Source organism: Mesocricetus auratus, unplaced genomic scaffold, assembly GCF_017639785.1.
Source record: "Mesocricetus auratus isolate SY011 unplaced genomic scaffold, BCM_Maur_2.0 Super-Scaffold_100040, whole genome shotgun sequence".
NCBI lineage: Eukaryota > Metazoa > Chordata > Mammalia > Rodentia > Cricetidae > Mesocricetus > Mesocricetus auratus.
The window spans coordinates 2,201,515-2,273,603 of record NW_024429217.1 but is presented as its reverse complement, the minus strand read 5'-3'; positions in this window follow the sequence as shown (position 1 = coordinate 2,273,603).

Genomic DNA, 72,089 nt, shown 5'->3' with positions numbered 1-72,089 from the left:
ACCCCTCGGCCTCTCCTTCCCCCAACACAAACAAGCATTCTCTATGAACACATGCAGTGTGCAGGCATATAAAACAGACAACACATTGCTAGCATACTATTGGAAAATCCCGAGGAAACAGTAACGGAGGAACAAAACACCCACCCACAAAGGACAAACATGATAAACAACACCTAGACCTCTAATCACCCTCAAACAAAGATGCCAGCATAAGAACACAATAACTAAGCAGCCAGGACAATATGTTTCTATCAGAAGCCATCTATCTTACTTGCAGCAGGTCCTGAATATTCCAAAACAGCTGAAGTACAAGAAAGACCTTAAAACCAACTCTGCAAAGATGATAGAGGTTCTTAAAAAGGAAATGAATAAATTCCTTGAAGAAATCTAGGAAAAACACAAACAAATAAATGGGAGAAATAAATAAATCCTTTAAAGAAAGTCAAGGGGGAAAACAGATAAATAAGCAAACAAACAACAACACAAACAGTTGAAGAAAAGAAAACTGTTCAAGACCTGAAAATGGAAATAGAAGCAGTAAAGAAAACACAAACTGAGGGAGTTCTACAAATGAAAAAAATCAGGGAATTTGAACTAGAACTACAGATGTGTGCTTAGTACAAGAGATGGAAGAGAGAGTTTCAGGCATTGACCATATGATAGATGGAATGGTTATGTTGGTCAAAGAAAACGTTAAATCTAAAAAATTCCTGACACAAAACACTCAGGAAATCTGGGACACCATGAAAAGACCAAACCCAAAATAATAGGAATAGAGGAAGGAGAAGAATTCCATTATGAAGGTGCAGAAAATATTTTCAATCAAATCAAAGAAGAAAAATTTGTTAATCTAGTTAAGGAGATATCTATAAATGTACAGAAAGCATATAGGTCACTATAAAAGGAAGTACTCTAGACACATAATAATCAAAACACTAAACATACAATCAAAGAATGTACATTTTGAGAGAATAATTTATTATTATGAACCAGAAATACAAGATTCTACTGAAAGTTAACAACTGCCAAAATATGATTGAACTTAAACCTTCAAGTGAGGCAAATAAAGCCAGTTAAGTGGATTATACTACAATTGGTTCTGGACAAACATAGTTAACTGCATTTCAGCACAAGCAGCTAATGACCTATTTGTAACACGTCTTCCATCTCTCCCTCTTCTGCCACATGTGCCACACCTAATGGCTTCTTCTTCTATACTGGAGGTGCACAGCCTTCTGGACATGGCAAAAGTCAAAAGAAAAGCTTAAAAAATCTCAATTTTAGTTGTGAGCCTAGCCTTAATGACTGAGCCATCCAACTACCTTATATCCCATCCTAGACCCCTCATCCAGTGGCTGACGGAAACAGAGGCAGACACCCACAGCTAAACACTGAACTGAACTCTTGGAATCCAGTTGCAAAGACGAGTGATGAGCAAAGGATTCAAGACCAGGCTGGCAAAACCCACAGAGGCAGCTGAACTGAACAAGGGGGGAACACATAGACCCCAGGCTGATGACTGAAACTAGCATGGGACTGATTTAGACACCCCTTGCCCCAGAACCTGGGTGTCAGAGAAGAGGTCTTGGCCATTTATAGGATCTTGGAGAGTAGATCATTATTTATTCCTGGAATACAAATGGACTCTGGGAGCCTATTCCACACGGAGGGATGCTCTCTAAGCCTAGACACATGGGGGAGGACCAAGGCCCTGCCTGGGATTATATGACAGAATCTGAAAATCCCTTATGGAAGGCCTTACCCTCCCTGGTGAGTGGAAGGCAGATTTAGTGAGATGGGGTATTGGGAGGAATGGGGTGTTGAGGGATGAGGGGAGGGACAGGAAACTGAGAGCAGCATTATTAAAAATTAAATAAAAATAAATATAAAAAAGGAAAAATCTCAACTTTTTCCCTCAATATATGTTTTTATTTAAATTAGAAACATGAATGCTTCACATGTCAATCCCAGCTCCCTCTCCCACCCCTCCTCCCTTGTCCCTCCACCAGCTCCCCCCCAGCCCCCACCCAATCCCCACATCATTCCCCAGGGAGGGTGAGGGAGGCCCTCCTTGTGGGGATCTCCAGAGTCTGTCATTTCATCCAGGGCAGGACCTAGACCCTTCCCCATGTGTCCAGGCTGAGAGAGCATCCCTCTATTTGGAATGAGCTCCCAAAGATCATTCATAAACCATGGTAAACACTGATCTACCCAAGGCCCCAGATATTTCTGTGGTCTCCTCACTGACACTGCATTCATGGAGATTGGATCAGTCCCCTGTTGACATCGCAGACATCAGTCTGGGATTCAAGAGCTCCCCCCTTTTCTGGTCAGCTCTTTGTGGGTTTCACCAGCACTGTCTTGACCCCTTTGCTCAGCAGTCCTTCATCTCTGTCACTGGTTTCCAGGAGTTCAATTCAGTGTTTAGCTGTCTCTGCTTCCATCAGTCACTGGATGAAGGTTCTAGGATGGCATATAAGGTAGTCATCAACCTTATCATCAGGGAGGGGCTATTAATGTAGTTTCTATTGCTTAGTTTGCCAGTTGGTGTTATCCTTGAGGATCTCTGGAGATCTCACTAGTGTCAGCTCTCTCCTCAAGCCTATAAGGACTCTCATCCTGCTCTCCTCTATTCTCACTTCAACTCAACTTTCCTGCTCCCCCATGCCTTCTTCACCCCTCCTATTATCTCCCTTATCTTATCTCTTATTTCCCTCTCTTTTTCCTGGTTCCTTCTCTTCTCCCCTATGTTACCAACCTGCTCAGGAGATCTTGCCTCATTCCATTTATCTGGGGTATCATTCATCTTTCTTGAGTGAGTACATGCCATGTTTGTCTTTTTGTGACTGGGTTACCTCACTCAGAATGATTATACCTAGTGCCATCCATTTGCCAGCAAATTTCAAGATTAATTTTTTTCCACTGAGTAGTACTCCATTGTGTAAATGTACCACATTTTCTCTATCCACTCTTCAGTTGTGGGCACATAGGTTGCTTCCACGATCTAGCTATCACATATAATGCTGCTATGAACATAGTGGAACAGACATCCTTGTTGTATGAATGGGCATCTTTGGCATATATGCCTAAGAGTGGAATTGCTGGTTCTTGTGGTAGACTGAGTCCATTTTTCCTGAGGAATCTCCAAAATGATTTCCATATTGGCTGTAGAAGTTGGCACTTTCACCAGCAGTGGAGGAATGTTCCCCTTTCTCCACATCCTCTCCAGCATAAATTGTCTTCAGTGTTTTTGATTTTAGCCATTCTGACAGGAGTAAGATGATATCTCAGGGTTGTTTGATTTGCATTTCCCTAATGGCTAATGATGTTGAGCACTTTCTCAAGTGTCTCTCAACCATTTTAGACTCCTCTATGGAGAATTCTCTATTTAGTTCAGTCCCCCACTTTTTAATTGGATCCTTTGGTGGTTTTGAGACTTGCTTCTTGAGTTCTTTGTAAATTTTGGACAACAGCCCTCTGTCAGAAGTGGCATTAGTGAATATCTTTTCCCAGTCTGTGGGCTGCCTTTTTGTCTTGTTGACTGTGTGTGTCATTTGCCTTACAGAAACTTCTCAGTTTCAGGAGGTCCCATTTATTAATTGTTGATCTCAATGTTTATGCTACTGGTGTTATGTTCAGGAAGCATCTCCTGTACCAATTCGTTCAAGGGTACCTCCCACTTTCTTTTCTAACAGGTTCAGTGTGGCTGGATTTATATTGAGGTCTTTGATCCATTTAGACTTAAGTTTTTTGCATGGCTATAGACATGGATCTATCTGCAGTCTTCTACATGCCAATATCCAGTTATGCCAACACCATTTGTTGAAGATGCTATCTTTTTTCCATTGTATAGTTTTAGCTTCTTTGTCGAAAATCAGCTGTTCATAGGTTTGTGGATTAATCTTAGGGTATTCAATTGGATTCCATTTGTCTACCTGTCTGTTTTTGTGCAAATACCAAGCTGTTTTCATGACTATAGCTCTACAGTAGAGCTTGAAGTCAGCAATGGTGATGCCTCTAGACACTGATTTGTTGAGCAGGGTTGTCTTGGCTATCCAGGGTTTTTTGTTTTTCCATATAAAGTTGAGAATTGTTCTTTCAAAGTCTGTGAAGAATTGTGCTGGGATTTTGATGGGGATTTCATTGAGTCTGTAGATTGCTTTTGGCAGGATTACTATTTTTACTACATTAATCCTACGTATCCAAGAGCATGGGAGATCTTTCCATTTTCTGGTGTCTTCTTTAATTTCTTTCTTTAAAGACGCAAAGTTCTTGAGATACAGATCTTTTACTTGTTTGGTTAACGTTACACCCAGGTATTTTATATTGTTTGTGGCAATAGTAAAGGGTGATGTTTCTCTGATTTCTTTCTTGGCCCTTTTATTGTCTGTATATAGTAGGGCTACTGATTTTCTTGAGCTGATCTTGTAGCCTGCCACTTTACTGAAGGTGTTAATCAGCTGTAAGAGTTCCCTGGTAGAGTTCTTTGGGTCACTTATGTAAACTATCATATCATCTGCAAATAGTAAATGTTTTACCTCTTCCTTTCAAATTTGTATCCCCTTGATCTCTTTTGTTGTCTTATTGCTCTAGCTAGAACTTCGAGTACAATATTGAAGAGGTATGGGGAGAGGGGACAGCCTTGCCTTGTTCCTAATCTTAGAGGAATTGCTTTGAGTTTCTCTCCATTCAGTTTGATGTTGGCTGTTTGTTTTTTGTATATAGATTTTATGATTTTTAGGTATGTTCCTGTCATCCCAGATCTCTCCAAGACCTTTATCCTGAAGGGGTGTTGTTTTGAGTGAAACCTTTTCCTTGTCAGCTGCTTTGGTTTTCCCCCACCAGTCGCCTGGGTCCTGCTGCATTGTAGTCCCCCAATAACACATAAGACGCTGTATTAATTATGAAGCTGTTGGCCATTTGCTTGTTTCTTACTGGCTATCTCTGACTTAAGTGTTTACTCCATAATTGTTAATCTAAGTAATTCTCTTACCAGAGAAAGGGTCTGGACTTCTTATCCCTATGGTAGTTACATCGTGACTCTCTGTGTTTCTCCTTCCCAGAATCCTCCTGGACTCCTAGCCCCACCTATCTTGCTTCCCTATTGGCCAACAGTGCTTTATTGACATATACACATGACTTCCCTATAAGTGTTGGATTTTATCAAAGGCTTTTTCAGCATCTAGTGAGAAGATCATGTGATTTTTGTTTCTAAGTTTATTTATATGGTGGATTACATCAATGGATTTTCATATGTTGAACCATCCCTGCATCCCTGGAATGAAGCCTACTTGATCATGGTGGATGAGTTTTATGTGTGTTCTTTGATTCAATTTGCCAGTATTTTATTGATTATATTTGCATCAATGTTCATGAGGGATATTGGTCTGAAGTTCTCTTTCTTAGTTGTGTCTTTGTCTGGCTTGGGTATTCATGTTATTCAAGCCTCATAAAAAGAGTTTGACAAAGACCCTTCTGCTTCTATTGCATGGAATACTTTGAGGAGAATTGGAATAAACTGTATTTTGAATTTCTGGTAAAATTCCTCACTGAAGCCATTTGGCCCTGGGCTTTTTTTGGTTGGGAGACTTTTGATGACTGCTTCTATTTCCTTAGGTATTATAGGATTATTTAAATTGCTTATCTGTTCTTGTTTTAATTTTGGTAAGTTATATTTATCCAGAAAATTGTCCATTTCCGTTATATTTTCAAATTTCGTGGAGTACAGCTTTTCAAAATATGACCTGATGATTCTATGGATTTCCTCACTGTCTGTTGTTATGTCTCCCTTTTCATTTCTGATTTTGTGAACTTGCATGTTCATACTCTGCTGTTTGTTAAGTTCGGATAAAGGTTTGCCTATCTTGTTGATTTTCTCAAAGTACCAACTCTTTGTTACATTGATTCCTTGTGTCATTTTCCTAATTTCTACTTTATTGATTTCAGCCTTCAGTTTAATTATTTCTTGGCTTCTGCTCCTCTGGGGTGAGTTTGCTTCCTTTTGTTCTACAGCTTTCAGTTGTACTGTTAATTCTCTTGTGTGACTGTTCTCCAGTTTCTTCATGTGGGCACTTAATGCTATGAACTATCCTTTTAGCACTGATTTCAAAGTGTCCCATAAATTTGGGTATGTTGTGTCTTTATTCTTTCTCATTGAATTCTAGGGAGTCTTTAATTTCTTTTTTTATTCCTTCTTTGACCCAGGAATGGTGCAATTGTGTATTATTAGATTTCCACGAGTTTGCAGGGTTTCTGCGATTTGTGTTATTGTTGAATTCTAACTTTAATACATGATGGTCTAATAAGATACATGGAATTATTCCAATTTTTTTGTTGCTGAGGTTTGCTATGTTGCCAAGTATGTGGTCAGTTTTTGAGAAGGTTCCATGTGGATCTGAGAAGTTATATCCTTTTTGTGTTTGGATGGAGTGTTCTATAGATATCCGTTAAACCCAATTGGGTCTTAACTTCTATTAGATCCTTCGTATTCTTCTTAAGTTTCTGTCTTGTGATCCTGTCTAGGGGTGAGAGTGGTGTGTTGAAGTCTCCCACTACAAGTGTGTGAGGTTTTACATGTGCTTTGAGTTTTAGTAATGCTTCTTTTATGAACATGGATGGCTTTGTATTTGGGGCATAGATGTTCAGAATTGAGACTTCATCTTGGCGGATTTCTCCTGTGATGAGTATGAAGTGACCTCCTTCATCTCTTTTGATTGATTTTAGTTTAAAGTCTAATTTGTTAGATATTAGGATTGCTATCCCTGCTTGTTTCTTGTGTCCATTTGATTGGAAACTCTTTTCCCAACCCTTAACTCTGAAATAACATTTGTCTTTGAACCTGAGGTGTGTTTCTTGTATGGAGCAGAAGGATGGATTCTATCTTCGAATCCATTCTGTTAAGATGTGTCTTTTTATGGGCGAGTTAAGACCATTAATATTGAGGGAAATTAATGACCATTGATATCTCATTCTTGTTTGTTTTGGAATGGTTGTTGGTGGAATTGTATATGGATTTCCACCACTTTTTCTTTTGCCTGTTGGTAAAGTGGAATCATCTATTGCCTATGCTTTTCTGGTTGTAGTTAACTTCTTTGGATTGGACTTTTCTTTCCAGAATTTTCTGTAGGGCTGGGTTAGTGGATATGTATTGTTTATATCTGGTTTTGTCACGAAATATCTTGACTTCTCCATCTATGTTGATTGAAAGCTTTGGTTATAGCAGTCTTGGCTGACATCCATGGTCTGCTAATGTTGGTAGAATATCTATCCAGGACCTTCTGGGTTTCACAATTTTCATGGAGAAGTCAGGTGTAATTCTGATAGGTTTGACTTTATATGTTATTTGACCTTTTTCCTTAGCTACTCTTAATATTCTTTCTTTATTCTGTATGTTTGGGATCTTGACTATTATGTGTCGAGGGGATTTTTTTGGAGGGGCCCACTCTATTTGTTGTTCTGTAAGCTTTTTGCACCTTCATTGGCATGTCTTTCTTTAGGTTGGCAAAGTTTTATTCTATTACCTTGTTGAATATGCTTTCTGTCCCTTTTATTTCAGATTCCTCACCATCTTATATACCTATTATTCTTATGTTTGGTCTTTTCACGGTGTCCCATAAATCCTGGATATTTTGTGTTAGGGATTTGTTGGACTTAAAATTTTCTTTGGTCGATGAATCTAATTCTCCTAGTGTATCTTCAACACCTGGGCTTCTCTCTTCTATCTCTTGTATTCTGTTGGTTATGCTTGTATCTGTAGTACCATACCATCTCCCCTGCTTTTCTATATCCAGCATTCCTTCAGGCTCTGTTTTTTTATTGTTTCTATTTCAGATTTCAGCCCTTGCACTGTTTAATTGTTTGTTGCAATTCTTGCTTTGTATTTTGCTCCATTTCTTGCATTTTTTTGGGTTTTTTCTTCCATCTCTTTAAGGGATTTTCTCATATCCTCTTTGAAGGCCTCTGTCATTTCCATGAAGTTGTTTTTATGTCATTCTCTTCTGGTTCATTTGTGTTGTGGTGTTCCAGTCTTGTTGGTGTAGTGTCTCTGGACTCTGGTGGTGTCATATTGGTTTTTCTGTTGCTCTTTGTGTTTTTATATTGTCTCCTTCTCATCTGTTTTTGCAGTGGGTTCCAGAGGGTGCCTCTTCCTCTCCTGGTGGGTGTGGCACAAGAGTTCCCTTCCGGTGGGTATAGGCAAGTCCACTGTTCTGGTAGCTCTCTACTTCCTGGTCTCATGGGTGGAGAAATGGACTAGGATGCTGGGGTACTTTGGATCCCACTGAGATGGATGAGAGCCCCAGTGGTTTACCCCAAGTACAGGAGTGTGGCCTGGAGACAGGCCCTGATAGTATTAATCATGTTGGTGGAGCTGGAGACCAGCATGCATGCTGGGGTGAGTTTGCTCCTGCCTCTGGGATGGAAGCCACCATGTCAGCCTCCAAGCACAGGCAGCATGTCTAGTCCTAGTTCCATGCCATGGGTGGAGCAGGAAACTATGGTACCTTGGATCTTGCTGCCACCGAGGGAATGGAAGCCTTAGTGGCAGAGCCCAGGCCAAGGCAGATTGTCCGGAAATGGGTCCTGGTTTACCTGTTCCCATGCATACAGGTAAACTATGGTGCATTAGTTCCTGTTGCTGGGATGGAAGACCCCAAGCACAGGTAGCTGATCTAGTCCTAGTTCCATGGATTGAGCAGGAAACTATGGTACCTTGGCTCCTGCTGATGCCACCAGGATGGGAGGCTCAGTGGAAGAGCAAAAAACCCTCAATTTTATAGTAGAAATTGTACATACCCAACTCAGCATGTCAACTACCATTTATGTGATGATAACATAGGCAGCACCAACTTTGACCAAATCTAAGTTTCTACCATGTGTAAGTCATTCCTTGGCCCAGTAGCAACACCAACATTTCCAATTTTGTATCTTCACTATTAACATAGGAATCACACCTTTACTTTAGCTATTAACAGGATGTGTTTAAGCAGTATGTAGGACTCTATCTCAGAGACCATGCATTAGCAACAACACTGGATCCTTCTGGAACCTTTTCTAAGATCATAAAGATGAACAGGGGAAGTATTAAAATGCCATAGAATATGACATGTGAGGCAGAGGCTGGAAAAAATTCTGCTCACAAGACTAACACATTTCTGTTCAAACAGATAAGCAACAAAATAACTTGAACCAAATCAAAAGAAGATAGTTTCATATAACACATTACCAAAAAGAAGATGGAGCAGAATATATGCACCAACTGCTGACAAGTTAAGTCCACAGCCTATTGTGATAGGTCCTTCCAGCATCAATCTGTTTTCCTTCTCCTGTTTTCTCAAGGTTATTTTATATATGTGGTGACTTTAGCAAGAGACAGGCAGGGAGGCTTTAGTCATTGGCTTCAGGATCTGACTGTTCCATGTGTATATCCAATTCAGCATTCAGGGGTCCTTTAGTTTTCTATGTGTATACATCCAATTGGTTGTCCAGCAGATCCTAGGTCAATACAGGGCAAATGAGGGCACCTCTCTCTTGGCCACAACCTCAGCCTCTGTCTCCAAAGCACCCCCTTGTCAAGCAGATGGATTTAAGAAGCAAGCTGGTATAGTCATTTTCGTATCTAACAAAATAGACTTTAAACCAAAATTAGTCAAAAGAGTATAGAAAGGACACTACATACTCACCAAAGGGAAAATCCACCATGATGATATATCAATTCTAAATATCTTTGCCCCAAATATAAAGGCAACTATTTCTTTGGAAAAGCAGTACTATTATAATTTAAATCACACACTGATAGTGGGACACTTCAATATACCATTCTCATCAATTGACATTCAGACAAAAATTAGCAGACATCATAATAGATATCATAAACAAAATGAATCTAACAGATATTTATGGATAATTTGACCCAAACACAAAAGAATACACCGTTTTTTTCTCAGCGTCTCATGAAATGTTCTCCAAAATTGACCTTATATTCAGACATAAAGTAAGTCTTAACAGAAAAAAGAAAATTGATAATGTAACTCCTTGTATATTATAACACCACCAGAGATACAACTCAGATATCAACAACAGAAACAACAAATCTTAAAAACTCATGAAAACTGAACAAATCCCTATGGAATGAAAACTGGGTCAAGACAAAAATAAGAAATAAATTAAACACTTTATAGAATTCAATGAAAATGTATACCCAGCATACTCAAAGTTATATGACACAATGAAAGTGGTCATGAGGAAAGTTCATAGCACTAAATGCCTACAAAAGAACTGAGGAACACTTTTACTAGAAAATTTTTTTTTGCAAGACAGAGTTTTGCTGTTTAGTGCTGACTGTCCTGAAACTTGCTTTATGGATCAGGCTATCCTTGAACTTGGAGATGCACCTGTCTCTGCCCCCTGAGTGTTGTGACTAAAGCTGTGTTTCACCAACACCTGGCTTCATTCCAGCAATTTAACAGCACATCTGAAAGATCTAGAACAAAAAGAAGTAAGCATAGATGGCAACAAACAATTAAAATGAGTCCTGAAATCAATAAAATAGAAACAAAGTGGAAAGTACAAACAATCAATGAAACAAGGAGTTGGTTCTTTGAGAAAAATCAACAAGCAAGACAAACCTTTATCCAAACTAAATAAAAGAGAGAGAATAGCTAAATCAATAAAGCCAGAAATGAAAGGGCGGGGAACAACAACAGACACTGAGGAAATCCAGAGGATTTTAAGGACATACTTCCAAAAGGAATAAAGCTGTACTCCACCAAACTGAAAAATCTAAAAGAAATGGATAATTTTCTCAACTGATGCAACTTACCAAAGTAAAATCAAGATCAGATAAGCAGCTTAAATAGACATATAACTTCTAGTGAAAGAGAAGCAGCCATTAAGAGTCTCCAACCAAGAAAAGCTCAGGGTCAGATAGTTTTAGTGCAGAATTCCACCAGAATTTCAAAGAAGAGTTAGCATCAATACTGTTCAAATTATTACACAAAATATAAACAGAAGGAATATTGCCTAGTTCATTTTATGAGGCCCCAGTTACCCTGATACCCAAACCACGTAAACACTTAGCAAAGAGAAATACAGACCAATTTCCTCTATGAGCATGAATGCAAAAATACTCAACTAAACATTTGTTAACAGAACCCAAGCACACATCAAAAATATCATCCACTATGATTAAGTAGGCTTCCTCCCTCAGATGAAGAAAATCAGTCAATGTAATCATCATATAAAAGCACTAAAAGAAAAAAACCCACATGATCATCTCATTAGATGCAGAAAAGGCCTTTAACAAAAATCCAACAATCTTTCATGAGAAAAGTCCTGGAAATACAAATGCCATACTGAAAAAATCATAAAGGCAATTTACAGTAAACTTATAGTCAACATCAAATTAAATGGAGAGATATTTGAAGTACTCCCTCTAAAATCAAGAATAAGAAAAGACTGTCCACTCTCTCTATATATGTTCAATATGATACTTGAAGTTTTAGCCAGAGCAATAGGACAACTGTAGGACATCAAGGTGGTAAAAATTTGAAAGGAAGATATCAAGGTATCATTATTTGCAGACAGTATTCATAAGTGAACCTAAAATTTCACTGGGGAAATTCTATAGCTGATAAACACTTTTGACAAAGTTGCCAGATACATGACAGACTCAAAAAAATCAGTAGCTCTCCTACATATAAATGACAAATGGCCTGAGAAAGAAATCAGTGAAACAACACCCTTCACAACTGCCTCCAATAATATAAAAATATCCCGGGGAAACTCTAACAAAGCAGGTGAAATACTTGTATGATAAAACATCCAAGTCTTTAAAGAAAGAAATTGAAAAAGATATCAGAAGAGAGAAAGATTTCCCATGCTCTTGGATAGGTAGGATTGCTATGGTAAAAATGACAATAGTACCAAAAGCAATCTACAGATTCTATACAATCCCTATCAGAATTCCAACACAATTCTTTGCAGGCCTTGAAAGAACAACACTCAACTTTATACAGAAAACCAAAAATCCAGGACAGCTAAACAATCCCGAGCAATAAAGGAAATGCTGGTGGTTTCACCATCCCTGATTTCAAGTTGGAATGCAGAGTTATAGTTGTGGCAATATAAGAAAAGCAGTGCAGGAGAGAAAGATGTTATAAGACAGGGTTCAAGCAGAGGGATTTTTATTAGGGAAACAGGTCATTAAAAGGAGAAAGGGGAGGGGAGAGAAAAAAGTGGGGAGCACACAGACAGAGGGAGAGAAAGAAAGATAAGAGGGAGGTGCCAGGGTCCTTATAAAAGGGAACATAGTGAATATGCACAGGTGGTGCTCTTAGTGGCTGCAGCTGAGGGTGTATATTGTCAGAACCCCAAGGAAAGGCCAGTACAGAGGCCTGTAATAAAAAAAAACACATGGCACTGACGTAAAAACAGAAACATTGATCAATGCTTCTCAATTGATCAATCAAATTGAAGCCCTAGACATAACTTTATACACTTGTGGATATATGATTTTTGACAAAGAGTCAAGAAATACACATTGGAAAGAAAGAAAACATCTTCAACATGTGGTGATGGTCAAGCTGGATATCCTCAAGTAGAAGAATCCAAATAGTTGTGTATTTATCACCCACATAACCCTCAAATCTAAGTGAAGCAAAGGCCTTAACATAAAGCTAGACACACTGAACCTGATAGAAGAAAAAGTGGGGAATAGCCTTGAACTTATTGGCATGGGAGATGATTTTCTGAACAGAACACTGATAGCACCAGCACAAAGATCAACAAATGGAACCACATGAAACTAAAAAACTTCTTTGTGATAAAGGACACCATCAGTAGGATAAAGAGGCAGCCTACAGGTTGTGCAAAGATTTTTATAAACTCCACTTCTGATAGAGGCCTACTATTTAAAATACATAAATAATTCAAGAAATTAGATACCAAAAGACCAAATAAACCAATCTAAAACTTGGGTACAGATCTAAACAGAAAATTCTCAAGAGAGGCATCTCAAATAGCTGAGAAACACTAAGAAATGTTCATAATCTTTAGCTATTAGGGAAAGGCAAGCCAAAGCTACCTTGAGATTCCATCTTACACCTGTCAGAATGGCTAAGATAAAAACAAGTGACAGCTCATGCTGGCAAGGATGTGGAGCAAGGGGAACACTCCTCCATTGTTGGTTGGAGTGAAAACTTGTACAGCAACAATGAAATAAGTATGGCAGTTTCTCAGCAAACTGGGACGTAATCTACTCAAAGTATGCATCATCCTACCACAAAGACACTTGCTCAGCGTTGTTCATTGTAGCTTTATACATGATAGCCAGACACTGAAAACAACCTAGATGCCCCTCAACAGAAGAATTAATAAATAAAATGTGGTATATTTACACAATGGCATGTTGCTACTTATGTGTTAAAAATAATGACATTTAACTAGCAGGCAAGTGGATGCAGCTAGAAAAAAATACTGAGTGAGGTAACTCAGATCCAGAAAGACAAATATGGCATGTCTTCATTTAAGTAAATGATAATTAAGCTACAATCCATAAACCCAGAGATGTTAGGTAAAGAGGAAGGCTGTAGGGGATATGTACAGACCTCCCTGGGAAGGGGGAAAAGAATAAATTTTGAGCTTGAAGTGGATGTTGGTGAGGGATCAACTCTGGCAGGAAGGGATGGAAATAGAGTGTGAAGAGACAGTTGGAATTTGGGAGCATAGATGTTGGTGGTGTAGTAACCCAGTGCAGTGGAAACATCCTAGAATCTATAGAAGAAGGTGAAGAAAACCACCTCAAAGGGGCAGAAAACATATTCAACAAAATCATAGAAGAAAACTTTCCCAACCTAAAGAAAAACATGCCAATAAAGGTGCAAGAAGCTTACAGAACACCAAATAAAGTGGACCACAAAATGAAGTTCCCTTACCATATAATAATCAAGACAACAAACATAAGAATAAAGAAAAAATATTAAGAGCAACTAAGGAAAATATCAAGTAAATATAAAGGCAAACCTATCAGCATTACACCTGACTTCTCCCTGGAAACTCTGATAGCCAAAAAGACTTGAATAGATATTCTATCAACACTGAGAGACCACAGATGCCAGCCTAGACTACTATACCCAGCAAAGGTTTCTTTTTTTCTCTCAATATATGTGTTTATTTAAATTAGAAACATGCATGCTTCACATGTCAATCCCAGCTCCCTATACCACCCCTCCTCCCTTGTCCCTCCAATAATCCCCTCAGCCCCCCACCCAATCCACACATCATTCCCCAGAGATGGTGAGGCCCTCCTTGGAGGGATCTCCAATGTCTGTCATTTCATCCAGGGCAGGACCTAGGCCCTTCCCCGTGTGTCCAGGATGAGAGAGCATCCCTCCATGTAGAATGGGCTCCCAAAGTTCATTTCTAAGCCATGGTGAACACTGCTACTCAAGGCCCCAGAGATTTGTGTGGTCTCCTCACTGACACTACATTCTTGGAGTCTGGATCAGTACCCTGATGTCCTCTCAGCCATCAGTCTGGAGTTCAAGAGCTCCCCCTTGTCTAGTCAGGTGTCTTTGTGGATTTCACCAGCATTGTCCTGACTCCTTTGCTCATCAGTCCTCCATCTCTGTCACTGGGTTCCAGGAGTTCAGTTCAGTGTTTAGCTGTGGGTATCTGCCTCTGCTTCCATCAGTCGCTGGATGAAGGTTCTAGGATGGCATATAACGTAGTAATCAACCGTATCATCAGGGAGGGGCTATTAATGTAGTCTGTCCATTATTGCTTAGTTTTCCAGTTTTTGTTATCCTTGTCAATCTCTGGAAATCACACTAGTGTCAGCTCTCTCCTCAAAGCTATAATGACTCCATCTATTATGGTAACTCTCATCCTGCTCTCCTCTATTCTTATCCCATCTCAACCTTCCTGATCCCCCATGTCTTCTTCCCCTTGTCCCCCTCTCTTTTTCCTTGTTCCCTCTCCCCTCCCCCATATTCCCAATCTGCTCAGAACACCTTGCCTCATTGCACATCTCTGGAGTATCATGCATCTCTTGGGAACCTACCTATTTCTTAGACTCACTGGCAATGGAATTGTAGGCTGGCACTCCCCTGATCCATGTCTAAAATAAAAATATGAGTGAATACATGCCATGCTTATCTTTTTATGACTGGGTTATGTCACTCAGGATGGTTTTTCCGAGTGCCATCCATTTGCCTGCAGATTTCAATATTCCATTGTTTTTTTCTGCTGAGTAGTACTCCATTGTGTAAATGTACCACATTTTCTCTATCCACTCTTCAGTTGTGGGGCATCTAGATTGCTTGCAGGATCCAGCTATTACAAATAATGCTGCTATGAACATAGTGGAACAGACATACTTGTCGTATGAATGAGCATCTTTTGGGTATATGCCAAAGAGTGGAATTGCTGGGTCTTGTGGTAGACTGATTCCCATTTCCCTGAGTAATCTCCATAATGATTTCCAAAGTGGATGTATGAGTTTGTACTCCCACTGGCAATGGCCAACTGTTCCCTTTTCTCTACATCCTCTCTAGCATAAACTCTCCTAGGTGTTTTTTGATTTTAGCCATTCTGTCAGGAGTAAGATTATATCTCAGGGTTGTTTTGATTGCATTTCCCCAATGGCTAAGGATGTTGAGTACTTTCTTAAGTGTCGCTCAGCCATTTTAGACTCCTCTATTGAGAATTCTCTGTTTAATTCAGTTCCCCACTTTTTAATTGAATCCTTTGGTGTTTTGGAGACTTGCTTTTTGAGTACTTTGTAAATTTTGGAGATCAGCTCTCTGTCAGATGTGGGATTAGTGAATATCTTTTCCCATTCTGTGGGCTGCCTTTTTGTCTTGTTGACTGTGTCCTTTGCCTTACAAAAGCTTCTCAGTTTTAGGAGGTCCCATTTATTAATTGTCTATCTCAGTGTTTGTGCTACTGGTGTTATGTGCAGGAATCGTCTCCTGTACCAATTCGTTCAAGGGTACTTCCCAATTTTTCTTCTAACAGGTTCAGTGTGGCTGGATTTATGTTAGGCCTTTGATCCATTTGAACTTAAGTTTTGTACATGGTGATAGACATGGATCTATCTGAAGTCTTCTACATGCCAATATCCAGTTATGCCAGCTTTCATTTTTCCATTTCATTTTCCATGTGTAATTTTAGCTTATTTGTCGAAAATCAGCTGTTCATAGGTTTGTGGATTAATCTTAGGGTATTCAATTGGATTCCATTTGTCTGCCTGTCTATTTTTATGTCAATACCAAGCTGTTTTCAAGACTATAGCTCTATAATAGAGCTTGAAGTCAGGAATGGTGATGCCTCCAGATATTGATTTGTTGAGCAGGGTTGTCTTGGCTATCCTGAGTTTTTTGTTTTTCCATATAAAGTTAAGAATTGTTCTTTCTTTGATCCATTTGGACTGAAGTTTTGTACAAGGCAATAAACACAACATAAATCCAGCCACACTGAAACTTTTAGAAGAGAAAGTGGGAGATACTCTTCAACGAGTTGGTACAGGAGACCACTTCCTAAACATAACACCAGTGGCGCAAACACTGAGATCAACAATTAACAAATGGGACCTCCTGAAACTAAAAAGCTTCTGTAAGGCAAAGGACACAGTCAACAAGACAAGAAGGCAGTCCACAGAATGGGAAAAGATATTCACTAACCCCACATCTGACAGAGGGCTAATCTCCAAAATTTACAAAGAACTCAAGAAACAAGTCTCCAAAACACCAAAGGATCCAATTAAAAGGTGGGGTACAGATCTAAATAGAGAATTCTCAACAGAGGAGGCTAAAATGGCCAAGAGACACTTAAGAAAGTGCTCAACATCCTTAGCCATCAGGGAAATGCAAATCAAAACAACTCTGAGATACCATCTTACTCCTGTCAGAATGGCTAAAATCAAAAACACTGAAGACAATTTATGCTGGAGAGGATGTGGAGAGAGGGGAACTCTACTCCACTGCTGGTGGGAGTGCCAACTCATACAGCCTCTTTGGAAATCAGTGTGGAGATTCCTCAGGAAAATGGGAATTAATCTACCGCAAGACCCAGCAATTGCACTCTTGGGCATATATCCAAATGAGGCAAATTCATACAACAAGGGCATCTGCTCCACTATGTTCATAGCAGCATTATTTGTAATAGCCAGAACCTGGAAGCAACCTAGATGCCCCTCAACTGAAGAGTGGGTGGAGAAAATGTGGTACATTTACACAATGGAGTATTACTCAGCAGAAAAAAAACAATGGAATCTTAAAATTCGCAGGTAAATGGATGGCACTGGAGGAAGCCATCCTGAGTGAGGTAACCCAGTCACAAAAAGACAAACATGGTATGTACTCACTCATATATGGTTTCTAGAGAGTCTGGGAAACAGGAAAGAACCTAAAAGATATGCATATATGCATAGTACCCAAGAGAAGAGGATTGAGACAAGATCCTCTGAATGGATGGGGAACATGGTGAGGGGTAAGGGGGAGTGGGAGCTGGGAAGAAGAGAGGGGGAGAAGAGAAAGACAGAGTAGGTCATGGGGGAACAGGAAGTTGAGTGGGTGGGGGTAGAATAGGGGGAAGAGGGAATCATAGGTTAGAAGACAGATCAGGCACCAGAGTGACCTCCAGTGATCTAAAGGGATAACACCAATTGGCAAGCTAAGTAATAGTGGAGAGACCACCTCGAATGCCCATTCCTGATAGTGAACTAGATGTCTATAACCATCTGGGAGCCTTAATCCAGTGGCTGATGGAAGCAGAGGCAAACACACAGTTAAACACTGAAATGAACCCACGGAACCCAGTGGCAGAGAGAGAGGAGTGATGAGCAAATTGGCAAAGAATGGGCTGGCAAAACCAGCAGAGACAGCTGATCTGAACAGGGGAGAGCTCTTGGACCCCAGACTGACAGCGGGGAGGCTAACATGGGACTGATCTGGACCCCCCAAATGTGAGTGTCAGTGAGAAGGCCTGGGCAACCTATGGGGCCTTGAGCAGTGGATCAGTGTCTATCCCTGGAATACAAACAGTCATTGTGTGCCCATAGCACAAAGAGGGATGCTCTCTCAGCCTGGACTCTTAGGGGAATGCCTGGACCCTACCCGGAGTGAAATGACAGACTCTAGATATCCCCTATGTGGAAGGAATTGGCAATAGGGTGGGAGGCTGGGGGGAAGGGGAGTGCGGGAGGAGGGGAGGGAGAGGGAACTGGGATTGACATGTAAAACAAGCTATTTAAAATTAAAATAAAAATGATATAAAAAATTAATAAACCAGACTTAGTCAAGCACCAAAAAAAAAAAAGAAAAAGAAAAAAAGAGAATTGTTCTTTCAAAGTCTGTGAAGAATTGTCCTGGCATTTTGATTGGGGATTGCATTGAGCCTGTAAGTTACTTTTGGCAGGATTGCCATTTTTTACTACATTGATCCTACCTATCCAAGGGCATGGGAGATCTTTCCATTTTCTGAAGTCTTCTTTAATTTCTGTCTTTAAAGACTAAAAGTTCTTGCAATACAGGTATTTCACTTGTTTGGTTAGGGTTACCCCAAGGTATTTTATGTTGTGTGTGGCAATTGTAAAGTGTGATGTTTCTCTGATTTCTTTCTCAGCCCTCTTATCATCTGTATATAGTAGGGCTACTGATTTTCTTGAGTTGATTTTGTATCCTGTCATTTTGCTGAAAGTTTTTATTGCTGTATGATTTCCCTGGTAGAGATTTTTGGGTCACTTATGTAAACTATCATATCATATGGAAATAGTGAAAATTTTACCTCCTCCTTTACAATTTGTATCCCCTTGATCTACATTTTGTCTTATTGCTGTATCTAGAACTTTGATTACAATATTGAGGAGGTATGGAGAGAGGGGACTTCCCTGTCTTGTTCCTGATTTTAGAGGAATTTCCTTGATTTTTCTCTCCATTCAATTTGATGTGGGCTGTTGGTTTGCTGTATATAGCTTTCATTATGTTTAAGTATGTTCCTGTTATCCCAGATCTCTCCAAGACCTTATTACAAATGGGTTTTGGATTTTTTCAAAGGCTTTTTCAGCATCTACTGAGATGATTATGTGAGTTTTGTTTCTCAGCTTGTTTATATGGTAGATTACAGTAACAGGTTTTTGTATGTTGTACCATCCCTGTATCCCTGGAATGAGGCCTACTTGATCATGTTGAATTAGTTTTCTGATGTGTTCTTGGATCCGATTTGCCATTATTTTATTGAGTATTTTTGCATCAATGTTCATGACGGCAATTGGTCTGAAGTTCTCTTTGTTAGTTGTGTCTCTGTATGGCTTGGGTTATCAATGTTATTGAAGCCTTGTAAAAAGAGTTTGGCAAAGACCCTTGTGCTTCTATTGCATGGAATACTTTGAGGAGAATTGGTATAAATTGTTCTTTGAATTTCTAGTAAAATTCTGCACTGAATCCATCAGGCCTTGGGCTTTTATTGGTTGGGAGACTTTTGATTACTGCTTCCATTTCCTTAGGTGTTATAAGTCATTTAAATTGCTTTTCTGTTCTTTATTTGATTTTGGTAGGTGATATCTATCCAGAAAATTGTCCATTTCCTTTAAATTTTCAAATTTTTGTGGAGTACGTGCTTTCAAAGTATGACCTGATGTTTCTCTTGATTTCTTCAGTGTCCATTGTTATGTCCCCCTTTTCATTTCTGATTTTGTTAATTTGCATGTTCACATTCTGCCATTTTGTGAATTTGGATAAAGGTTTTTCTATCTTGTTGATTTTCTTAAAAACCAACTCTTTGTTACATTGATTCTTAGCATCATTTTCCTAGTTTCTACTTTATTGTGTGCAGCTCTCAATTTGATTATTTCCTGGCATCTACTCCTCCAATGTGAGTTTGTTTCTTTTTGTTCTAGAGCTTTCAGTTGTGCTGTTAATTCTCTTGTGTGACTATTATCCAGTTTCTTCATGTGGGTGCTTAGTGCTATGAACTTTTCTCCTAGCACTGCTTTCAAAGTGTCCCATAAATTTGAGTATGTTGTGTCTTCATTCTCATTGAATTCTAAGAAGACATTAATTTCTTTTTTATATCTTCTTTCACCCAGGAGTTGTGCAATTGCACATTATTCAATTTCCATGAGTTTGTGGATTTTCTGCAATTTGTGTTGTTTTTGAACTATAATTTTAAAGCATGGTAGTCTGATAAAATACATGGAGTTATTACAATTTTTTGTACGTGTTGAGGTTTGCTATGTTATCAAGTATGTGGTCGATTTTTGAGAGGGTTCCATGTGGTGCTGAGAAGAAGGTATATTCTTTTGTGTTTGGATGGAATGTTCTTTACATATCTCTCAAACCCAGTTGGGTCATAACTTCTGTTAGTTCCTTTGTTTCTTCATTAAGTTTCTGTCTGGTAGTCCTGTCTAGTGTTGAGACTTGGGTGTTGAAGTCTCCCACTATAAGTGTGTGAGATTTTATGTGTAGTTTGAGTTTTAGTAATGTTTCTTTTACGAATGTGGATGTCTTGGTGTTTGGGGCATAGATGTTTAGAATTGAGACTTAATCTTGGTGTATTACTCCTGTGATGAATATGAAATGACCTCCTTCATCTCTTTTGAATTATTTCAGTTTAAAAAGTCTAGTTTCTTAGATATTAGGATTTCTTCCACTGTTTTTTTTCTTGGGTCCTTTTGATTGGAACACCTTTTCCCAACCCTTACCTCTGAGGTAATGTCTGTTTTTGAGGCTGAGGTGTGTTTCTTGTATGCAGCAAAAGGATGGATACTGTCATGGAATCCATTGTGTTAGCCTGTGTCTTTTTATGGGTGAGTTAAGACCATTAATATTGAGGGATATTAATGACCATTGATTGCTCAGTGTTGTTTGATTTGGAATGTTTGCTGTTGGTGGAATTGTATGTTGATTTCCACCCATTTTCTCTTTTGGCTGTTGGTAAAGTGTGATTATCTATTGCCTATGTTTTTCTGGTTGTAGTTAACTTCCTTGGATTGGAGTTTTTCTTCCAGAACTTGTCTTCTCTATTTATATTGATTGATAGCTTTGCTGGGTATAGCAATCTGGGCTGGCATCTGTGGTCTCTTAGTGTTGACAGAATATCAGTCAAGGACCTTCTGGCTTTCGTAGTTTCTATTGAGAAGTCAGATGTAATTCTGATAGGTTTGCCTTTATATGTTGTTTGATCTTTTCTCTGAGCTGCTCTATGTATTCTGTCTTTATTCTGTATGCTTTGGGTCTTGATTATTATGTGGTGATGGGACATTTTTGTGGTCCACTCTATTTGGTGTTTTGTAAGCTTCTTGTATCTTCATTAGCATGTCTTTTTTTAGGTTGTGAAAATTTTCTTTTATGATTTTGTTGAATATGTTTTCTGCCCCTTTGAGTTGGGTTTCTTCACTTTCTTCTATGGGTATTATTCTTAGGTTTTGTCTTTTTACTGTGTCCCATATTTTCTGGATATTTTATGTTAGGGATTTGTTGGACTTAAGGTTTTCTTCCATTGCTGAATCTATTTCTTTCAGTGAATCTTTAACACCTGAGATTCTCTCTTCCATCTCTTTTTTTAACACTTTTTAATCATATATTTAAATTAGAAACAAGTTTGCTTCCCATGTCAGTGCCAGCTCCCTCTCCCTCCCAGCCATGCATGCTCTACCCACCAGCCCTCACAGCTCCCCACCCAATCCCCACTCCATTCCCCAGGGAGCATAATGTCCTCCATGGGGAATCTCTAGAGTCTGTCATTTCCTTCTGGGGAGGGCCCAGGCCCTCCCCCAAGTGTCCAGATTGAGAGAGCATCTCTCATTGTGGGATGGGCACCCAGAGACCATTTGTGTTCCAGGTATAAATACTGGTCTGCTATCCAAAGCCCCATAGATTGCCTAGGTCTCTGCTCTGACACCTACATTCATAGGGTCTGGATCAGTCCTATGCTGGCCTCTCAGCCATGAGTCTGGGTTCCAAGATCTCCCCCTTGTTTAGGCCAGCTGTTTCTCTGGGCTTCACCGGACCAGGAGTTTAGTTCAGTGTTTACCTGTGGGTGTCTGCCTCTGTTTCCGTCTGTCACTGGATGGAGGTTTTAGAATGGTATAGAAGATATTCATCAAAATCTTTATCAGGGATGTGCATTTAAGGTAGTCTTTCCATTATTGCTTGGTTTGCCAGTTGATATAATCATTGTAGATCTCTGGAAATCTCACTAGTGCTAGATCTCCCCTCAAACCTAGAATGACTCTCTCTATTATGGTATCCCTCATTCTGCTCTCCTCTATTGTTCAGCCAACTTAACCTTCTTGCTCCCCCAAGGACTCCTCTCCTCTCCTCCCCCTCTCCTTGCCCTGTCTCCCTTTCCCCTTCCCCCATGCTCCCAATATTCTCATGAGATCTTGCCTCAGTCCACCTTCTCTGGGGTACCATGCATATCTCTCTTAGGGTCTTTCCTGTTTCCTGGACTCTCTGGTGGTGGGCTTGAAGGCTGGCACTCCCCTGATTAATGTTTAAAATCCATATATGAGTGAGTACATACCATATTTGTCTTTTTGTGACTGGGTTACCTCACTCAGGATGGTTTTTTGAGTGTCATCCATTTGCCTGCAAACTCCAAGATTCCATTGTTTTTTCCACTGAGTAGTACTCCATCGTGTAAATCTACCATATTTTCTCTATCCACTATTCAGGTGAGGGGCATCAAGGTTCTGGCTATTTTATTTGGATGGAATGTTCTATAGATGTCTTTTTTTTTTTTTGGTTTTTACGAGACAGGGTTTCTCTGTATTGTTTTGGAGGCTGTCGGTCCAGCCCGGCCTCAAACTCACAGAGATCCACCTGCCTCTGCCTCCCGAGTGCTGGGATTAAAGGCATGCGCCACCCTTGCCCGGCCTCTATAGATATCTTTTAATACCAATTGGGTCATAACTTCTACTAGTTCCTTTGCTTCTTTTTTAAGTTTATGTCTGGTAGTCCTGTCTAGTGTTGAAGTCTCCCATTATAAGTGTGTGTGGCTTTATATGTGATTAGTTTTTTAGTAATGTTTCTTTTAGGAACATGGGTGCCTTTGTATTAGGGGCATAGATGTTCAGAACTGAAACTTCCTCTTGATGTTTTTCTCCTTGATAAGTGTGAAATGACTTCCTTTATCTCTTTTGATTGATTTTATTTTAAAGTCTAATTTGTTAGATATTAGGATTGCTACCCCTGCTTTTTTCTTGGGTCCTTTTGATTGGAAAATCTTTTCCCAACCCTTACCGCTGAGGTAATGTCTGTCTTTGATGTTGAGATGTGTTTCTTGTATGCAGCAGAATGATGGATACTGTCTTGGAATACATTGTGTTAGCCTGTGTCTTTTTATGGGTGAGTTAAGACCATTGATACTGAAGGATATTAATGACCATTGATTGCTCATTCTTGTTTTTTTGGAATGGTTGCTGTTGGTGGAATTGTATGTTGATTTTCACCCCTTTTCTCTTTTGGCTGTTAGTAAAGTGTGATTATCTATTACCTATGTTTTTCTGGTTGTGGTTCCCTTCCTTGGATTGGTGTTTTCCTTCCAACTTTCTGTAGGGCTGGGTTAGTGGATATGTATTGTTGAAATCTGTTTTTTTTTTTTTCATCGAATATCTTGTCTTCTCCATGTATATTGATTGAAAGCTTTTCTGGGTATAGTAGTCTGAGCTGGCATCAGTGGTCTCTTAGTGTTTATAGAATATCAATCCAGGACCTTCTGGCTTTCAGTTTCTATTGAGAAGTCAGGTGTAATTCAGGTTTGCCTTTATTTGTTGCTTGGCCTTTTCCCATAGCTGCTCTAAGTATTCTTTCTTTATTCTGGATGCTTGGGGTCTTGATTATTATGTGTTGAGGGGACTTTTTTTGTGGTCCACTCTATTTGGCATTCTGTAAGTTCATTGGCATGTCATTTTTTAGGGTGTGAAAGTTTTCTTCTATGATTATGTTGAATATGTTTTCTGCCCCTTTGAGATGGCTTTCTTCATCCTCTTCTATGCCTATTATTCTTAGGTTTGGTCTTTTCACAGTGTCCCATATTTCATAGATATTTTGTGTTAGGGATTTGTTGGACTTAAGATTTTCTTTGGTGGATGAATCTATTTCTTTGGTGGATGACTCTAATTTTCCTAGTGTATCTTCAACACCTGAGATTCTTTCTTTCATTGTATTTCCTTGTATTCTGTTGGTTATGCTTGCATCTGTAGTACCTGACAGTTTCCCCAGTTTTTCTATTTCCAGCATTCCTTCAGACTGTGTTTTTTTAATCTCCATGTCAGCTTTCAACCCTTGCATTTTTTGAATAGTTTCTTGTAATCTTTGCTTTGTGTTTTCATCCCTTTCTTGCATTTGTTGTTTTGTTTTTGTTTCTTATTCCATTTCTTTAAGGGATTTTCTTATATCCTCTTTGAGGACCTCTATCATTTTCATAAAGGTGATTTTAAGGTCATTCCCTTCTTCTTCATCTGCATTAGGGTGTTCAGGTCCTGCTGATTTAGAATATCTAGACTCTGGTAGTGTCCTATTTGTTTTTCTGTTGCAGAGTGTGTTGTCTCTTTCCCATCACTTCTTCTAGTTGGTGTAGAAATAGCCTTTTCCTCTCCGGGTACATAGTCGACCAGGGTTCCCTTTCAGTGTGTGCAAGCAAATCCCATACTCTCTGGCCTCTGGTCTCTGTCCTCTGCCCTGTGCCCTGAGTATGGGTGGAAATAGAGTGGCTCTCTCTGCAGGCTCCTGGTCACTTCATCATCCAGGGGCTAGTCAACCTAGCTGCAGTTCCTAGGCTAGGAAATTTGAGAAAGAGTGAGCAGGAGGAATTCCCCCAAATTGCCTGGTCCTGCACATGGAGAAGAAGACCAGGAATCTGGGGTACATAGTCTCCCACCAGGAGGCGACCCTCAGTGGCATTCTCCAGGCACTGAAAAGCAGGCCCAGAAACAGGCCCTGTATTGTCTGGTCCCATGGGTAGAGGAGAAGACCAAGAAACTGGGGTGTGTAGACTCCATCCAGGAAGGGAGGCTCAATGGCAGTGCCCAGGCACTGGAATGCGGGCACAGAAACAGGCCCTGAATTCTCTTCCATCTCTTGTATTCTGTTGGTTATTCTTGTGTCTGTAATCCCTGATCATTTACTCACCTTTTTAATTCTAGCATTACTTCAGACTGTTTTTTTTTAATTGTCTCTATTTCAGCTTTCAAACCTTGCATGTTTGAATAGTTTCTTACAATTTTTGGCTTGTCTTTTCTTCCATTTCTTTAAAGGATTGTTTCATTTCCTCTTTTATGGTCTCCATCATCTTCATGAAGTTGTTTTTAAGGTCATTTTCTTCTGCTTTATCTGTGTTGGGATGTTCAGGTCTTGCTGGTGTATAGTCCCTAGACTCTGGTGGTGTCATATTATTTTTTCTGTTGTTGAATGTGTTCTTATATTGTTGTCTTACTATTTCTTCTTCCAGCAGGTGCAGGTGGGGTCTCATCCTCTCCTGGTAGGTATGGGTTCACTTTTCTATTCCAGTGGGTGCAAGCGAGTCCGATAATCTGATGGGTCTTATGGTCAGTGCAGGTTTGTTTGTGGCACTTCCTCTCCCAGTGGGTGGGAACTGGACTAATACAGTGCTATCAGCATACCCAAGGTTGCTTGGTCCACTGGGTCTGAATCAACCTGCCTACAGTTCCCAGATCAGGAGATCCCAGATTGGGCAAGTAGAAGTCAGGCCTGAGGCAGGGGCCCAACCTCACCTCAGCCCTGAGTGGGGACTGGAGTAGCCCAGTGGTCTCAGCATACTGTGGTTGCTTTGTCCTCGGGGTCAGTTGATCTGCCTGTAGTTCCCAGGCCAGGAGTTCCCAGAGTGGGCAAGTAGAAGTCAGGCTTGAGGCAGGGGCCCAACCTCACTCAGCCCTGAGTGGGGACTGGAGTAGCCCAGTGGTCTCAGCATACTGTGGTTGCTTTGTCCTCGGGGGTCAGTTGATCTGCCTGTAGTTCCCAGGCTAGGAGTTCCCAGAGTGGGCAAGTAGAAGTCAGGCCTGAGGCAGGGGCCCAACCTCACCTCAGCCCTGAGTGGAGACTAGAGTAGCCCAATGGTCTCAGCATACTGTGGTTTCTTTGTCCTTGGGGGTCAGTTGATCTGCCTGTAGTTCCCAGGCCAGGAGTTCCCAGAGTGGGCAATTGTAAGTTGGGCCTGAGAGAGGGACCAAAGCTTACCTAGCATAATATTTTCAATAATGAAACAAAATGAAAAGTGACTGGATATATGGGGACTATTTGTACACAACTATATTAAATGAGAGCCCAGATTCCATTTGTAAAATGTTCTACAGAAGCATGCTTCCATGTTGATCAATTCCATAAGGGGAAAGCAACACAGCAAAGAACTTCAATCAGCAGAACTCAACAGGAAATTGCAACCTACACTTTGGCATTGTACAAGGAAATGAATTATACAACTAGGAAGTGGCTCCTGCCCAACGGAGGCTTGAGTGAGAGTGCAGACACAGCTAACATTTTTAAACAGTACACAACTGAGCAATGCCTGGGGTTTCAACTCACTAAAAGAATGAAATAATACATGTATGTTATTTTATTGCATTCCAAAGTTGTGATAATACTGTCAGTTAGAAGTCAATACTTTGAGTCATAAAACTTTTAGATTGGCCCATAATGGTGTGTTATTAATTAATTGTATCTTATATTCCTTCACCATGAATGGGAAGATGACTCTAGCACTTATCTTAAACCCTCTGGCTAACTTAGCAATTTTTGTCCTTAGGGGTATCCACTTTGTTTCCTTTTGAGATTCTACCCACCATTCCTCACCCATCACATGAGGTATGGCCAGAAACCCTGCAGTAAAAGATAATATGGAAAGACACAAGCATAACAATTGTGTTTGTTATGTTTTAAGTGAGGCAGGAGTCTCAGATATGAAGATGCTCAAAAACAGGGTAAAAATAATTTTTTTCTCATGGTTAGCTTCAACACAGAATGAGAAAATATAATTGAGCATAGGTGGCAGAAAGCCTTCAGTAAATGGACTGTGTGGGGAAACCCATAAAGACCTGTCCACATTCTTCTTAGCCTTTCTGTGTTCCATTCCTTCTTCTCAAGTAAGGGACAGGCCTCCACTGGAATTAAGGAAGGGACAATTATTTAATGCTTGCTCTGAGGGGGAGGAATTCTTGTTTCTATGACCTACCTTGAGAAATAATAGTTTCTATGAATGGCTCCATGTCAAGGATGAGTGAGTAAATGAAAGATAGGAGGTCAAAAACTGCTTAATTTACTCAACACACCACTGCCACACTTTTTCACTGAACCTGTAAAAGTGAGTTGTTGAATGTCACCTGGAAGTTCACAACAGGAAAAGCCAGGGGTATGCTCCAAATTAGTTTAAGTAATTGTCTATGAGTTTATTCACCCTTCACTTCTCCATAGTCAATGGGTTTAGGGTTTAGAAGGTTTTCTTTCTCTACAATGAAAAGTCTTCTTCATCTGGTTTCCTATGTTTGAATCTTTTGGCAGTCTCATCTCTTCTCCTTCTTAGGACTAAAGGGGTCAAGCAATTCCTGAGTTGTCAGCTGCCCCTCTCGCTTATGTTACTGCATGCAGGGGTGAGGTTTACTCAGCAGCAGCTCCTATCCCTTTCTTCTCTGTCTAGTCAGAAGCTGGACTCACTTGCTGTTTCTCCACTTCTACAGCTTCTCCTCTGCTTCTGCTCACTCATATTTCTCTCTTCATAGCTTTTTGGCAATGTATATATCTATTTTGTACTTTGAGATTTCAGCATTTGTCTGTTTTTTAAAAAATTGGGTAATGTTAGGTTTCAAAGAATCCCAGGGCAAATGGCCATCTGAGGTGCCTATTAACATATAAATGCACTGATAGGCCTTAGTACCTTTTACAGAGTCATGGTGCCTCCTCTCCAGCCTCTTAGTTTCTCCACTCTCTTAACTTTATAAGTCGGCCATTTTGATTACTGTAGCATGAAAAATAAAGACCCAGAGACTCATACTGGGGTTCAAACTGAAGACCAGAGAAGCAAAGCAGTCAAGCTAGTAGATCTTATCTCTTCCCAGCTGAACTGTCAATCTCGTCTGCATGAATCCCCAGAGTCAAAAGCTCTCAGTTCCTGTCTTCTTCTGCCTTTTATCCCTTTCTCCATCCATATTACTCCTGTCTCCTCCTCCCAAGTGATGGGAGTAAAGGTGTGTGATCCCAGGTGCTGAGATCATCTCTGTGAGAGCTGTTTTTTTTAAGGACTGCATCAAGTCAGTATGGCCTTGAACTAACTGAGTTCAGTCTACCTCTTAATCCTGAGCCCTGGGATTAAATGTGTATGCCACCACTGCTCAGCTTCTCTAGATAACTAGTATGGCTGCTGGGACTAAAGGTATGTATCACGACCACCTGATCTCTATATCTTGTGGCTAGCTTTGCTTTCTGTACCCTCAGGCAGGTTTTAATAAACCATAAATAATATCCCCACAGAATACAAGCTGTCTTGTTTCTTTTCTTTGCATCTTGGTTCCTAAGCACCCCACCCTCCTGTCTCTTTCTTCTCTCATGTCTTTGTTCAGTCTTTTCCTCAACTATACCTAGGAATGGTCATGTCTTCATATTTACTAGGTTAGTGATTTTGTGTGATTTTGTTTTATGTTCTCTCTCCCTCCCTCCCTCTGTCCCTGTCCCTGTCTCTCTCTCTCTCTCTCTCTCTCTCTCTCTCTCTCTCTCTCTCTCTCTCTCTCTCTCTCTCTCTCTCTGTGTATATGTTGATGTTTCAAGAAATAGGGGAAAATGCAGATTTTATGTTATTACCCTTACACTTCTGTTAGTCTTATTATTAACTATGTCAGGTTCTGCTGTGTGGCTATGTCATACAAATTAGAAGTTATCTATAGCCTGGAAGAATCTGGCTTTGATAGATGTTTTACAGAAGGCAGTAAAAAACCCAAATTTTTTGAATAATGATGCATCCTCTCTCATATAAAATTTTTATTAGCACTGAAAATCTAAAATCTCTACATGTGTCTTCATAAGTTGCATCAGTAACCCCCTAGATAAAGTTGATATCCTAGGGTGATAACCACTTTAAATTGTTGCAGATGCCCCTGGTGATTATTAGTGCTGAATGAAGGTTAGTTTTATTTGCTGAGTTTACTGTCCTAATCACTCTGGACTCCTCATGACACCTCATTATTGTGTTTATTATCTATCGGAGGAGGTTCAGAGATGAGTGGTAGAAACCCTGTCATACACACCCTATCTGCTGTTTCCAAATCACAGGGACTTTACTTGTGTTTATATTACTGTCTATGTCTTGTTACCTTGAGACTCACACAGAGAGAAGCTGCTTTAGTTTCTTTTCTAAAATGAACCAAACCTAGCTTCTTTGTGATTGTTTTTCTTTTTCCAAACTTTCAAAATAAAGACCTCTCAATCATTATTGTAGACAGTATAATTTATAAGGGCCAGATTAGTGTCTATGTCAATGCAAACAAAGCTTTTGGCTTTCTGAGCCTACCTCAGTTATTCATCTGACACTTGACAACTGTATTTCCCTCAACACCATGTCCCTGCTGCCCCTTTCCATATTCTTCCCTGCTTCTCTGTTGACCTCTGATCTCCATCAGTCTTTCAAGCTTTGAACTAGCACTATTATATCTTTGACATGTGTGAAGCTACTTTCCTCTCTGGAGTATAACATTGGTAGGTTAAGTGTCTATCAAAGCATAGCCTTTTGTTCACATCCTATCGCCAGATACTTAATATCATCACATAAGTAAAAGATGGGGAAAGCCCGCTGAGGGAAAAAGAGAGAAGAAATAAAAGTTGGGAGAGAGTCTTATGGCCATGCTCCAAGTCAAAATCTGTGGAGGGAAGGAAGAATGTGGGAAGAGAGATGAAGGGGATAGGAAGGTAAGAGAGAGACAGAGACAGACAGACAGATGGAGACAGACAGACAGAAATATGACTAGAAAAATTCTGTTTGTGATTCTTCTGAAAGTTTCAGCAGGCAGATGAGGTTGATAGATCCTGGAGCCTAAGCTGCTAATGTGGAGGAGGCACAGAGCAGACGTAGTCTCTGTCATGTTGGCTTTAAGGTTTATAGGCAGGAGTTTGGCACATTCTTTTTAATTATTTGCAGCACAAATCCTAACTGGTCTTATTAAAAACTCAGAGACAGATATTTTGGCTAAAGCTGGAGATCAGGAAGTGAAGTGGCCAGCCACTAGAGAGTTCTCACCTCTTCCAATGCTCAGATCCAAAGGGTGAACCTGTCTGAGGATTGCATCTCTAGACTGCATCTATCTCCACCAAACAGCAGACTGCACTGCTTCTTGGACTGCATTGCTCTCCTATCTTCTCCTGCTTCATGTTCCTCTCTTTGCCCACCCAGTCTTATAACTCCTGTCTACACCTCCCTAGTGCTGGGATTAAAGGCATGGGATCTCTAGTTCTCATATCACCTTTTTTTTTTTTAGCTCTGTTTCTCTTTTAGACAGATTCAATCACATGTATCCCAGGATGGCTTTGAACTAACAAAGGCCCTCTGCCTCTGTCTCCTGAGTCCTAGGACTAAAGGTGTTTGCCACCATTCCATGGCCTCTAGTGGCTTAACTGTGCACTCTGATCTTCTATACTGTTAAAACACAAACAAAATATCACTATAATTTTTCATAAAGTATATTTTGATCATATTCTTTCCTCTCCCCCAACTTGACCCAGCTATACCTCCCTACCCACCCAATTTCAGGTTCTTTCTCCAAAGTTAACAAAAAAGAAAGAAAAGAAGACCAATAAGACAAAACCAAACTAAACCAAAACAATAACAGCAACAACCTCATCATCAACAACAAACCCAAAAGGCACACACAAAAAAATAGAGTCCATTTTTATTTTTTGTTTTATTTAAGTTAGAAACAAGCTTGCTCACATGTCAGTCCCTGCTCCCTCACCCTCCCCTCCTCCCTCATCCTCCCCACCAGGTCCCCTGTCCCCCACCCAATCTCCACTCCATCCCCAGGGTCTGTCATTTCATCTAGGGCAGGGCCTAGGCCCTCCCGCAAGAGTCCCAGGTGAGAGACCATCCTCATTGTGGGATAGACACTCAAAGTCTGTTTGTATGCCAGGGATAAATACTACCCAAGGCCCCATAGATTACGTAGTCCTCCTCACTGACACCCACATTCAGGGTGTCTGGGCGAGTCCCATGCTTTCCACACAGCCATCAATCTGGTGTCCAAGAGCTCCCCCTTGTTCAGGTCAACTATTTCTGTGGGTTAAACCAGCTCCTCTTGGACATGGGGTCTTCCCAAGAGTGTGGTTGATGTATATATAGTGACATTCCATTGGAGGAAACCCATTTTCCCTTTCCCAGCATGTATCAACTGCAAATAAGTACATGGTTAAGGGTGACACCTTGTGTTCATTTAGCTTCCTCAGTGCTAGGATTTTTATCTGACTTGAATCTGTGGAGGCCTTGTGAATGCTGTCACAGTTATTGTGAGCTTGTTGTTGTGTCTAGAAGACTCTCTTTTCTTGAAGTTATCCACCACATCTGGCTCTTCAAATCTTTCCATCTCCTTTTCTATATTACACAGACAGCCCATTTAGGACCAAGTGCTCCAAAGTCTCTACCTCTCATAGCAGACATGTTTGAAGAAAGTTAACTCCTGTATCCTCATTTGTTTTATACCACTTGATTCATAAGAATCACAGCTTGTCTGATTTGTTTAATTGAAACTGTCATTTTCAAGTGGATTGCACTTGAATTCAGAAACTTGAGAAAGGATATAGGTGTGTGTGTGTGTGTGTGTGTGTGTGAGAGAGAGAGAGAGAGAGAGAGAGAGAGAGAGAGAGAGAGAGAGAGAGAGAGAGCATGTGATTAGAGGTCAGTGGTTCACTGAAATCTCAGGTTGCCTCGGCTAAGCTCTGCAATCGGGAGAAGAAACACATGGCAGAGGCAACTTCCCTGTCCTATTTGAGAAATGAAGCATCTGTATTGCAGGGATGTTAATGCTCACTTTAGCTATACTCAGTTACTTTCTATGGATAATTAAGGACATTGGAATACTAATCATAGGGATGAGTGTTTTTCAATGAAGAATTTTAATGTTGCTATCTGTTGTTTTGGGATGTTTGACCTTTTAAAATAGTGATGTGTGTATGGATTTAAAAGTATTTTAAATTAATATTTTGTGTTCCTAAAGTATAAATAAAAAATTTCAAGATATTGTAAAAATATGACTGCCTTATAGAAAAATACATTTTTATAATGCCCGCATTTCTGTCTCAATTACCATTTAAAATAGGTTGCAAACAAAGTAACCTCCCGTCTTCTTTGCTCTTTGCATGTCAACTAGGACTCTCAGGGAAGAAACCAATGAATGCAGAAACAATCCAAGTTACTTTAAGCTTACTCTTTCTACCTGTGAGTCTCACTATTAACTTTATGCCAAAATCCAGAATTGATTTTTAAATATATGAGGAGAGAAGCAGAAAGTAACTATGATATTCACCTGGGCTTCAGCTACAAGAGGACCAAGCGGCTGGTGAAAGAGCAAGACCAAGTTCATCACTTAGAATGGGCACAGGGTGTTACTTTTGAAGTTTTTCTTTTAGATACTCATAACTATCTCATACTTTGTATCTCCGTCTATATATACACTTACATATATACAAATATATGTATATATACACACACACACAAACACACTTATTTATACGTATACTGTTCTTTCAACTATTCAAGTAAAGCAAGAAAACAGCAACAACAACAAAACATTATCCACTTGTGTTAAGGACAAAGAATAGATCCTTGTAAATCTATGTTTTTACTGATAAGAGCTCTTTTACTTTTGTAAGAAGAATTGGGTTATTGCAATATTATAAACCATACAAAGGGATATTTGACTTGATAAGCACAAGCGGGGACGTGATAAATGGTCCTTCCAGTTTGAGTAAATATTAGTAAAGTGTCTTGTGAAATTGTTTGCCAGAAAAATCTGCAGCAGTTCCTTCCTGCATGTAAGCACACATCTTCCCATATGGAGAGACAGACTGCGCTTTTAGCTAACCTACTCACATTTGCAGCTCCTGTCCGATGCTACTAGTTGTGTAGAAATCACAGTCCAGCATCTCAGTGTCTTCCGTTCTCAGCTGTATGGTCTTTGGGTGCTGTGTGCCATTGTCTTCTGAATCATCATACCCAACCTTTTGCACCTTTTTGAATGTTACTGTCCTGTCCCTCGACAATGTCCTGTATCTTCAATGGCCTTCATAGTTGCCTGTGACTGACAGTGATCTCTGTCTTCTCCTCTGTTCTCTTTCAGATAGCCTCCTGCAGAGAAATTTACTCTTTGTTATCATGTAATTGTTTCTGTCTTTTTAGTTCCATTTTATTGAGGAAACAAGCTGAATAGATCCCTTTTATACCCCACACCTAATTTCTCTACTTTGTTTTTTTTCAGCCTACTAATTATAAATAAATTTAAATTTAAATAAATTTAAAAATCTTAGATCAGTGTTTTTTAGATCTGTCTTCAACACAAATATACCTCTTGAGAACTGGAAGCATTACATTATCGTTTACCATGCTCTTAGCAATGTGGCTGGAATATCACACATGTGCTGCCATCGTCTATAGAGCAGAACTTCCCTTCACTCTGCTCCCTCCAAATTTTGCATATGCTTACCTCCAATATGGTGAATTTCTGCCTTTCCCCACATAGAATATTTCAGTGAGTTTAGCTTGCTTGGTAACCTTGCCATTTTAATGCTGCATAGTGTTAGTTACTTCTAAATATATCTATCAAATATAGAGGACTTCAGACTCAGAGATTCTGGAACACCATGTTTAAAGATCTGTGCATAAAAGACAGTCTAACAGTATGATAAGGTGAGAAGCAACATGGTTTAATGATGAATAGGAGTCTACCTTTAATTTTTTTCTCCCATTGACAACTGCAGTGCAACTTAGTGGTGAGTTTCCTTCTGTTCCTGTTATGTAAATTACAGATCATTACATTATGAATTTACATTTAGTCAGTCAAGTACCTGACTAAAACGGATCCAGAAAATATATGTTTCCTAAGAAATTCTTGGCAAAATAGTAACTGGATTGCTTTCTGTATTCTTATCTACTGTCTTAGTTTGTGTTTCTATTACTTTGAAGAAACATCATGATCATGGCAACTCTTGTAAATAAAAATGCTGCTTATTTTTTTATTCTTTTACTCCTTTTTGTGGGGGATGCCACTCATCTCCCAAATAAATAACATAGAGGCTTATTCATACTTATAAATGCCCAAACTTTGCTTGGCATATTTCTCACCAGCTTTTCTTAAATTATCCCATCTATCTTTTGCCTCTGGGCTTTTACCTTTCACTATTCTATATACCTCTCTTTACTTCTTACTCCATGGCTTGCTGTCTAGCTGGCTGGCTGGCCCCTCAGGTCTTCCTTTCCTCCTTTTCTTGTTCCTCCTTCCTCTTTTTTCGCTTCTTGATTTTCTCCCCCCAGGTTTCTCCTTTTATGTATTCTCTCTGCCTGCCAGCCCTGCCTATCCTTTCTCCTGCCTTGCTCTTGACCATTCAGCTCTTGATTATGGGTCTTAGACAGGGAAAGTAATACAGCTTTACACAGTTAAACAAATGTAACATGAAAGAATGCAATGAATCTTTGGATCATTAAAACAAATGTTTCAGAGTGTAAACAAGTCTAACACGTCTTAAAATAATATTCCACAAGTGGCAAAAAATTTTAATTGGGGCTATATTAAAGTTTCAGAGGTTTAATCCATTGTCATTGTTGGAATCATGGCAATGTCAGGTAGACATGGTGTTGGAGAAGAAGCTAAGAGTTCTATATCTTGATCCACAGGCAACAGGAAGGGAACTGTGTGATATACTGGGCATAGCTTGAGCATATGATACTTCAAAGCCTGTCACCACAGTGATAGAGTTCTTCCAAGAAGGACACTCCTCCTAATAGTGGCACTCCCTATGGCCCAAGCATTGAAACACATGAGTCTATGGGGGTCATACCTATTCAAATCACCTCACCTACTGATTCTTAAATGTACCTAAGTAGTACTACTAGTGTTGTTCCTCTGTCTGCAGGATCAGACACAGCCAGAATCAGAAACAGTCAGTCTTGGCATAGACATAAGACCCTATAGATATGCTTTGAAAAGTTCACATATGTTTTTCTTTCAATAGCATGACACAGTTTTCAGAAGCTGTTAAGTCTTTCTGAGGCCTCAGTGAATAGAAATGAAAGAAATAGTAATAAAAGACATCTAGAGGCATATATGGCAGATTCAATCAATAGTTTGCTTTTATTATTTGATTTCCAGTCTCATGCTTCTTTGCAGCCCCCTGTGGTAACAGTTACTAATGAAAACAAGTACTAAAGCAAATGCCAGGAATTTTTCTGGATGCTTTATTTGAATGTTTCAGTTTATTCTTGTAGTGGCTTTAGGAAGTAAGTATTTCAGGCTAGCTTCTAGACAATGAACCTAAGCATCAGAGAAGTTTAGTAATTTATCCTAAGTCAAGCTTTAAAGAAGCAAGATTTAGGTCTAACTCATGTACACAAAGGCTACTGTGCTGCATCCCCTGTGTGACACTTTGGGGTAGTTGTTAGTTCCTTAATTTCTGTATTTAGATTAACTTTAAGGCCAGTTTTTCTTGTCATCTTTTGGTTAGCATATCTATATTATCAGACCTCCCCCCGCCCCACATACTCCTTCCTGTGTCTGAAATTTGAAAAGGCAACTGAGAAGGATGAAGAGATTATTTTCCCTAATGGATTCACTCCACTGAAGCTGGAAGGTGTGGTAGAGTAGAGCAGAGAAGCAGAACTTATCAGTGGTAGGAAAAGGTAGGTCAGGGCAATTTTATACCTCCAACAACCATAGTTCCACTGACCTACTTTCTTGAACCAGGTCTCACCAATATCCAATAGTGTATTCAAGTTTTCATTCCATCTACAGATCAATTGAGGGCCTTTGTGATCTAATAATCTCTGGGAAAGCCCTTATATACACATCCACATAAACACAAAATATCCTAGGCACTTCTTTATCTAATCAGTCTGATAAGATTAACTATTAACCACAACAATTGCATAGTCATTTAGGGCAGCTTCCAGTCTTGGCTTCTACCTATCTTTCTTCCATTCTAGTTGAGCACCCATTGCCTCTTATATTTGAATACTTAGATCCAGTTGGTGGGACTTCTTGGAAAGGATTAGGAAGAGGTGTGGTCTTGTTCAGGAGGTGTGTTACTGGTGGTGAGTTTTGAGGTTTCCCAAGACTGTGCCATTTCAAGTATGTTTTTTCTTTGCCCCTGATTTCTGATGAATAGGTGTTATTTCAGTTGATCCCAATGTTGTACCTTTGTTCTGCTGTTGTGAACTCTAAACCTCTGAAATATTAAGCCCGATTGAACACTGTCTTTGATATGTGACCTTGATCATGGTGTTTTGTCACAGTAACAGAAAAGTAACTAATACAGAAGGTAACCATGCTGTCATTTTTGAGACACAAAGCCATAGTTTTCACACAGAGAACTCTGGCAGCCAGCATATCACCTATAAAATTCAGAACAGTTTTGGCAAGTCTCAGCATATTTGCTAATGTTACAATGACAAAGCCTAAGTTACAGACATGGAAAATGCATAGTCTATCAACTGTCACTACTACAAAATTCACTACAAAACTATGGAGTATGGTATGTAGTGTAATGGCCTAGTGTAGAAGTTTGTTTTCACCTTTATGTGAATCAGACACTAAGAGAGGTCCTGAATTTTTCTGATTAGCAGCCACATCATTCCCATCTCCTCTGTGATAACATCTATCAAGTATCTACATATTTGTATCCTGTAAGGATTACTGCTCATGACTTTAAAACCCACCAAATCAACTCAGTGTAAGAGTCTTTCAATTACCTTAACTTTTAAAATATCTTTTGTCATATCAGGTATTAAAATTAATTTAAACTTAGAAAGCAGCAGCCACAAGTTCATAGTTTAGGATGTGGTTATATTTTTCTGTGTCCATCATGAACTCACTGCACATAACCAACATGTCAGTCATTCTAGTAAATGGGTCCAAAAAGATGTTGATAACTGTCCACCAAACCACAGCAAAGCTCATGCATTTCTTGTAACCATTAACATTGACTTTAGAGAGGAAACTAGTTGTTAACCAGCATAAGGAAACTTTTTGTTTTAAGCCTTTAACATTGTTGTCTGTTGCTCTGGAAATTGATAAAGAATCTATCTTGACTCTAAGTGGGTACGAGGGGTTGAAATGCCCTCTTTGTGTATTTCTGACATGGTAAAATATCTGAAGCAAGTCTTAATCATTATCAAGGAAAAATAGATCTGCAAACATTAGAAAGTTACTTCTTGAGTTTGCTTAAAAGTGATGCCATATTTTTTTAGTATATTCTCTCATTTTCCTCTCCCACTTTTCGTTCTTGGGTGATAATAATCTTAAAAATATGCCTAACTTTATACATTTGCTGGTGAGCCAAGCCTTTAACTGTTGAGTGACATGAGGCCAGTTACCCTGATATCCAAACCATGCAAATGTTCAATAAAGATTTACATACCAATTTCCCTACAATCACAAATGTAAGATTACTCAATAAAGTACTTGCAGATCCAGTTGAAGAGCACAGGAAGAATATCATCCACTATGATGAAATAGATTTTACCCCAGAGGTACAGATGGTTCAACATATGAAAATCAGTCAATATAATCACCATATAAACAAACCAACAGAAAAAAACCCAAATGATCATCTCTCTTAAAAAAGAGAGTAGGGATACAAGGAACATAATAAAGGCAATTTACAGCAAGCCTATAGCTAACATCAAATTAAATGTAAAGAAATTCAAAGCAATCCCATTAAAATCAGGCAAGGATTTCTGCTCTTTCTGTATCTATTCAATATAATACTCGAAATTCTAGCTATAGCAATAAGACAAGGAAGAAGATAAGGTATAATTAATTTGCAAATGATATTATATTATAGCATACATAATTGACCCACAAAATTCTGTCAGTGAACTTCTACAGCTGATACTCACCTTCAGTGAGTGACTGGATATAAGATTAATTCAAAAAGTCAGTAGCCCTTCTATGTGTAAATGACAAATGGACTCTGAAAGAAATCAGTTAACAATATCCATCACAATAGCCCTCAACAATATAAAATCTGTTGGGTAACTCTAACCTATGAAGCACAAGACTTAAATAATAAAATTTCAAGTATTAGAAGCCAGAAACTGAAGATATGAAGAAATAGAAGAAGATATCAGAAGATGGAAAGATCTATATTCTCATGAATCAGTGGAATTAACATAGTAAAAATGGTCATCCTAAAAAACAATCTACAGATTCACTGCAATCCCTATCAAAATTTGATCACAATTCTCTGCAGAACTTAAAGGCCAATACTCAACTTCATATGGAAAAACAACAAAAATGAAAGATATAATCCACAGATCAGAATGTATAAATAACAAGGAGAACTCTGAGAAGAAAGGCTGGATCTCTTTGGGTAGGACAAAAAGAGAACTGGTGGTGGGTGGTAATGGGAACAGGAGTGATCAAGTTAGGGGGTAGGAATTGTGAGAGAAAGTATGGGAAGAGATGACTGGAGAATTTCGAGCCTGACCTGGCCATTTTCTGTAACCAGGCAAGGCTTCCAGTGGTGGCACTGGGGCACCAATCCACTCACAAAATCTATGGCTGACATCCTTTCCTGCCTGCAAGATGTGTTGGAGCAGTGGATGGGCAGAACTTGTAGGAATAGTCAACCAATGGTCTAATTTGAGGCCCACACCACAAGAGGGAGATCATGCCTGATATTGCCTAGATGATCTGGAACCAGAAGCCCGATAACAGAGAGATCTATGACAGAAAACGAAACCCTAATAAGATGATTCCTAATGATATTCTTATATACTCACACAATAGTGCCTAACTCAGTCTTCACCAGAGTGGTTTCTGGTGGCAGCTGATGGGAGCAGATGCAGAAATCCACAGCCCAAAATTTAGGGCAGAGAGTATACAAATTGGAGATCCCTCTCAGCTCCCTTCCATTGGAGCTCATGGAACTCCAAGGAAGAGAGAAAATTTTTTCTTCATTTTCTTAGGTGTTATTAATTTCAGTTTCTTGGTTTTATTTGGAATTTCTTATATACAATGTTTTGATAGTAGCTAAGTTTCTGGGGAAAGCCTTTGCCTTGTAATAGTTGAGTTTCAGTTAGATCCTGACTGTGCCCATTAAAAGCTAATGATCTCTCTGCTGGCTATGGTGAATACCAGAAGAGATGTAAGTAATCCCTGAATACCATTTCCTGCATAAGTGAATAGGAAGCATCCTGGAGATACTTACAGGCAGATGGAAGATAAACATTTCCTTTGTGTACCTGGGCCCGGTTCAAGCTAGAAACATTAACTTTTCAGCTCAGTAGCAGGAGGTTAACATAGAGGAATCTGATTATGAGTCAGATCATTCTGAGTACCAACAATGGCCACTTCAGCTTGACTGTCTATGCCCTGTGATTAAATGGCAAAGACTAAATATGTCTGAGGATAATTGTATTCTGTTTGTGGAATATTTTTAGAATTAGAAATGGTAGGAAATTCATTCAACCCAAAGTATTTTATCTCTATTGTAACTCATTGATACTGAAACAATTTTTGCTCTGTGGATAAATGGTTACCACTGCTGATTTTTGCTAAAGCATTTATAAAACCATTTTGACTGGCTCACAGCTAAAACATCTTCTACTAAAAGCAATTAGAAAAAGCTTTAATCCAATCCATGTGTAGAGATCTGTGCACTTAAGAAGACCCAAGGTGATCATTGACTACCACTGTCCTCCTTCTGCATATTTCTCATTGCCTGTAGTCCCTCATCCTTCAGCTTTATTTCCCAGCATGTTAATTCTATTTGTATTCTCATTTCTGTAATGATAAAACCAAACTTGTCAACTTGATGAGATGAGAAATCACCTGGGAGATGAACCATTGAGCATGTCTGTGGGGAATATTCTTTATTAAATTAAGTTAATTGAGGCTGGAAGACTCCTTCCTTTACCCTGTTAATGACTCCATTCCCTGGGTAGAGTTGCTATAATGTATAAAAAGAAAAAAGTGACTAACCACAATTATTCCTTTCCCTTTGCTTGTTGGCTGTGAAAGCAATGTCATTAGCTGCCACAAGCTCCTGGTACTGCTGTGAAGTTCTTACCATGATGAACTTTAACCTTGAACTGTGAGCTTCTTCTCTTCCAAAGAAACTAAGACAGTACTCAGTCCTTACGTTGAGGTATGCCTCAGAGGAACTGTTGAACAAAGTTTTAAAAGAATATGGATTTTGAAGTCCTTTGATCTGGATTCAGATATAAACCCTGTTTCTTAAGTTATTTTCCAGTCTTGAGAACATCTGAGTTCCATTCCCCTCCCTTTATTTTGAAAATAATTGCAATAATACAGATCAACAGAGTTGTTTTAGGAAGAGCTAACTGGCAGTGTTTTTGGCTCATATCAGATGCATATGATATAAATTCCAGTCTTATTTGTCCTCTTCAGTGGGAAAATAACAAAAACCAAAAACAACAACATACATATTCCTAAAACCAAACCCAGTGAACTCATTTGAATATATGAATATTCAGATCTTGTTATTCATTTCTCAGTGATTCATAGAAATATTTTGAACCAATTTTGTATTTCTTTTCATAACAGAACACAATCAGACCAAGTCTAATTTTTTGATTAGTTTTCAAAATTACTTGATTTTTTTGTTTTTGCTCCTTAATGCATTTTCAAATTCTCACTAAGCTTGAAGATTCTTAATGGTATGTTAACAGCACTTTAGACATATGATGTAATCATTTACTTGCTGCATATATAACATGTTTTCACATAAAAAATGCCAGAGCTGACCTTAGCTGAATAACTCTGAAAGCAAGAAGGTGACCATATTTCATTCTTTTTCTCTCTATACTCTTATGTTTTTTTCCTTAGGCAGACCTATGTGTTCACTGTACTCATTCACTTATTAAATGCTTACTATGTGCCTGTCTAAAATGTGTTGGTCACTAGCTTTAATTTAAAAACAACAGTTCTTCCCCTCAGGTTGCTTGCAGAAACCAAGAACTGGGGTATGGATATAGAAAATGGTGTGTGTGGACGTGGTTTCAAATGTCTATTCAGCTTGAATAGGATTGAGGTAGAATTAAAACAAATCATGGAAAGATCTAGTGTAGAGTTTGTATCTGGAGTCAGACAGGAAATTTCTAGTTGTGTCAATTTTGAGAAAGATGGGATGTCTAAATATAGCCTCAGCTGAACTATATAGAAGATGCATGAGTTTGAGGATGTATGTTCACGTGCATGTAGATGTGTGTGTGTATTGTTAAATCTCAATTTGGGAAATAAAATGGAAAGTTTATATTAGTTCCTTTCAGGTGTAAAGTAAATGGTATCCTCTCCTCCAGCTACGTTTTGATCTTCCCAATGTTTTCCCTTTGTATAAATGCTTTGTAGAAAGTGACTAGGATAGCAATTGTATCAGAAGTTTGAGAAGCACAGAGTGCAAATTTACCATATGACCAGCTATATATTACTGTCACAAAATACCAAAAATAATTTTAAAGAGAGCAAAAGGTTTATTTGCCTCATAGTTCTGGAAGATTTAATCCAAGATCAGGCAGCCCATTGTTTTGTATCTTTGGTGATATCTGCAGATAGTAATGGCAGGAAGTGTATGGCAGAACAAGCTCATTACATTAGCATTAAGGAAGGAACACAAAAGAGACCAGATTCCCATAGTCCACTTTGAAGGATTTCCTAATGACCTCACCACAGAACCTACATCTTAAATGTTCGAGAGTACCTTCTAGTAAGACCAGATTCAAGAGTAAGATTTGAACATAGAATTCGGAGGGACACTAATCAACACTGGAAAACCCACAATCACAAGAATTTAATACTTAAGATTATAGGAAAGTATGTTAATACTCTGAGAAAAAACAACAGCATGTATACTAAAACATGATCAACTCAATCTAAGAAGGAGACCATCAAGAGTCACTCTAATGCCAAAAGGAAAGTATCCTATACTAATTATCAGTGGAATGAAGAATCACATCCATTTGTCAGTGAAGCAAAAGGTGGGGTTTATTTGTCCCAGTATAGTAGTCATACACATCTCAAAGGTAGTCAGCTCTCCTGTGAAGACATGCATGGCTGGCACATTGACTCACTTGTGTGCATTCCAGGTTCCACAGGTAAGAGGTCTGTGCCAAGGAAAATTCTTCTTAACCATGGGGATCATGAAGTCCTGTAAGAATATGTCACTGAGAGTGTCAGTCATCTGTTCACATGATTTAATTTTACCTTCAGAGTCTGCTTATATTCTAACCTGGAGTATAGCAGTTTCCCTAGGAACAGCATGATGCTAAGTTGATGTGTTTTTGTAATCAATATTCCTTCCTCATCTAATGACTTCCTGCATTACAGCAATTATGGAAAGCCAGAGTCCAAACAGTCCTTGCCAACTAACTTTAAAGTACAACCGTATAAAGGTGGGGAAGGAATAAGACAAAGGCTGCCTCAAATCCTTTTTGTGGTCAGTGCTAGGAATCAACTTGGAGAGTGCCCACATCATTCTGCTAGGAATACTGCTGTGTTTGATATCTGGGTGTTGAGAGACACCAGTGACTGTGGATGCTGCCATGTAGGCTTTCTGACTTCTGTTTCCTGATGATTGAATTGTGGTTATTACTGAGTAGTTTTCCTTAAGAATATTCTGAAGGGAGAAGAAGACTTATGCCTACATAGAGCCTTCACCCATGTTGACTACTTTTGATGGTACTGGAAGGTGCTCTGTATGCAACCAGAGGAGAAATCTAAACACCAACCCAGCCAAAAACCCTATTCTGCCTGCAAAATATAATGGTGCATTGGTGGCAGAAAAGTTGTAGGAGTAACCAACCAAAACCTGATTGGATTGAAGGCCTGCTCCATGCAAGACACCCATGCCTGACTTAAATTGGCTTCTCTGCTATCAATCAGGCTTTAATGAAAGTTAAACCCCTGTCATTTTATTTAATGCAGGTTAAACCCCTGCTATTCTATTTAATGCAGGTTAAGAACATGTGGCTATTTTACTCAGGCTAAATCATAAATTGTCCTAAAATCATTAGAGATATCAGGTGAAAGTTTTAGTTTATACTTCTAAAATACTACTTAAACACTACGTATCTGATCACTAAGAAGGAGATTTCCTCTAAGACTACCCTTTCACAGTTAAATACCAGAACACTCAGTTATGGGGAAGCAGTGTAGGCTCCAACAGGTTATGGAAAATCTACTTACATTCTACATTTTTCTATAATCCTACAATACTTTAGAATAGTCTTCTTTAAAAATTGAAAATAGACCTCCCCAAAACATTTTGATTATAGCATCTCCTCCACTAACTCCTCCCAGATTTCCCTCAAATCCTTATCTCCCCACCAGCCCAAATCCACACCATTTCTTCCTCTTAATAGAAAACAAAACAGACAGGCATCTAAAAAGAAATAATATTACAATAAAATTAGATAAAATAAAAACAAGCAAAACAAAAAAAGACAAACAAATAGAAAAAAAAAGAGCCAAAGACAAAGAGACATACACATTCACATGCTCAGAAATCCAAAAAAATAAAAAGCTGGAAACTGATCCAGAAGACCTGCCCACACAAGAAATGCATCAGCTCTTCCAGGCCCCAACCTCCGGCAACCCCCACTTCAGAGGACCTGACCACACAGGAAAGGCATCAGCTCTCCCAGGCCCCAACCTCCAGTGACACCAGCTTCAGCTCCTGGCATCTAGAGGACCTGCCTATACTGGAAAGACATCAGTCCTTCCAGACCCCAACCTCCGGTGACCCCAACTTCAGTTTCAGTGTCCCTAGCTTCAGATTCAGAGAAGAAGGAAACCAGTGGAGACAGAATGACCCCACCTGCACCCACTGGAAGAAGAGATAGGAACAAGACAGAATAAGAGCTCACTCAGCAATAGAAAGACCAATATGACTCCACCAGAATTTAGAGAGCCAATGCCAGCAAGACTTCAAAAGCACTACATAGAGGAGACAGACCATAAAAATTATTTTATGAAGATGATAGAGACCCTCAAAGAGGAAATGAGGAAATCCCTTAAAGAAATAGAAGAAAAAACAAACAAAAAAATCCATGAAACGGGGAAAAGGCGAACCAAAATATTCAAGAAATAAACAAATCTCTCAAAGAATCTAAAGAGTATCAAGAAAAAACAACCAAACAAAATTTCCCCAGTTCTCTGGACTCATACATATTTGGGTTTTATAGAGGAGCTACACTTCATCAGATTCTTTATGTACATATACTGAATCAATAGGATACAACATGTGTCAATAGGGACTAAAATCTTGAACAGGAAAAAGTTACTCTTTGGGGTTTTGTTTGACTTGGGTGTAGAAAAAAAGAAAGCACTGAAATACTAACATACATCAGGTGTTAAGAGGTGCACCAGTTCATTCTAGGAGAGAGAGAGCATAATTCACAATGGATGGCAATGCCCTACATTCAAGAATTCCTACCTTGACAATCTAAAAAGGCAAGGAAGACAGGGTAAGAAGGTAGGACTATGCACTGAGCTATTGACCCAAACTTAACCTCTTGTCTTATTTTGTGGGACAGTCTCACTGTTGAGCCCTGATAGCCCTGAACTTGTTATCAACCTGCCTCAGCCTTCTGAGTGCAGAGATTATAGTTTAGTGCCACCACATCCAGCTCAATAAAAGATTAAAATGTACTTAAGTATCTAAGTTTTGGAGTTATGATGAATGTCTACTATAGTAGCATTTTCATATTCTTTTAAACAAAGTCCACCTGTTGTTATGATTGATTTTGAAGTTTCTCCAAATTCACATTGAAATTCTAACTTCTTAGGCTACTGTATAAGCAGGGGGTTTGAGGGAGGCAGTGTGATTGCCACTTTATTTAATATAGATCCAAGAGACCTCATTTACCCTCTGCCACAGGAAGACACAGTAAAGTCTGTGTCTGTGAACCAGAAAGTTCTTGGCATATTTCTATTGTTCAGAAGCTGTCTAATCTGTGGTACTTTGCTACAGCAACCCTAAGATGCCTGCCAACAGTTGACTAAAGCTTCAGGGATGCAAGAGTGGGAGTTAAAAGAAGGCGAGGAAGCATATAGAGCTAGTGGCTCCTTGCCATGAAGTGTGTTTCTGGAGGAATCCTCTGGGCCCTCTCAACTTGAGACCAGTTTCTGTGGAAGAATGGAAAACAGTTTACCATCTAGAATCTTCCTATATGTATAACTTTCTGTCACATCCTCTCCCATGAGGATGCCCCAGGCTCTTGAGTATGTGACATGGCGCCTCTAGTTAGCTTCTGGAGAAGGTAGTGTGGGACCTACACAGCAGAAATTCTATGTTCTGCCTCTTGATGAACATTACAGAGTTAAAGCTGAAGCACAACTCCTATTTGGAGGAATGGAGGTAATAATGTTGGGAGGTAAGATGACAGTGTCTGTATTTGGATTTACAATCATAGGAAGCATGCGAGCCACTATTGGGATGCTCTGGCAGGGAATTAGAGGCACACAGCCGTTGCCTATCAGACTAGGTACTGTGTGTCCTACACTTGTGAAGTTGGGGGTGGCAAGTACCACTGACTCCTATCACTATACCTAAAAACCCATTAATGGTTATTGTGGCTGCTCGAGAACAGCATGGCTACATTCAGGAATATGCTATATTTCTCAGATGTCTCCGCTTAGAATGCTGAGTCAGGACCTACTAGGACCAAGAAAGAAGCAGCCTAAAATCTATCCTGTTGAGAAAAATATAGCCTGAGATGGTATATAAACTTCAATTGTCCAAGTGTTGGCGTAAACAAACATATGTATATTTGTTTCTAAGAAAGACAGTATTTCATGAGATTAATCAGTTTTATTTACAAGTTCAGGTGCCATCACTCTTATGTTTACATTCAAGGTCTTCTCTTATAGCTCCTAGGAGATCTATGAGCTCTCCACATCTAGTGTCTTATGTAATTGTGTTTAAGTGTGCTCATCGTCTGTGGGAAGGACTCTGCCTGCTGGTAATAGTGGGAGGATACATCTGAGATGAAGACTCCTTACATCAAGCATAAGCTTGAAATCTCCTTGAAAAGTAATTTCTTTTATTTATTTTTACTTTTCTATTCCCTGTTCAAATATCTGTGCCATTGTAAACCTATGTTTTTTGGGAAGCAAAACAATAGGATCAAAGAAAAACAGAAGATAAAAAGACAATTTCTGACCTTTGGGAAGTTAACAACAAAGTTGTACCAGACAAAATATTTTGGAGAGACATTGCAGGACTGAGAGCAGAGTTTATCTTTTTCTTTCATGATTCTTGCCAGAAAAATTGTTTTCCCAGAGAGAAAGGAAGTATAACAAAATCTTAAACCACTAGAGATTATATTTCTGTCAGTTACAGAGCTGGGAGCAGTCTCAGTGCAGAATATAGATGTGTGTGTGTGTGTGTGTGTGTGTGTGTGTGTGTATCTAATCTGTATGAGTCACTAGCCTGAAATGCTTCACATTGTGTGTGATAACAAAACAAATCACAGAAAGATCCCATAAAACCTAAAATAAGCTGGGGATGAAATGAATACTCCATGTGCAGTACTGTTTGTTTTTGTTTTTCCAGTTGAAAACAGCAAAATGTGTGCGCTCTGTCTAGTTAGCAAGAGTCAAACAAAGAGCCTGCAGCCAGTGTCAGGTTCTGTTTATGGAGAGAAGGTTCAGTACGTCTCAGAACTCTAATACTGTGGTTAAATCAATCACATGCTTGGTCATGGGAGGAAAACAAACACCCTGAAGAACAACATATCCTTTTGTCTATGGGTCCATATTTGATGACTGTAATAGGAATCACTTCTACAAGAATCCGGCTTGAGCATTAATGAAGCCCTTGGAGCAGTGCTTATACAGTTGTCCCTGGGAGTTGTTCATTCTGTCCCAAAGCACCTGTGGCTCAAGAAGATGTGATTTTCTTGTTTTTCATGCAAGAATAACTTCATTTTTCCTTAGATACTCATTTGGTTGGTGTTGGTTATACTTTTGAATATCTCATAAAGAAAAATTCAAGGAGAGATAACAACACAGCAAGTATGGCAAATGATAATTATTGGATATATAACAAATATTTAAAGATTTATGGGCATTAATTGTGCTATTCTTTTGAATTTGAAATTATTACCAGATGGAAAAAGTAATTTTTGAAAGCATCCATTTAAAGTACAGAAGTTGTATGGGATTACATAAACTTAAATCAAAATTTACCATGTGAGAGGTTAGCTTACTGATAGTAATAGGAGAACTCACTTTCTATCAGGGGTTGAATCAGTAGTGTTATGTACTACATATTACTGTGGCCCAGAATTGTGCCAGTAACTATGTAACTGTATCTCAAGTGACACAGTTACACAACTCAGAAGGTCTATGAACTCCAAGAAACTGGTAATACCAGCTCCATTATAAAGGAGAGAAATACTCATTCTAGGCTAGGAAAAATGTAACTAGTGATCTCCATAGTCTCAGATTCAAAATTAGTAAAGGGAGACTTGTTATCATAACACATGTTAAGAGAACAAGAACATTTTACTGCATCTCTTAAAAGCTCTTAAAATAGGGAAACTAAAACAACCAATAGCTCCACACAAAGGATATGACATGCACAAGCTGAGGAGAACCTGAAATGTGCCTTGCTGCATTAAGGTAGACTATGTTTTTTCTCAACATTTTTTTTGTCTCTCACTCAGACAAGACCCAGTTCATTGTAATTCCAGCTACACAGTCACTTGCTCTCTCACAGGCCAGGAGAGTAGCATGGTATTAAGAGTACCACCAGGGATCCCCTACAACAGGATATAGAGCTTGGGGATAGAGCCATGCCACTTACAAAAAAGAATTGTGTGAACCTCAATAAAAAGTCAGTTTGTTACTAGGTTATGAACACCAGTACATGGTGATCAGCAGAAACAATGGCTAGCAATCTGTATTTGATCCTTCCCTTAAAACAGTATTTAAATTTTTTAATCATTATATGCAATTACTATAGCTTTTTTTGGTAAGTTATTTTTTACTTAAAGTAGTTTCTCATACTCTTCCATTTCTAAAACATTTAAAAGTCTTTAATGAGCTGCTCAGGTGCAGGCTACCCCAGTCTGAAGGACACCAGTCTGAAGGAAAGAGACCTCCTGTTACAACAAACATGAAACAGCCACCAGAAGTCTACCTCCCAATTTAGACAGATATTCCCTACTAGATTAGAGGTCATGCTGGCCACCAGAAATCCAGGTCATAAACACCAGAAGACCAAAGAGGAAACAGAAACCAAAGGAAAACAAACACAGCTACCCAACAAAGACAAGCTCAGAAAACAACACCTAGACACATAATAGTCTTAAACCCAGATGCCTAAATGCCAGTGAAAGAACACAATAAACAACAGAAAGGGCCATATGGCAGCACCGGAGCCCAGCTGTTCTATCAGCAAGACCTAAATATCCCAAATGCAGCTGAAGCTGTAGAAGACCTTAAAACCAACTCTGTGATGATGATAGAGGCCCTTAAAGAGGAAGTAAAAAAAGTCCCTTAAAATTTTTGAAGAAATTAATACCTTAAAGAATGCCAAAAAATAAAAAAAGCCAAACAAACAGGCAAGGAAACTGCTAAAGACCTAAAAAATAGAACCAAAAGCAATGCAGAAAACACAAAATGAGGGACTTCAGGAAATGGAAAATCTGGATGAACAAATAGGAACTACAGTTGCAAGTATCACCAACATATTACAGGAGATGGAAAAAAATCTCAGGCATTGAAGATATGATAAAAGAAATAGGCCGGGCATTGGTGGTACACACCTTCAATCCCAGCAATTGGGAGACAGAGAAAGATGGATATCTGTGAGTTTGAGATTAGTCTGGTCTACAAAGTGAGTGCCAGGATAGGCTCCAAAGCTACACAGAGAAACCCTGTCTTGAAGAACCCCCCCCAAGAAAAAGGAAAGAAAGGAAGAAAGAAAAGAAAAACATAGTTAATCAGTCAAAGATAATGTTAAAGCTAAAAAAATCTTTTTTGTTTGTTTTTTTGTTTTGTTTTTGTTTTTACAATACGGGGTTTCTCTGTATTGTTTTCGAGGCTGTCAGTCCAGCGCAGTCTTGAACTCACAGAGATCCACCTGACTCTGCCTCCCGAGTGCTGGGATTAAAGGCATGCGCCACCACCACCCAATAAAGCTAAAAAATTCTTAACACAAAATATCCTAGAACTCTGGAATATTATGAACAGACCAAACTTGAGAATAATAGGAATAGAAGGGGAAGATTTCCAGGCAAAGGCCCAGAAACATATCCAGCAAAATCATAGAAATGAAAGACCCCGGCCCAGCCTACACAGGCAAGCTGAGGCTCATGGAAAATTCCGTTTCCCCCACGGCTCAGCTGAATAGTCATTTCTTTATCAGAAGGGAACTCTGCCCAGGGACACAGGTGTCTATAGCCAGCCCAGAAAGACTGGGCAAGCACAGAGACCTCCTATTGTTCCTCAGATAGGGCCAAGGCCGAGACTTGAGTTCTGAGAGAAACCTTAATTGCCCTCGTTCTGAGCCCTAGCCTCATTTAAATTGCCCAATCAAGGTCCTGTAACTAGGCTTCTTGCTTCTGTACTCCGCTTTTTGCTATAAAAGGACCCCTGAGTCCCCAGCTCGGGGCTCTCAGTTCCCGAGACTGAGATGCCCCGGGTACCCGTGTATTATCAATAAAGCCTCTTGCTGTTGCATCCAAGCTCGTGGTCTCGGTGTTCCTTGATTTCGGGTCTCCCTCCCGTGAAAGTCCCCCGCTTGGGGTCTTTCATTTGGTGCGTTGGCCGGGAATTGAGACCCCGCCCAGGGACCACCGACCCACTTCTGGGAGGTAAGAATTGTCCGGACTAAATTTCTGTTGTTTCTGTTGTCTGCTGTCTGTCTGTCTATGCCTGTTGTTTTATCGCGCCTGCGTCTGTAATATACAGCTGTATACATCTGTATCTGGTGGCACCGACCGCAGCTCTAGGACACGATCTGCCTCGTCTGTTTGGGGCCCCGTCTGATTGGGGCAGATGTCCATCTGCCCCGTCTGGAGTTCTTAGGGAACTCGTCTGTTTGGGGCCCCGTCTGTTTGGGGCAGATGTCCATCTGCCCCGTCTGGAGTTCTTAGGGAACTCGTCTGTTTGGGGCCCCGTCTGTTTGGGGCAGATGTCAATCTGCCCCGTCTGGAGTTCTTAAGGAACTCGTCTGTTTGGGGTAGATCTGTATCTGGAGCTGGAGTTCTTAGGAACCGTTTGTTTGGGGTAGATGCCTAGGAATCTGCCCCGTCTGTTTGGGGAAGTCCCACTGGCCGAGGGATTTTCCATCCTGGTAGGGGGCGAGGACGGGAGCACAAGGCCCCTGTCCCCGATCTGAATTTGCTTTTGACTTTCGTCTAAGCCACGCAGCAAAAATCTGTTTGTTTTTGTTTCTTATCTGTTCGTCCGTCTGAGTGTCGTTTGTCATCGCTCTCAAGATGCTCGTAACCGGACTGTCGATGCGCGCAAGAAGCAATGGATCACCTTTTGCTCTTCTGAATGGCCAACTTTTGATGTTGGCTGGCCACGAGATGGCACCTTTAACTCTCAAATTATTTTCCAGGTGAAAGAGAAAGTCATGGATCCTGGACCCCAGGGCCACCCGGACCAAGTATAGTTACCTGGGAAATGCTGGTCTATGACCCTCCTGGGAGGCCCCTCCCCCTCCTCTTCCCTAACCCCCACCACCGCCGCAGCTGCAGGCACTGCTCGGACTGCAGCTCATTCCCGGTTCGCGTTCAGCGTCCCAGCCGCTGCGCGAAGGGCGCCCTGAATGTGACGGCGCGACAGGCGACAATGCGAGGGGAGCTGTGTCTGCCTCCCTGCGGCCCGCGATGGACCGGGTCAGAGAGCGGCCGCCACGCCCCTCGCCCCCGCTCCCCGGCAGACGCTCCGGCCCTTCCGGGTGGCGCCGCGGCCTCAGCCCGCTCCCGGATTCAACCACCCTGCCTCCGGACGGGCCATGATGGCCAGTTGCAGTACTGGCCGTTCTCTGCCTCAGATCTTTATAACTGGAAAAGTAATAACCCCTCCTTTTCAGCAGATCCTGTGAAAATGACTGATTTATTGGAGTCGGTTCTTACTACCCATCAGCCCACCTGGGACGATTGCCAACAGCTTTTACAGGTCCTCCTCACTTCGGAGGAGAGACAGCGGGTCCTTCTTGAAGCCCGGAAAAATTGTTCCTGGGGCAAATGGACAACCTACGCAGCTTCCAAATGAAATTGATGCTGTTTTCCCCCTTGACCGCCCAGACTGGGACTTCACCACTGAGGCAGGTAGGACCCATCTATTATTGCCAGTTGCTTGTAGCGGGTCTCCGGGGGTGTCCTACAAATTTGGCCCAGGTAAGACAGATAGTTCAGAAGGCAGAGGAATCGCCAGCTACATTTTTTAGAAAGACTTAAGGAAGCTTACAGAATGTATAACCCATATGACAGGGGTATACACTACCAGATGTATTGAGGGAGACAGAACGCATTTTTTTAATAAAAGAGAAGCTCAGAGAGAGAGAGAAAAGATGGAAACAGAATGTCAGAGACAGGATAGCAAGGGACAAGAAGCGTAACAGAGAAATGACTAAACTGTTGGCCACAGTAGTCGCAGAGACAGGATAGGTAGAGAGAGGGACAAAGGGGGCCTCACTTAGAAAGAAGGACCTTTCAGAGACCCAAACCCCCTGCCGGTCCCCCTGGAACACTCCCCTGTTGCCAGTCAAGAAGCCAGGAACCAATGACTATAGGCCGGTCCAGGACCTCCGGGAAGTCAATAAGCGGGTTGAGGACATACACCCCATGGTCCCCAATCCCTATAACCTCCTGAGTGGACTGCCACCTGACTATGTTTGATACTCAGTCCTGGATTTAAAGGATGCCTTCTTCTGCCTGCGGTTACACAAAGACAGTCAGCCACTGTTTGCCTTTGAATGGCAGGATGCAGACCTGGGAATCTTGGGACAACTTTGACTGGGGGGAGAGCCAGGAGAAAGCCTTCATGGACATCAAGAAGGCTCTGCTCAGCTCCCCAGCTCTGGGGTTACCTGATCTGACTGAACCCTTTGACAAATTGACGTTGGGGCAGCCTTTGACTATCTATGCTCAGGCAGCCACCGGGCCGCTGGCTCACCAATGCCGGGATGACCCATTACCAGACTCTGTTGCTGGACAAGGACCGAATTCACTCCGGGGCTCCGGTGACCCTGAACCCCGCCTCGCTACTTCCCCATCCGGGGGAAGCAGAGACGCATGACTGCTTGCAGGTCCTGGCTGAGGTCCATGGGACGAGAGCTGACCTCACGGATCAACCCCTTCCCATCCCTGACCTTGTCTGGTTCATGGACGGAAGCAGCTTTGTACATCAAGGAGAGCGGAAAGCCGGTGCTGCATTGACAACTGAGTCAGAAACAATTTGGGCCGAGGCCTTGCCGCCAGGAACATCAGCCCAACGAGCAGAACTGATTGCCTTGACACAGGCCCTGAGACTGGCAGAAGGTAAGAAACTCACTGTCTACACAGACAGCCGCTATGCTTTTGCCACCGCTCACATCCATGGTGAAATTTATAGGCGAAGGGGGCTATTGACCTCAGAGGGCAAAGACATTAAAAACAAAAAGGAAATCCTGGCCCTCTTAGAGGCTCTGCACTTGCCAACCGCCCTCAGTATTATACATTGCCCAGGGCATCAGAAAGGCGACAGTCCAGTTGCCCGGGGAAACCGGAGGGCAGACCTGGCCGCCCAGGAGGCTGCCCTGGCTTTGGAAAGCAGCAGTCACCTCCTCCAGGCAGCTGTAGTCCCTGTAACTAATGAGGCTTCCGAGAAGACCTCCCCGTCATGGGACTATGAGATAAAAGCAAGCCTGAAAAGACTGGGGCGACCCGAGTACATGATGGTCTCTGGACCTATCAAGGGAAAACTGTCCTTCCCCGCCTAATGACTAGATATCTGGTTAACAGCCTACACAAACTCACTCATTTGAGCTCCAGGAAAATGCGAGAACTATTAGCCCGGGAAGAAAATACCCGCCACCTGTTGGGAAAATACTAAAGCAAGTGACTGAGCGATGTGACGCCTGCGCCCACGTAAATGCGACCAGGCCAAAGATACCCATGGGGACCCGAGCTCGGGGGCACCGGCCTGGGGTGCACTGGGAAATAGATTTCACAGACCTCCTGGTTTTTGTTAACACCTTCTCGGGATGGACTGAAGCCTACCCCACCAAGCACGAGACAACAAAGGTGGTCACCAAGAAACTTCTTGAAGAAATCTTCCCCCGTTACGGAATGCCACAGGTATTGGGGACAGACAATGGGCCTGCCTTTGTTTCTCAGGTAAGTCAGTCTGTGGCCACCTTGTTGGGGATTAATTGGAGATTGCATTGTGCTTACTGACCCCAAAGCTCAGGACAGGTAGAACAAGTGAATAGAACCATTAAGGAGACTATAACTAAATTATCGCTTGCAGCTGGCACTAAAGACTGGGTCCTCTTGCTCCCCCTTGCCCTCTATTGTGCCCGGAATACACCGGGCCCCCATGGCCTCACCCCTTTTGAGATGATATATGGAACCACCATTCCCTTTGTTCAGTTCTTTGACCAAGACATTTCTGATTATGCCAATTCCTCCTCTCTTCAAGCTCACCTGCAGGCACTCCAGCTGGTTCAGCAGGAAGTCTGGAAGCCTCTGGCCCAAGCCTACCGAGACCAGAGGAGACACCCTATTGTCCCCCCACTCCTATTACGTGGGAGACAGCGTTTGGGTCCGGCGCCACCAGGCTAAGAACCTTGAACCTCGCTGGAAGGGACCATACACGGTCCTGTTGACCACCCCTACTGCTCTCAAGGTGGACGGGATTGCTGCTTGGATACATGCCTGGCACGTAAAAGCTGCCTTCCCTGAGGATCTGGACCCAGGATGGAAAGCTCAACGCACTCAAAATCCTTTAAAAATAAAACGTACCCGCTCCTCTCCTTCCTGCTAATAGCCCTCCTCATAAAATCAAACACTGATGTGGTCTCCAGTCCCCATGCCGTTTATAAATTAACCTGGGAGGTCCTCTCCCAGATGGGGGAGGTCATTTATGCTGTCACGGAACCACATGCACTTGGGACATGGTGGCCTACTCTGTGGCCTGAATTTTATGATTTAGTAGCAGGGTTGGACACTTGGGACATTCCCCATTGCCACCCAAAGGTATGCGCCAGTGGCTCCCACTTTTACAGACGTCGACGTGCACTCATGGACTCCAGAGAAACCACCCCCCGGGTATGTTGATCAAAGAGCCAGAGAGCAGCTAAGTTCAAAGGACTTCTATGTCTGCCCTCGAGATGGGCGTGCCTGGCAACAGGCCCAGAAATGTGGGGGATATGACTACTTTTTCTGTGCAGCTTGGGGGTGCAAGACTACAGGGGACGCATATTGGAGGCCGTCCTCATCCTGGGATAAAATACAAGTACGCAGAGGCTGGGACAAAGGACAATCTGGAATGATAGGTATGCCTCTTGCCATTTCCTTCACTGCGCAGGGAAAGCAAGCCCCGGACTGGCAGACTGGGTATGCTTGGGGTTTGCGTTGGTATCTATACGGGCCAGACAGGGGAGTAATCTTTACAATCAGATGTAAGGTGGCTCCGGTTAATCCACAGGCCATAGGCCCTAACCAGGTCCTTGCTGATCAAAAGCAGCCTAGCCTACTCATGCCCAAGGCTGATACCAGGCCCCTGACCCTGCCTAAAACCACAGCTGCTCCCGAGCCTACAGAAAGCACTCCCAAACCCCCCTCGGGTCCCCCCCCCCCCCGTAAAGGCACGGGAAATAGAATATTAGCCCTGATCCAAGGGACATATGCCACTCTGAATTTAACTCGCCCAGATAAGACTAAGGAATGCTGGCTTTGTCTGACTCCGCAACCTCCCTATTATGAAGGCTTAGCGGTTGTGGGCAAATATACAAATCAGGCCACAGCCGAGGCTCTTTGTGGGACAGCTATGCAACATAAATTAACCATCTCAGAAGTGTCTGGAAAGGGGCTATATATATAGGTAAAGTCCCCGCTACGCATCAAGGACTATGCAATGCTACTGAGCCTTTGCCCCAAAGTAGCCGCTACTTGATAGCCCCCAATGGGACATATAGGGCCATGCATCTTAAACAGACTGACCCAGTTTATAAAAGAAAGGCTATTGGTTGTATAATCCCTGGTCTTGACTTAACAGTACCAGCAGCTAAAGCAAAGGGATCTCGAGATGGCAGAAACCCCTGAATGAAAGATTCCATTCAGTTACAAGAGCAATGGGGGAATGAAAGACCCCGGCCCAGCCTACACAGGCAAGCTGAGGCTCATGGAAAATTCCGTTTCCCCCACGGCTCAGCTGAGTAGTCATTTCTTTATCAGAAGGGAACTCTGCCCAGGGACACAGGTGTCTATAGCCAGCCCAGAAAGACTGGGCAAGCACAGAGACCTCCTATTCTTCCTCAGATAGGGCCAAGGCCGAGACTTGAGTTCTGAGAGAAACCTTAATTGCCCTCGTTCTGAGCCCTAGCCTCATTTAAATTGCCCAATCAAGGTCCTGTAACTAGGCTTCTTGCTTCTGTACTCCGCTTTTTGCTATAAAAGGACCCCTGAGTCCCCAGCTTGGGGCTCTCAGTTCCCGAGACTGAGATGCCCCGGGTACCCGTGTATTATCAATAAAGCCTCTTGCTGTTGCATCCAAGCTCGTGGTCTCGGTGTTCCTTGGGTTCGGGTCTCCCTCCCGTGAAAGTCCCCCGCTTGGGGTCTTTCAGAAAGTTTTCTGAACCTAAATAAAGACATGCCTACAAAGGAACAAGAAGGATACAGAACACCAAATAGATTGGATCAGGAAAAAAACCAAGATCCACACCACATAACAACCAAAACACCAAACATACAGAACAAAGAAATAATATTAAAAGCTGCAAAGGGAGAGGAGGCTGGGAGTCCAGGGAAGCAGCTGTTCCTCCGGCAGCATCAGGTAAACAGGCCGGCTTCCAGGCCTGTGTTCCAGTACCTGCAGATCGCCTGGGAGCTGCACAGAGCTCCCAATCCCGAAGGGAGCCAAGGACCCCAGACTCCAGGTCTTCTATCCCACCAAGGAGACCAGGAAACCAGAGGAGGCTGAGAGTCCAGAGAAGCAGCTGTTCCTCTGGCAGCATCAGGTAAACAGGCCGGCTTCCTGGCCTGTGTTCCAGTGCCTGCAGATCGCCTGGGAACTGCACAGAGCTCCCAATCTCGGTGGGAGCCAAGCACCCCAGACTCCAGATCTTCTCTCCCGCCAACGAGACCAGGAAACCAGAGGAGCCAGGGAGACCAGAGGAGTAGCTGTTTCAGATCAGGTACAACAGGAACGAGCATAGGGCCCAGGGGACCAGGTAGGAGGCTAAGTGCCCCAGATTCCTGTTCTTCTTCCCCACCCACGGGACCAGCATTTTGACTAGGAATAGAAGAACCACCAGATTATTGGACTTGCTAGCACCCACCAAAAGGGAACTCTGGTCCCCAGACCAGTAAGGGGCTCTTTCTGCACCCACTAGAAGAAGAGATGGGAAAGAGACAGAACAAAAACACACTCAGCAACAGAAAAACAAATATGACACCACCAGATTCTAGAGACTCCACACCAGCAAGACCCCAACATTCCAAGCAGAAGAGAACGACCTTAAAAGCACTTTCATGAAAATGATAGAGGCCCTAAAAGAGGATATAGGAAAATCCCTCAAAGAAATGGAAGAAAAAACAAACCAAAAAATGCAAGAAATGGAAGAAAAAACAAACCAAAAAATGCAAGAATTGGAAGAAAAAACAAACCAAAAAAGGCAGGAAATGGAAGAAGAAACGAAGCAAGAAATGGAAGAAAAAACAAAGCAAAAAATGCAAGAATTGGAAGAAGAAACATACCAAAAAAGGCAGGAAATGGAAGAAGAAGCAAAGCAAAAAATGAAGGAAATGGTAGAAAAAACAAAGCAAAAAATGAAAAAAATGGAAGAAGAAACAAACCAAAAAAGGCAGGAAATGGAAGAAGAAACAAAGCACAAAATGCGAGAAATGAACAAAAAGCAAACCAAAAAATGCAAGAAATGGAAGAAAGAACAAACCAAAAAATTCATAAAAGGCAACAAATGGACGAAAAGATAAACAGAAAATTGCAAGAAGCAATGCAAACACTGCAAGGGTTGAAAACTGAAATAGAGACATTAAAAAAAACACAATCCGAAGAAAGGCAGAAAATAGAAAAGCTGGACAAACAGTCAGGCACTACCGATACAAGCATTACCAACAGAATAGAAGAGATGGAAGAGAGAATCTCAAGTGTTGAAGATACACTAGGAAAAATGGATTTATCAACCAAAGAAAACCCTAAGTCCAACAAATCCTTAACACAAAACATCCAGGAAATATGGGACACCATGAAAAGACCAAACCTAAGAATAATAGGTATAGAAGAAGGAGAAGAAATCCACCTCAAAGGGACAGAAGGCATATTCAACAAAATCATAGAAGAAAACTTTCCCAACCTTAAGAAAGACATGCAAATGAAGGTACAAGAAGCCTACAGAACACCAAATAGAGTGGACCACAAAAAAAAATCCCCTCGCCACATAATAATCAAGACCCCAAACATACAGAATAAAGAAAGAATATTAAGAGCAGCTAAGGAAAAAGGTCAAGTAACATATAAAGGCAGACCTATCAGAATTACACCTGATTTCTCCATGCAAACTCTGAAAGCCAGAAGGTCATGGATAGATATTCTACCTACACTAAGAGACCATGGATGCCAGCCCAGACTACTATACCCGGCAAAGCTCTCAATCACTATAGACGGAGAAAACAAGATATTCCATGACAAAACTAGATTCAAGCAATATGTGTCCACTAACCCAGCCCTACAGAAAATTTTGGAAGGAAAACTCCAACCCAAGGAAGCTAACTACAACCAGAAAAACATAGGCATTAGAGAATCCTTCTCTACCAACAGCCAAAAGAACAAAGGGGTGAAATTCCACACATAATTCCACCAACACCAACATTTGCAAATCGAAGGATGAGCAATCAATGGTCATTAATATCCCTCAATATTAATGGCCTTAACTCACCCATAAAAAGACACAGACTAACAGAATGGATTCGAAGACAGAACCCTTCCTTCTGCTGAATACAAGAAACACACCTCACCCTCAAAGACAGACATTACCTGAGAGTTAAAGGTTGGGAAATATTTTTCAATCAAATGGACCCAAGAAACAAGCAGGGGTAGCAATCCTAATATCTAACAAACTGGACTTTAAAATAAAATCAATCAAAAGAGATGAAGGAGGTCATTACATACTCATCACAGGTGAAACCCACCAAGATGAAGTGTCTATCCTGAACATCTATACCTCAAATACAAAGGCATCCACATTCATTAAAGAAACATTATTAGAACTTAAATCTCATATAAAGCCCCACACAGTTATAGTGGGAGATTTCAACACACCACTCTCACCACTAGACAGGAATACCAGACAGAAACTCAACAAAGAAGCTAAGGGTCTAATAGAAGTAATGACCCAACTGGGATTAACAGATATCTATAGAACATTTCATCCACATAAAAAAGAATATACCTTCTTCTCACCACCACATGGAACCTTCTCAAAAATTGACCACATACTTGGCAACATATCAAACCTCAGCAGCTACAAAAAAATTGGAATAACTCCATGCATCTTATCAGACCACCATGCTTTAAAATTAGAATTCAACAACAACACAAATTGCAGAAAACCTACAAACTCATGGAAATTGAATAATGCTCAACTGCATCATCCCTGGGTCAAAGAGGAAATAAAAAAAGAAATTAAAGACTTCCTCAAATTCAATGAGAATGAAGACACAACATACCCAAACCTATGGGACACTTTGAAAGCAGTGCTACGGGGAAAGTTCATAGCACTAAGTGCTCACATGAAGAAACAGAGAACAGTTATACCAGAGAATTAACATCACAGCTGAAAGCTCTAGAACACAAAGAAGCAAACTCCCCTAGGTGGAGTAGACGCCAGGAAATAATCAAATTGAGGGCTGAAATCAATAAAGTAGAAACCAGGAAAACAATACAAAGAATAAATGCAATGAAGATTTTGTTCTTTGAGAAAATCAACAAGATAGACAAACCTTTGTCCAAACTTACCAAACACCAGAGAGTGAACACTCAAATTAACAAAATCAAAAATGAAAAGGGGGACATAACAAAAGACTCTGAGGAAATCCAGAGAATCATTAGGTCATACTTTGAAAACTTGTACTCCACAAAATTCGAAAATTTAAAGGAAATGGATGACTACCTGGATAGCTATCACTTGCCAAAACTAAATAAAGAACAGATAAGCAATTTAAATAGACCTATAACCCCTATGGAAATAGAAGCAGTAATCAAAAGTCTCCCAACCAAAAAAAGTCCAGGTCCAGATGGCCTCAGTGCAGAATTCTACCAGAAATTCAAACAACAGCTTGTACCAATTCTTCTCAAAGTGTTCCACACAATAGAAGCAGAAGGGTCTTTGTCAAACTCTTTCTATGAGGCTTCAATAACCTTGATCCCCAAGCCACACAAAGATACAACTAAGAAAGAGAACTTCAGACCAATATCCCTCATGAACATTGATGCAAAAATAGTCAATAAAATACTGGCAAATCGGATCCAAGAACACATCAAAACAATCATTCACCACGATCAAGTAGGTTTCATCCCAGGGATGCAGGGATGGTTCAACATACAAAAATCCATCAGCGTAATCCACCATATAAACAAGCTGAAAAACAAAAATCATATGATCATCTCACTAGATGCTGAAAAAGCCTTTGACAAAATCCAACACCCCTTCATGATAAAGGTCTTGGAGAGATCTGGGATAACAGGGACATACTTAAACATAATAAAAGCTATATACAGTAAACCAACAGCCAACATCAAACTAAATGGACAGAAACTCAATGCAATTCCTCAAAAATCAGGAACAAAACAAGGCTGTCCACTCTCTCCATACCTTTTCAACATGGTACTTGAAGTTCTAGCTATTGCCATACGACAACAAAGGGGGATCAAGGGGATACAAATTGGGAAGGAAGAGGTCAAACTTTCACTGTTTGCAGATGATATGATAGTTTACATCAATTACCCAAAGAACTCTACCAGGGAACTCTTTCAGCTGATTAACACCTTCAGCAAAGTGGCAGGCTACAAGATCAACTCAAGAAAATCAGTAGCCCTACTATATTAAGATGATAAAGGGGCTGAAAATGAAATCAGAGAAACATCACCCTTTACAATTGCCACAAACAACATAAAATACCTTGGGGTAATGCTAACCAAACAAGTGAAAGACCTGTATCGTAAGAACTTTGAATCTTTAAAGAAAGAAATTAAAGAAGCCCTCAGAAAATGGAAAGATCTCCCATGCTCTTGGATAGGTAGGATCAATGTAGTAAAAATGGCAATCCTGCCAAAAGCAATCTACAGTTTCAATGCAATCCCCATTAAAATCCCAGCACAATTCTTCACAGAACTTGAAAGAACAATAATCAATTTTGTATGGAAAAACAAAAGACCCAGGATAGCCAAAACAACCATGTTCAACAAGGCAACGTCCGGAGGCATCACCATCCCTGACCTCAAGCTCTATTATAGAGCTATAGTCCTGAAAACAGCTTGGTATTGGCACAAAAATAGACAGGTAGACCAATGGAATTGAATTGAAAACCCGGGTATTATCCCACACACGTATGAACATTTGATCTTTGACAAAAAAGCTAAAAATATACAATGGAATAAAGAAAGCATCTTCAACAAATGGTGCTGGCATAACTGGAGACTGGCATGTAGAAGAATGCCGATCGATCCATGTTTATTGCCATGCACAAAACTTAAGTCCAAATGGATCAAAGACCTCAACATAAATCCAGCCACACTGAACCTCTTAGAAGAGGAAGTGGGTGGTACCCTTGAAAGAATTGGTACAGGAGACAGCTTCCTGAACATAACACCAGTAGCACAGATAGTGAGATCAACAATTAATAAATGGGACCTCCTGAAACTGAGAAGCTTCTGTAAGGCAAAGGACACAGTCAGCAAGACAAAAAGGCAGCCCACAGAATGGGAAAAATATTCACTAATCCCACATCTGACAGAGGGTTGATCTCCAAAATTTACAAAGAACTCAAGAACCAAGTCTCTAAAACATCAAAGGACCCAATTAAAAAGTGGGCTGCAGAACTAAATAGAGAGTTTTCAATGGAGGAGTCTAAAATGGCTGAGAGGCACTTGAGAAAGTGCTCAACATCCTTAGCCATCCAGGAAATGCAAATCAAAACAACTCTGAGATACCATCTCCTGTCAGAATGGCTAGAATCAAAAACACCAATGACAATTTATGCTGGAGAGGATGTGGTGAAAGGGGGACACTCCTCCATTGCTGGTGGGAGTGCCAACTGGTTCAGCCACTTTGTAAATCAGTATAGAGATTCCTCAGAAAAATGGGAATAAACCTACCACAAGACCCAGTAACTCCACTCTTAGGCATATATCCAAAAGATGCCCATTCATACAACAAAGATGTCTGTTCCACTATGTTCATAACAGCTTTATTTGTAATAGCCAGAACTTGGAAGCAACCTAGATGTCCCTCAACCGAAGAGTAGATAGAGAAAATGTGGTACATCTACACAAGGGAGTACTATTCAGCAGAAAAAAAAAATGGAATCATGACATTCGCAGGCAAATGGATGACACTAGAAGAAACCATCCTGAGTGAGGTAACCCAGTCACAAAAAGAGAAACATAGCATGTACTCTCTCATATATGGATTTTAGACATAGATCTGGGGAGTGCCAGCCTACAATCCTATGGCCAGAGAGTCTGGGAAACAGAAACTTCATTTAGTGGCTGATCGAAGAAGAGGCAGACTCCCTTGGTTAAGTACTGAGCTGAACTCAAGAAAGCCAGTAACAGAGAGGGAGGACTGATGATCAAAGAGATTAAGACTGAGCTGGTTTAACCCCCCCGAAACAGCTGACCAGACAAAGGTTAACTCTTGAATCCCAGGCATCAGCCTGGGAATCCAGCATGGGACTGATCAAGACCCCCTGAATCTGGGTGTCAGTGAGGAGGCCTAGGTAATGTATTGAGCCTTGGGCAGCAGATCAGTACCCATCCCAAGTATACACACGGACTTTGGACTCCCATAGAACAATGTGAGGTGCACTCTCACCCTGAACTCTTGGGGAAGGGGTCTAGGCCCTGCCCTATATGAAATGACAGACTATGGACACCCCCATGGAGGTCCTCACCCTCCCTGGGGGAATGAGGGGATAATGGGGGGGGGTTTGTGGGGAGGGCACGGGAGGAGGGGAGGGAAAGGGAGAGGGACCTGGAACTGACTTTTGAAGCAACCTTGTTTCTTATCTAAATTTAAATTGGAAAAAAAAAGCTGCAAAGGAAGAAGACCAAGTAATATTTAAAAGTAGAATCACAATCCACTTCTCAATGGAGACTCTAAAAGCCAGAAGTACCTGGACAGATGTAGTGCACAGCGTAAGTGCTAAGAGGACAGTTCACAGCACAAAGAGCATTCAGAAAAAAATTGCAGTGATACCATACTAGCAACTTCACAGCACACCTGAAAGCTCTAGAATAAAAGGAAGGAAACACACCAAAAAGGAGTTGAAGGCATTAAATAATCAAACTGAAGCCTGAAATCACGAAAATAGAAACAAAGAGAAAAATACAAGGAATCAATGAAACAAAAATTTGTTTTTCTTTTTTTTTTTTTGAGTAAAACAACAAGAGAGACAAACCCTTATCCAAACTAAGTAAAGGACATAGAGTGTCCAAATTAAAAAAAATCAGAACCAAAAAGCAGAATATCACCACAGACAACTAGGAAATATAAAGAATTATCAGATCATACTTCAAAAACCTGTACTCTACAAAATTGGAGAATCTAAAAGAAATGGACATCTTATTCAATAGACTTCTTCTACCGAAGTTAAACCAAGATCAGATAAACAATTTAATGGACAGAAACTCAACACAATTCCTCTAAGATCAGGAAGAAGACAAGGCTGTCCACTCTCTCCATACCTCTTCAATATTGTACTTGAAGTTCTAGCTAGAGCAATACAACAACAAAAGGAGATCAAGGGAATACAATAGGCTATAACCCCCATCACAAGGATACTTGATCAAATATGTTCCTACCAGCTTTACTCATAGTAGCCAGAAAATGGAAACAGTCTAAATGTCCCTCAGTTGAAGAATGCATGAAGAAAATGTGGTACATTTACACAATGGAGTGTTACTCAGTTGTTCAAAGCCATGGCATCATGAAATTTGCAAGAAATGGACATAACTTGAAAAAATTATCCTGAGTGAGGTAACTCACACCCAGAAAGATAAACATGGCATGTACTCATTTATAAAGGATAACGATGCTATATCCACAGACCCGGAGAGGCTAAGTAATGAATGAGAAGGGCTAGATCTCCCTGGGAAGAGGTAATAGAAGAGATTTCTTGGGAGGAATCATTGTGGGTATGGTTGGGAATAGGAGGAATCAAGAAAGAAGAAAGGAGAAAATACTGGTAGGAATGACTGGAAATGGGGGTCATTTCAGGGGCAAGGTGGAAACCTAGTGCAATGGAAACTCCATGGAATTTATGATAGTAACCAGCAAAGACTCCTGGTAACGGGGTACATGGAGCCTAAATCAGCCATCTTCTGTAGCTAGGAAAGGCCTCAAGTGGAGGTATTGGGATACCAATCCAGATACAAAACCATCAATCTACTACCATTTGTCCTGCCTGCAGAGTGTTCTGGGACCAAAGCCTAGCAAGTTCATCATCAAAGAAACCAGAAAGATTTCATTTATCAGCTTTGGGAGCAGACACAGAGAACCACAGGCAAACATTAAGCAAAGCTCCAGAAGATCTTTTTGTGTTTATCTAAATATTATGGATGACTATGTGCTCCTTATTGAGGTATTTTCCTATAGAACTAGTCTCAAAATGACACCCCCCAAATAATTAGTGGAATTAGTGCTTTTTCCCCATTCTTTAGATATTTTCTTTCCTTTTTCATTTTTTAAGGGGACAACATTAAAATAGTTGATTTTTGTGTGTTAATATTTAATGTTGAAATCAATTGACTATAGAATTATTTTATGGAAAGTTGTCAAATAATTGATTTACTCTCTTACCAGTGACAAATCACAGTTATGATTGTAACTCAGTGACACTGTGATGTCCTAGTATGCTCAAAACCTGGCTTATTCCCAGTATGGAGAAACAAACAAACAGTTATAATTCAAGCTTATTGTGGTTATTGATTTGAATCAGCCTTCATGACATGCTACATGCCATTTTGTGTTTTGCAATCTGTCTAATTAATCTCACTTTTCATATTTATTAGCACATAGTTGTTAATATCCTTTCACTGTATTTTCAGAATTTGCAGAGCTGAAATTGATTGTGCTGCCTAGTCTTCTGTAAACTTGACAGAAGCAAGATTTATTAGACAGGAGGGAGACTAAATTAAGAAAATGATTCCTTAGACCTGTAGGACATTTCTTAGGGACTGACGGGCCAATATTATGTGTGGTGCCATCCTTGTGGTGGTGGTCCTGGGTTTTATAAGAAAGCAGACTGTCCAAGACACACTAAATAATCTAGTAAGCAACACTTCTCTATGGCAACTGCATTAGCTCCTGCCTCCAGGCTCCTGCCACATTTGAATTTCTATTCTGACTTTTTTCAAAGATGAACAGTGATTTGGAATTGTAAGCCAAATGAACCCTTTCTTCCCCAAGCTGCTTTTGGTCATGGTGTTACATCACAGCAAATAAAAATAAGGACCTGCTATTCTCTTTTTCATTAACATTGTCAGTTATTTTTAGTTTGCCTTTACTGTAGAGGCAAGTTTCATATAAAATATTGCAGTTGTATATGAATTTTCTTGCTACCTAATACCTTAGTAGATGGAATTGAACTTTTTTCACAGTTGGAATTTAGAGACATACTGACTAGCATTACACCCTAGGTATTTCTTTTAAGGAAGCTGGGTTGAAGACAGAAACAACAGGACAGAGATTGTAGTAAAAAACTATATCTGAATTTCAGAGTAGACTTCCAGACTCTGGCTATAGATGTAACTGGTGGGTTCAGTAACCAACATGTAGAAATGACAGACACTGGAGGATGAACTTGAACAGGGAAGGTTTTCTGTAAGGAATTATTCATTAAGCAAGAGTTGACTACATGCCAAAGTGAGACAGTGTTATAAGGTATAATAAAGATAGTAGTGGCAGAAAGCAAGATCAAGGGCTGTGTTGGTGTCTCAGGGCCACACTGCCACTGGAGCAGTGGTAACATCCAGTCTCAGCCACTGTTGAGGACTATGTCAGTGTCCATGGTTCTACCATGACAAGGGTCTGTGCTGAAGTTGGATCTTCGATTGCCACCAAAGGTCACATAGAGTCTGAAGGTTAGAGCTACAACCATTCCCACCTGAGTGACCCGTCCCTCTCTCCAGAGTCAGGATGTCTACCAGGTCCAAACTGTTGCTGAGGACCATGTCTGGGTTCATGTTCCAGCTATAGCCAGGACCTGTGTAGATTTCTGTGACCTCTGTCACCTGAAGAGACCATAGGGATTATGTGAACTAAAATCAGAGGGACAGTCATGCTGAGCCGACCATGCCCTTCGTTGGCCCTGGGAAAGCTGGTGTTGCCTCTCTCTGGTCAGTATAGCAATAGAATTAGTCTGCCATGTAAGGAATAAAGAAGTTGTTAAAAAATAACCAGAACAATTTTCCCAATGTTTGGAGTTGCCTTCCCAGTTATCTTATTTCTGAATGTTGGACTATTTGTACAGTCTGTCATGAGGGGACTGTTATAACAACACTATCAGCAACCCTTACATATGATGTGGCAGAAACCATTGCAGTCTAAGTCATTCCTCACTCCTGGCTCTCTCTCTCTCTCTCCTGTATTCCTTACATGACAGACTTGAATTTCCACATCCTGGTGTCTGCTTCTTTGTGATACAAACTTGCTATGAATGCCCACTAACACTCTTGCTACATCCTTTAGTGGTTCCCATTTCAGTGATACAAAGAGATCAGTTCAGCCGTTACAATCATGGCTGGTTTTACTGAGGAAGAAGTTGTATTTAACACAGTACAAATTGATATGTGTTTTAAATTTCATAGTACAAAAGGCAAATGTAGTCTGTACTTAAGCTGCAGTGTTTGTTAAGACATAGAAATTAAGGTAACTTATACATTTATATATGCATGAGGGAAAGAAAAGATACAAAGTAAGAAAATATTGTTTATAACCAATTATTATGTGGTCTTGGAGACTGTCTGAGAAAATTAAATTTCATATTGGAAGGCTGCAAAGAATAAAGATGAAAGTAAATGTTAATAGTTCCCTGAGTCCTTTTGATATCCTTCTTTTAGTGATGTCATTCTGAAAGCTGTAGGCATTTCAACAGCTGAAATAGATGAAGAGTTTTGTTAGAATAGAAAACAATAAAACAAAGGGCAAATCCAGATAAGACAGAGAGAGAAAAGGGAAATAAATTAAAAAAAAGCAAAGAATGGTGCTGAAGATATATGAGTGTAGAATGTGACACAAGGAAAATGGATGATTGGTATTTACTTCCACAGGCAAAAAGCAATTGGAAAATAGAATAATAGATGGACATGTTTGGGAGTGTGTTCATCATAAGAAAATAAACAAGATGTATCCCCCAGGTTCTCTTGCCTGTTTACTTAAACTGCAGTGACACATGACTTCCACCTATAGACACACCATTTAACTACTTGTGGTATGTGCTGTGGTACCACAGAAAAACAATGAAAACTCACAGAGAATGAGCTTGGATGTGCTTGTTCTATGTTGGTGTCATTTGTATTTTTTTATCTTTTAAACGCTTTTAAAAGATCTATAGGTCTTCAGATTCCCTGCAACTGGACTTATGGGTGGTTTGTAAGGCACCTGATGTGGGTGCTGGGTGCGGAACTTGGTCCTTTGGAAGGGCAGCTCATTATATTGAATGCTGAGCCATCTTATAACCACCAACTTAATGACTTCCACTGAAGTATCTCCAGAGAAGAGAAGTGGCTCCCAATAAAGTTTGAAAGTCCAAAGACTGAAAGCAAAAGGATATGCAGAAGGTGGTGGAGTACAAAATAAAACTAAAGACTGTGTAAAAGAGCATAAAGGTGCTCTAAAAGGATACACTTCAGCATGCACAAAAGAAAAGCTCCTTAAGGGACTGTGGGTAGTCAAGCCAGAATGAAGCAAACATGTCATTCAGAACATGTCAGTTCCATGATCTCACCATGATCAAAGCCCAAATCTCAGGTAGGAGAGAGACAGTTCTTTCCCATCAACTATCCTAGGCCAGAAGAGCAGCAAGTGCTCTTTTTTTGTATGAGTTAAAACAGATGTGGATTAGAAACAGTAGACTACAGCCCTTCCAGGCCCCAAACACCAGCTAACCCAGCATTGGGAGAGCTTGGGAACTCTGGCAAGAACACTCCCCATCCCCTGCCCATCACCCATCCCCTCGACTTTCTGGGGCTGCTCCTTGGCATCCAGAAGACCAGTCCACACAGGTAAGCCATCAGCTCTTCCAGGCCCCAAAATCCAGCAACCCCAACTTCGGCTTAAGCTTCAGTGTCAGCATCCCCAGCTTCAGCTTCAGGAAGGAAGGAGACCAGTGGAGACGGAAAGACTCCACTAGCACCCACTGGAAGAAGAGATGGGAAGAAGACAGAATAAGAGCTCACTCAGCAATAAAAAGACCAACATGACTCCACCAGAAGCTAGGGAACCAATGCCAGGAAGACCCAAAAATACAACATAGACGAAGCAGAAGAGACAGACGTTAAAAATTATTTTATGAAGATGATAGAAACCCTCAAAGAGGAAACAAGGAAATCCCTTAAAGAAATAGAAGAAAAAACAAACAAAAAATCCATGAAATGGAGGAAAAAATTCAAGAAATAAACAAATCTCTCAGAGAATATAAAGAGCACCAAGAAAAACCAACCAAACAAATGAAGGAAATAACTCAAACAGTTGAAGGATTGAAAGCTGAAATAGAAACGATAAAGAAAACATAGAATGAGGGGATGCTAGAAATAGAAAACTGGGTAAACGATCAGGAACTACAGATGCAAGTATCACCAATAGAATACAAGAGAGAAGAAAAAATCTCAGGTGTTGAAGACTCATTAGAGGATATAGAGTTGTCAACCAAAGAAAATATGAAAACCAACAAATCCCTAACACAAAATATCCAGGAAATATGGGACACCGTGAAGAAGCCAAACTGAGAATAATAGTTATAGAAGAAGGCGAAGAAATACAACTCAAAGGTACAGAAAACCTATTCAACAAAATCATAGAAGAAAACTTCCCTAAGCTAAAGAATGATATGCCTATGAAAATACAAGAATCTTACAGAACACCAAATAGGCTGGACCAGGAAAAGAAGGCACCTTGTCATATAATAATCAAAACATCAAACCTACAGAATAAAGAGAAAATGCTAAGAGCGGCTAAAGAAAAAGGCCAAGTATCATATAAAGGCAGACCTGTCCGAATTACACCTGACTTCTCAATGGAAACGATGAAAGCCAGAAGATCCTGGATAGATGTCCTACAAACGCTAAGGGAACAACGATACCAGCCCATACTACTATATCCAGCAAAGCTTTCAATTACCATAGATGGAGAAAACAAAATATTCCATGACAAAGCCAGATTTAAACAATACATATCCATAAATCCAGCTCTACAGAAAGTGCTAGAAGGAAAACCTAGATCCAAGGAAGATAACTACACTCACAAAGACACAGGCAATATATAATACCATTTTACAAAACACCAAAAGAAAAAGGGAGGAGAAACTACACAAAATAACTTCACTAACAATAAATCAAGCACAAACAAAAATCATCAATCAATGGTCATTAATATCCCTCAATGTCAATGGCTTCAACTTGCCTATAAAAAGACACAGACAAGAATGGATACAAAGACAGAACCCTTCCCTCTGCTGCATACAAGAAAACATCTCAACATCAAAGACATACGTTATCTAGCTACAGCAATAAGACAACAAAAGGAGATCAAGGGGATACAAATACGAAAAGGAGAAATCAAACTTTCACTATTTGCAGATGATATGATAGTTTACATAAGTGACCCGAAAAACTCCGCAAGGCAACTCCTAGAGCTGATAAACACCTTCAGCAAAGTGGCAGGATACAAGGTAAACTCAAAAAAATTAGTGGCCCTATTATATACAGATGATGAAGTGACTTAGAAAGAAATCAGAGAAATATCACCCTTTACAATAGCCATAAACAGCTTCAAATATCTGGGGATAAGGTTAACCAAGGAAGTGAAAGACCTGTATATCAAGAACTTTGAGTCTTTAAAGAAAAAAATCAAAGAGGATACCAGAAAATGGAAAGATTCCGATGCTCTTGGATTGATAGGATCAACATAATAAAAATGGCAATCTTGGCAAAAGCTGTCTACAGATTCAATGCAATCCCTATCAAAATTCCATCACAATTCTTCAAGGACCTGGAAAGAACAATAAACAACTTTATATGGAAAAACAAAAAGCCCAGGATAGCCAAAACAACCCTATACAATAAAGGAACTTCAGGAGGCATCACCATACCTGACTTCAAGCTCTATTATAGAGCTATAGTCCTGAAAATAGCTTGGTATTGGCACAAAAATAGGCAGGTAGATCAATGGAACCAAATTGAAAACCCTGATTTTAACCCACACACCTATGAACACTTGATTTTTGACAAAGAAGCTAAAACCATGCAATGGAAAAAAGTAAGCTTCTTCAACAAATGGTGCTGGCATAACTGGTTACTGGTATGCAGAAGACTGCAGATAGATCCATGTTTATGGCCTTGTACAAAACTTAAGTCTAAATGGATCAAAGATCTCAACATAAACCCAGCCACACTGAAACTTTTAGAAGAGGAAGTGGGAGATACTCTTCAACGAGTTGGTACAGGAGATCACTTCCTGAACATAACACCAGTGGCACAAACACTGAGATCAACAATTAACAAATGGGACCTCCTGAAACTAAAAAGCTTCTGTAAGGCAAAGGACACAGTCAACAAGACAAAAAGGCAGTCCACAGAATGGGAAAAGATATTCACTAACCCCACATCTGACAGAGGGCTAATCTCCAAAATTTACAAAGAACTCAAGAAACATGTCTCCAAAACACTAAAGGATATAATTAAAAGATGGGGTACAGAACTAAATAGAGAATTCTCAACAGAGGAGGCTAAAATGGCCAAGAGACACTTAAGACAGTGCTCAACATCCTTACCCATCAGGGAAATGCAAATCAAAACAACTCTGTCAGAATGGCTGAAGTCAAAAACACCGAAGACAATTTATGCTGGAGAGTATGTGGAGAGAGGGGAACACTCCTCCACTGCTGGTGGGAGTGCCAACTCGTACAGCCACTTTGGAAAGCAGTATGGAGATTTCTCAGGAAAATGGGAATTCATCTACCACAAGACCCAGCAATTCCACTCTTAGGCATATATCCAGATGAGGCAAATTCATACAACAAGGGCATCTGCTCCACTATGTTCATAGCAGCATTATTTGTAATAGCCAGAACCTGGAAGCAACCTAGATGCCCCTCAACTGAACAGTGGATAGAAAAAATGTGGTACATTTACACAATGGAGTATTACTCAGCAGAAAAAAACAAGGGAATCTTGAAATTCGCAGGTAAATGGATAGCACTGGAAGAAACCATCCTGAGTGAGGTAACCCAGTCACAAAAAGACAAACATGGTATGTACGTACTCACACATACATGGATTTTAGACATGGATCAGGATAGTGCCAGTCTGCATTTCCACTGACAGAGAGCCTGGGAAACAGGAAAGAACCTAAAAGATATGCATAGTACCCAAGAGAATAGGAATGAGGCAAGATCCTCTTAACAGGTGGGGAACACGGCAAGGGGTGGGGGGGAGTGGGAGCTGGAAAGAAGAGAGGGGGAGAAGACGAAGGGAGAGTAGGTCATGGGGGAACAGGAAAGTTGAGTGGGGGGTAGAATAGGGGGAAGAGGGAATCATAGGGTAGAAGACAGATCAGGCACCAGTGTGACCTCTAGTGATCTAAAGGGATGACACCAATTGGCAAGCTAAGCAATAGTGGAGAGACAACCTCGAATGCCCAATCCTGATAATGAACTTAATATCTATAGCCATTCGGGAGCCTTCATCCAGTGTCTGATGGATGCAGAGGCAAACACCCACAGTTAAACACTGAACTGAACCCAAGGAACCCCGTGACAGAGAGAGAGTAGTGATGAGCAAATTGGTAAAGAATGGGCTGGCAAAACCAGCAGAGACAGCTGGGAGGCTAGCATGGGATTGATCCGGATCCCCGAATGTGAGTGTCATTGAGGAGGCCTGGGCAACCTATGGGGCCCTGAGTAGTGGATCAGTGTTTATCCCTGGAATACAAACAGACATCGTGTGACCATAGCACAAAGAGGGATGCTCTTTCAGCCTCGACTCTTAGGGGAGTGCCTGGACCCTACCCTGAGTGAAATGACAGACTCTAGATATCTCCTATGTGGAAGGAAGTGGTGATAGGGTGGCAGGCTGGGGGGGGATGTTGAGGAGGTGCGGGAGGAGTGGAGGGAGAGGGAACTGGGATTGACATGTAAATCAAGCTATTTAAAATTTAAATACAATAAAAAAAAAGAAACAGTAGACTAGGCTTAGG